This window comes from Paralichthys olivaceus, chromosome 10 (genome assembly GCF_024713975.1).
Source record: "Paralichthys olivaceus isolate ysfri-2021 chromosome 10, ASM2471397v2, whole genome shotgun sequence".
Classification (NCBI taxonomy): Eukaryota; Metazoa; Chordata; class Actinopteri; order Pleuronectiformes; family Paralichthyidae; genus Paralichthys; species Paralichthys olivaceus.
The window spans coordinates 1,404,000-1,467,500 of NC_091102.1; the positions used below are offsets into that span (position 1 = coordinate 1,404,000).

Below are 63,501 nucleotides of genomic sequence, written 5' to 3' on the forward strand. Positions count from 1 at the left end.
TTGAGTTAGAAAGTTAGAAACAAAAGATCATTTAGTTCTAGTTCAGTGATCTTGATGCTTCAGCATCCAATGATATTCTGAACACCACCTTCTCTCTTTCAAACTGCACCCCCACTGTTCACAAAGTGAGAATCATGAAGACCTCATGTCAACAGCTCTGGGATGAACTGGACCTGGACTCACGAGGCAGCCACGACGCAAACCACAGGCTGTTTGTAAAGATGGACGACTTCACATCTCCTAGAAGTGAAGCCAAGAGATCCGGATCTCCCCCTGGTGGCTGGCTGCAGTACTGGTCACAGCTCGGCCACCTTCGTGTTAGCATATGTCAAAGATGTTTTTGTCATCAGACCGAGGTTTGTTCAAGTTTGGTTTTAATTTGTTATTGATCATATATAAACGGGCTGAGACATCATGATTGACAGCTGAGACTGACTATTTTCAGTCCATGGATCAAATCCCTGAAGCCGCTTTCTGACAGCAACGTATTAACGTCCACGTGGACGTTATATTTCAGTGTCAACATCCTTCTGTCCACTTGTGGTAAAAAGCTTCTGGTTCTGATTGAGCTGCTGACGAAGAGGCTCAGCTGAGTGGAGGAAGAGACGTGGGCAGTGTGTGTTCGTTATGTAGGAGCCACTGGGTGTTGTGTGATTTAAAGTTGAGCTCATTCACACGGAGTCGTCGGAGTTTGTGTTTTCAGCTCTTGCAAAGAAGTGTAACAGACAGAGTGTGAACGCTCTAGAAGGCGCGGCGCATTATAAAGCATCCTCGCTCTGGTGCTCCGCTTTGTGCAAGGACAGTTTGAGTACCTGCAATCAGCCAGACACACTCAGCCTCTGCTGCGCTCTGTCCATGTCTCCCACGCTCGCTTGCACACACACACACACACACACACACACACACTGAAAACATGTTAACTTGAGGCATTCTGGAATCTAATATATATAATTATTTTATACGGATCCACATTGTTCCATTCAAATCAAAAGTTGCACATCACATAGTCGTCATTGCTCCATTCCACAAATTCTTAGTCTTAAATCATGACGTCACCTTAGAGGTAAACTTTAAAGTGTTACGACTCAACACTGGATTAAACGAATTATTAACACTGACATTTTTTTTTGCAGTACACGTATAAGCACACACACACACACACACACACATGCACACACACCTTGTTTAATCCCTTTCATGGCGGGTGGCTGTGCAGGCGGATGCTGTTTAAACAGAGCGGGCCCTTGATGTGGGGCCTCCAGGGGCCAGGGTTTGTGTGTGTGTCTTTCACCCTGGATGTGTATGTGTGCCTCTCTGAGTTTTCTGGCCATGGGAACAATGGTCCTTTAGAATGTGAGGTTACTGGTGCGCTGACCCCTGGCAAATAAGAGCCATGTTCTGGCATTCCAGGCCTGATTGGCACTTTGAGCCTGCAGAGAGCTCAAAGGAGACACAGGAAATGTGACCAGTGTAATTGGTTATATATTAGCGGAGCATTCTCCCCCGTTTAAATGATGGAACATTCTTCAGTGACACTTAGGTGGATGGGGCTGGGATTCCACCAGGGAGAGAGAGGGGAGGCACAAACGGGGGGGGGGGGGCAGAAGGAGAGAACGGCAAGAAGAGGAAAATAGAAGGTAAAAGACGTTGAGGTGGATATTGTCAGGATTTGAACCGTCGGCTCGTCATGGATGACAGGGACCATGAGAAAATATTGGGGTGAGGTCATCTCTCGTGCACCTTGTGTGTTCACCCCCCCCCCCTGTGGTGGTAACCGGGCTGTCGGGTCATGACATGTTCAGCGCCCTCTGTCTGAAGTGTGGCGAGTGGAGGGGGCTCCGTGTGTGGATTGGGTGGGGGGGGGGGGGGGGGGGCAAATCAGTAGCTTGACCTTCGACTCTGGATCCTCGGCTGCAGTTCATGAAGACTTCATATCGCACTCCTGTGTCTGGGATGAACCCGTGCACCCATGTTCGGAATCGGGGTAAAAACAGTGACGTGTGTCTGTCAGAGTCACAGCAGCGACACCGGCCTGTGGGAGAAGCTTCGGGCAGACAGAGATCTGTGGACCAGAGTCAGAGGAGTGAGTGACTAGTTATTCAGAGGAGCCACAGCACCACCCTGCATTCCTGCTCTATACAAAGAGGACCAGGATGGAATGGGTAACCCACGGGTGCTAATATGCGTTCACCACGGTGAGCTTATCTGAGCACATGCAAAACAAAATGCTTGTTGGGGCAGTTTAGATAACATTGGTCTGGCAGAAACCCCCATAGGCAAATGAGCACACACACACAGACACACTTGCAGAGTTAGAGCTGTTGTCCTCTAACCAGAAGGTCAGTGGTTTGATCCCAGTCTTCCCCAGTCTGCGTCATGAAGACTTTCCCCTGACGCCTGTGATGCATCAAGACGAGACGTGATCTATAGAAATACAAACTATTTACCATTTAGCACTAGAGACAGATTTTATGGCTATTGAAATAGGTGTTAGATCAAACCCCTCTTCAGATCAAGATCTGCAGCAGCATCTCAAGTTCAAACCCACATCTTTATTTTTTCATTCTGAAACCCGCTGCATGCATGCACCTTTATTTGCAGAGCCTGTACAAACATCCTTATTTAAACAGTTCCGCCACATATTTCTGTTATACTATAAACACTATCCTCATCTAAGCTGTGACTCTCACCACAACAATTTTCTATATCACCGGCGTGCACGCATGCACACACTTTCCCCATTCGCCTCTGTGTAAATGCAAGGCGGGTGAGTTGATTCATATCCTGGGTTGTTCGCCATGAGGAGCATTCCTCTGCATTCCACACTGAGGTGAACACCAGGCGGAGAGGAAGAGACAGGCATGTCTGTGGATGTCAGTGACTCACTGTCAAACCGCTGGATCATCTGAAAAGACGTCTCCTGAGTGACTGAGCCGAGGAGGACACACGAAACATACGCACCCGGACGTGGCACTGGCAAGAGAAGAAGAGAACAGTGAATAAAAACACACATGCAAACATAGACACAGGGATTACACAGGCATTTAACGAGCTCTTTGTGCAGGTCAAAGTTGACTGCAGGCCCCTCAGGAGAGAGGAGGGGTGGACGGGCAACAGAGACGAGAGCCGGGGAATGCAGGGGTACTGGGGGGGGGGGGCAGAGACAGAAATAAATAAATCTTAAACAGACCTGACGAATGATCTTGTTCCTTCACTTCAGACGTCACTTTCCCTCCTAATCTGTAAAATACCGAAACAAACTGCGTCTTTGTGGTTTTAAGATTTTCTTTTGGTTGGAAGAAGCAAAACTTCCACATTCGAGAGGGATCAGGTGAAAACTGCAGTCGTGCAATCTATCACAATTCATCCTGTCGCAGCAGCTTTAAAGACGCGTAGATAAGATGCAGTCCAGATCCATTCAATGCTGCTGAGCTGTGTAATAGATTGTCAAAGAGCAGTGCAGAGGTTAGGACCACCCATGAACCCTAACCCTGAAACCACACGGTCCACAGATCATTTTAGGATGTTGTCAGAAAGATAAATCTCACAGGGAAACTTTCAAATTGAATTGAAACATTGATTTTATTAGCTGCAAAAGAAAAAAATATATTCATGCTGCGGCAGGTTGAGAAAGACCATAACAGAATGTTTGTGTGGTGCTTAAAATAAAAAAATATGAGTCTGTGCTCAGACAAGGACGTGAAAAATGAAGTGAATAACAGATCTTAGCACAGACCAGTGTATTTCCTCCACCGTGAAACATCTCGTGAACCTGCACGTTGTGAAGAGGAGTCGTCTGTTTACTCAAAAGCAGACATGCACCAACATGGAGCAGGTAATTAGTGGAGGCTGAAAGAATGAGTTACTTTGAAACAACTTCACCGAGCCAATCACGACCGAGCCAACTCAAGTCACGTGACCTCAGAGTGTCAGAAAATGACATTTTATTACCTCTGAAATAATAACAGGCCACACGATGGAGGGGTTTCACCCAGGTCAGGATTTAGGGAGGTCTTCCTGTTCCTCATGGGTCACTCCAGGTCAAGGACGCATTACTGGACCAACGGCTCCCTCTTGTGTCTGCTTGCTGTTAAAGGAGGCCACACCACAGGAGCGTGTTCTTGCTTTCTCCAGGAGGTGGCGTGCTTCTGTCAGAACATCACACATGGACACGAGGACTTTTCTTTAAACTTTAACCAAGATGAGTCCAGGCCCTGCGGCCAGCATGTGTTTGCCAAGTGTGGCCTGTAGATGGGGCTGTTGAATCTTTTTACCTGCATCTTTGCCTTGACACACACACACACACACACACACACACACACACACACACACACACACACACACACACACACACACACACACACACGTTGGGTAGTGAGGGGTTGTGATTTTATTGAGAAACTTGTAAAACAGTTATTGAAAGTAAACTCTAGATATGAAATGTGTCAAAAAACAAAGTGTTAAAATGTGATAAAGATGTTAAAAGTTTGTAAAGATGTTAAAATGTTTGTAAAGATGTTAAATGTTTGTAAAGATGTTAAAAGTTTGTAAAGATGTTAAAAGTTTGTAAAGATGTTAAAATGTTTGTAAAGATGTTAAATGTTTGTAAAGATATAAGTTAAAATGAATCATGTTCAAATCTAAACTGTGATCTGTGATCGACCTGTTCAGCCTTTGCTCCTGATTGATTGGTGATGCCTGCAGTCTCCGGAAGGGGGAGCTCTCGGCCGCGACGCGTCAGTGAAGCGACCACAGAGGAAGAAGAGTCGCTCACCTGCCGCAGGTACGTGCTGGACGCGTGTTCTGCTCCTGAAAACGTTTCCTCTGAGTGTTTGACAAACGGACTGAAGCTCGTGTGTTTCAGTTCCCCGTGAGACTGTGAAGCTGCTAGCTTAAACTCTCAGTAGCTGCACAGAACACACGAGGTTAGCATGAGTGCTACACATGCTAATAAACACGACGGACTCGTTTGTGATTTCAGCTGAAGACACGTGTGTCATACTTTCATTTACGTGCACAAACATTTCTGTTAATTAATTTAAGTGTGTTAATTAATGAAAACTTTTGAAACTAATGATCAGCATCAATTCATTTGTTCCTCGCTCGACTAATAAACAGTTTTATGTTGTTTAAGTTTATTTTGCTGATAATTGAACAGCAGAATAAAACACTTCCTGGATTTCGCCTGTGATGATTTGGTGTTTGAACATCTCAAGGTTTCAGATTCTTACTCAGAAAAACAAAACGTTTCATCGATCAAGAGAGTAATTGTCAGATTCACTGATAATATCAACATGTAGTTCTGGTGCTGACAGAAGCTTAGTAAAGGATATTTTCATCATCTGTGATAACAGCAGGTCACAGAGCTGCCAGTTTACTGAATACACAGACATCAAGTCAACATTGTTCTTCTCACCAAACTTGATGCAAATAATCACATTTCTCTAAATGCTGGAGCAGTTAATGGCTTCAATGCTGCTGCAGTGAGACGTAACGAAAGCCTTTCACAAATGTCAGATACCTGCCCGGCTGCTGCTTCTCAAAATAGTTCAGCAAGAATAACTCCCACACACCTGAACTCCTGTTGTCAGAGTTTCAGCCCAGGCAGAGACTCGGAGCGCCAGGTTTTTGAAGGCTGTTTTCTTTTCACGGACACAATCACCACAGGAATTCACCGCTGAGACGCAGCGATCAGGTTTAGTTCAAAGTGGAGCTGTGAGGAGAAATAACAAACTGTGTTGTATAGATTCCTGCAGGTACAAGGTGCTTTCCAACGTGTACATATTATTTTTTATCATAAAATTTTAGTTTTTTTCTTAATCTAAAAAACATCCTGTGAAATAAGCACAATACTGCAAACAGTCACATTTTATGGAGAACATCTGTTAAACTGCACTTAAATATTTGCGACGTCAATAATGTCTGACTAGTGAAGCAGAATTTCCTCGTCTTCCTCGGAAACTACTTGGCAAGTGACATCAGCTCTGTGACTCCTGACCCATAATGCACTGCAGGGTTCCTGGGAAACAAATGGCAGCTGTCATGAGTGTGCAGTGGCGCTCCATAGCTCGTGGATGATGTCATAGAGTCCGTCTGAGAGTCCTGTACGTGCAGAGACGTCAGTGGAAACACTGGGAGGGAATCTGCGGTCGATTCAGCTCCATCTCAGCTGGGGGGGGGGGGGGGTCATGGGGCCGAGGCTGGGATTCCTCAGGTAGTTACCAGGATGTCTGAATCATCTGGAAGCAGGAAACCTGTTACTCACATCAAGCAGACGCTCGTGATAATGTCTCTAACGTGGAAACACAGAAGACTTTGAAAATGTTTTTATTCACTGGAGCAATGAAGAGGACGAGTCTCCAAAGTAAAGAAATACCAGCTTCTTCCCCGGCGTGTGATTTTCTGCTCACGACACAAACCGGACGCACACATTTCGTTTAGGAAAAGTACTGAGCTCTTTTTGGACGCAGGCCTGTTTTACTCACAATAGAGAGGAATACTTAGTCTCGCTCTAAGTTTAGCTGTGGGCTTGTTTGGACACACTCAGTAACTGTGTGAATATGGGGAACACCTTGTCCAGGTTTGTTGCTGTAGGTTTTACACATAAACTCCGGGTTCTGTTGATTCTGGACGGACGGATTTAGCTCGTCGTCTCCAAAGAGCTGACGGCTGCAAAACCTCAAATAGAAAAGCAAATTCTAAAATCTGCAGTGAGTAAGAGTAACACCAGGTAGTTTTAAAATAACCTTAAAACAACAGCTTCAAATTTGTCTGGATGGGACACAAACTGGAGCAAAGGGATGAATCGACGGTTATACAGAGAAACCTTAACACACCTCGAGCCCAGATTCAACGTTTACTAATCTAAGATTTAGTCTTCCTCTAGATCAGAGCTCGTTATGTATAAAATGCTTTCAGATTTATTTTGAGATTATCTCTGCCGCCTCTTGCCTCAGTATCAGAAAGCGTTCTGGGCCATCTGTGCCATTTATGGAGCAGAAAGCAGCAAACTCAGCCAGCATCTTCCTCCGCCTCCCCTCAATCTGTCCGTCCCTGACGCACGGGCCCATTATTGAACAGCCCGACGACTCGGCTCTGCCAAACCAGCTGTGGAGCTGGAGTCCGACACAGATGTCCCTGAGAGATCCAGAGCCGACTGTAGTTTTCTTCTGACACGCTTCATTTCTTGGATCAGATTTTTTTTTTTTTTAAACTTGATTTTTGAGCCTTTTATTGTGGTGAATCACATTTGGGTTCATCTTCAACATCCACATCCTCACTCGACCTGAGACTGCATCTTTTCTTGTGATGTTTTTGGTTCCGATGCTTCTGTAGTTCAGTGGATCCGTGTGTGATCTGCAGCTTCAGGTTTTTCATATCTGTGATTTACAGTTTCATGGACAGTCAGTCCCCGCCCCTCGAACGTTGGTCCGTTTTCCTCACTGACCAATCCAGAGCAATTTAGAAATTAAGAAAGAAGTGAAGAGAGAGGAGGTGTGATTTTTAACAGAGATCCGACCTCATAGCGTTAACCCGTCCCTCCTTCCTCTCTAGGTGTAACTGTATGAACCGTGTCCCTCAGTTTTCTGTCACCGCCTCCGGTTGTATCTGAGTGAGTCATTGTGGTTTTCTTTCTCATCTCAGCAGCTCCTGTCTTCACTCTCCCTGAGAACGAGGGATGAAAGACCAGGAAATGACTGAGAATGAGAAGAATCCACTCGCTGGTGCCACCACATGAAATCCACCCTCCAGAGTCTTCTGGTTCCAGATTGGACGCCTGCAGTGGAAGAAGGAACATCTGGAAAGGTCAGCTGGATCCACTGCAGATCACTTGGTGCTTTAACAACATCCAATGACTGACAGCTGCCATAATAATAATAATAGTCTTTACTTGAAGAGCATTTCTCTTTAAAGAGTTGGACACGAGGAAACATCTTCTATTTGAATTGGATCTGCGTCAAATCACACACTCATGAATATCAGCCGTCTTAACGTCTTTTTTAAAATTAAAATCCATGATTTACTTCCTGGAAAATAAATGAAAAACCTTCGATCTCACGATGTTAAAGAACTTTACGATGAAATAAACATGAGACGGATTCATGAGACAACTGATAATGTCTCACATGTACACACTCGTCGTCTTCTCTTCTGAAGGATCTGAGGTCTTTGGAAGCTTGTTAATAAATCCAGGCTGCAGCTGCATCGTGTGTTTTGTCTTTAACTCTTTGCAGATTCCAGTGAAATGATCGATGACCACGCAGCATAAAAAATGTGTTTCATATATTCAGCATCTTTTATTCTTTCAGCACCAAATCCCCTTTTTGTGGCCTCACTATCGTCCTGCTGCAGCAAAGAAACAAGTAGGATCGGAGGAAACTTAACGAGGGAAGAGATTTTATAAGATAGAGAGCGTCTTCTTGACGGTACTCTGATAGAAGTGAGAGCCTCGAGGTCTGGGTGGGACGAGGGGAGAGGGAACTTTCACCGATATTTCTCAGATGGGAAGTTTCTGTGCAGCCCTGGTACCTGGTCGTCACTAAATACTTAGAATCTGAAGCTATTATCCTACGATCTGATTTGTTCCCTCGACTGACTGTGTACTTTAGTAAACATGTATGAATCCAAATCTGATTCTGAGACGCAGCCGAGCCCAAATGATCTGGATACTGTTATAATCACGTAAACATGGATCTGAATAATTACGGTTCTCGTGGACAAAACTGGGACATTGATTCAAATGTAAACATCAGAGTCTTTCCACACACATGTTCAAAATCTCCTGTATTTTCATAAATATGAGTCAATATAGTTTAAAACTGAATTAGTCCAATAAATCTGTTTTCTAAAGACGCATCAACATCAGCAGTGATGCAACAGAAGAGTGAGACACTCAGAGATGAAAGATTCTGATCATTGTGACGTGAAAACATCGAGAAAACCACAAGAAGAAAACTCAAAGACTCTGAGACACGGAGCACAAACACCAGATAACCACAGCATATCCATTATAGTCCGTTCCACGTGAGGAGACTCAGTCACCGTGAGAGACAAGAAGAAGAGTCGACTTCTCGTCAAAGTGACGGCTTGAACGTCTGAACCACAAACGAATCAGAAAGCGATTCCTGCCGGCTCCAGATTTGAGAAGTAGAAGAAGTCGGAGAAAACACAGGAGACATGAGAGAGCTCCTCTCCCCAGGCTGATCAGTCTGATGATCTAAATCCACGAAGAGAAAGATGTAAACAACGTGGAGGACCAGGGTTCAGAAGCTCAGGAGATCTGTGATCCGTGTTTGCACCAGAAACATCGGAGATTAAAGATCTTAATCATTTTTATTTTCGTTGCTGCTGGAGGAAGAAAGACGAGGCTTTCATTGCTGCAGGAGTCTGAGGTGAAGAAACAGCTTTTTAACCTGTGGTTCAGCTTCTGTCAGTTCCTCTGTGGTCCTTGGCTCAACGTTAAGTTTTGACTCCCGACCTCTTGAAGTCGTCGTGCGTGTGAGCTCAGGAGTGTGTGTTTTCTCAGGTGCGTCTGTCGGCCTGCGTGTGTGTGTGAACGTTACACATTTGAAGTTTCCCTGTGCGTCTGATCTTTTAGAAGATCTTTGGTGTTAGGAGGCGTCTCTTCGGCCGACTGCAGACTTCAGAGAGGTTTTGGTGCCCGGGGTTCGTCAGAGCTGTTAGCCACAGGACGGGGGAGGGGGGGTTGGCACTGGGCGAGCGGAGATCCTCAAGGACTTCAGCCACGACAGAGCAAACATTCTCATACTTAATCCTCCCAGAGTAAACTCCACCAGCAGATCTGCCCAGGCCTCAGGACACTGTGCACCAAACAGGATGTTCTCACTCTGACTGCTCCGACTTCCTGAGATAAGTTAACGTGCCGCTCTCTTCTACTGGAGACGTTTCTTTACCCAACTGCCTTTAGTCTTAAAACATGTCGCGCAAACATATGATCTGATGTTTGAGCAAAGCACGATAATGCCTATTCATTATGATTGTGATTCTTTTCTTACTGTTTTTATTGTCATCACTGGAATTTATCACCCGAAACCCTGAATTCTGATTATTCAAGTCCCGATCCCACCGATTATATGAGTAGTCGTTCCTGTAAATACTACCTAAAACACGGACATACTCCAAAAGCTTTAGGGAGTATTTCATTTGTATTTATATTTATATTACTATATGTACTATTATGAAGGAACGAACTGGAGATGCTGATACGTCCGTCTTTCATTAAGCTGTAAAACGAACCTATAGCACAATGTTACATCAAATTAAAATACACATGTTATTTATGTTGTACATAAAAACGTTTGTCATCGTCACCAGCTCCTTATCAACTATACTGCAAATATTTATATTTCATATATTCGTAAATATTTGATTTTCTCCTGCAGTTACTTCAGCAATTTGCTCCTATAAAAACAGATTCCTTTGAAAACACATCAAAGTTATTTTATGTGGATAAAGATCTGTGTTTAGAAAATGGGCTTTTATTCGTCATGGACGTTTTGTTCGTATCTGATTCTTCTCAGGAATCCAGAGTTTTTCCTTTTAAACCCCAGAAGAATTCCTGGTTACGTCGACATAGGGAGTGAACCAGCTGTGAACTCTCATATATCTCTCCGAGTCTTTACTCCTGCTGATAAAACTGAGAGAATAATCCAGCATGAGATTTCACCATCCTCCTCCGCTGTGCTCTAAAGTTTTCGCTGCATAAAACAAAATAAGCAGTTGTTCCAGAGAAGAACTGATGCTCTCGGCCTGCTTCGTAAATGTGAGTGTACAGGTGCTGTATGTGCATGAGAGGCCTGATCGTTAGCTCACCGGCCACTTGGAGTTATTTATACCAGTAGCAGTGCATGAAGGGAATGTTATTCTAAAGCCTGACTGTGGAATGCACTGTTCAAACACTATAGACCTGCCCACACACTGTACTATGTTCCCCTCACATGCTGAAAACATCAGTGTGGCACCGCAATAAAACTCTGTCCTGTTCATTTTCATGTGACCTGCACTGGTCTTTATGGAAACAACACACATACCTGCGGTGTCGTGTACTGGTGTGGAAATAAAACACAAACCATAAGTATTAATGCTCCATGATATAAGTGTCAGAGCTGCTGCAGCGAGCCGAGCGTCAGGTGTGAGGCTGTGAGAGCTGAGGGTTTTATTATAACAGTTTGTTATTGGAACCAATCTGTACCTTCAGTATTCTATATGTTTATTTGCAATCCTTTATGTAGTGTTGCAGTTTGTTTATTTCCTCATCTGCACATGATTTATCATCTTCACTCAGAAGGTTATGTGTTTGTCTGCGTTCTCTTTTTATTTTATTTACGAGGATACAAAAACTGACTGAAGTGATTTCCGTGAGGTTTGTGGAGCATCATGACCTCAGGCAGATCTCATTACGTGTAGTTGTGGATCTGGATCAGTTAACATTGTGAAATAGGATATTATTCAACGTTTTCCTTGATTTCTTCGAGAAGCCTTCATGGATCTCATCTCATCGTAATCACAGCTTTCTGATCTTGACCCATTGAACTCTTTTATGTTTTCACCAGAGGCAGTTAAAGACAATGTTAATCTGTAGAATGAAACTCATCTGGTGTAACGTGGTTCACCTGTTTATGAGCTGGAAACCAACAGATTGTCGTATATAAATCTAGTTTTATATATGTAAGCATTTTATAATGTATATATGGGACGTAAAGTTCAGGTCGGTGAGTTTCTCTGTCCTCTGTTCCAACCGGAGACGTTCTATTGACAGGTCAATAACTCGACCTGGAACTCACTCGATCAAATCTCTCCTCCTGCAGCCTCAGGCCAAGGTGTGTGTGTGTGTGCGTGTGTTGATGAATATTACAATTTGCTGACTGACAGTGGGTCCTGCAGGGGGACGACATGATCGATGACCAGTTTTTCCAAAATCGAAGTTTCTTATCTTTTACCATCACAACCCGAAGCTCTCCCAAACTTTCCCTCAGACGAATCCAGACGCTGCATCTCCGTGTTTCTCGCACTCTGACTTCATTTTTAAGAGCCCCTGTCCTCTGACCCGCTGTCCTCTCCGCTCTGAGGAGGGAGGTGTCCTCCCGCTCGCTGCCCTGCAGAGAAGTTTCTCTTCGTCCTCTCCCACTCAGAGGAAAAAAAAAAAAAATCCTCCCTCAAACAGAAGCATTCATGGTTTGGTTGTTATTAAACTCACAGACAGAGAGCGACTTATCCACCTGGAGCCAAGGCCAGAGCAGTGTAGCCCGGGAGGACTGTGCAGCATGACGTAGTGTTGTGTGTACATTATTATATAAAACACACTTAAAGACGAGGAGACACGAGACAAAGGCTCTGCACAAATAGGAGTCGACGGAGACAATGGGAACGTCATGATTACATCATATTTACAAGAGCAGGTTTTACAGTTTCCTGTTGACATTTTGAAAAGACAGTTTTTAAATCAATCAGCTGAAACAAGCAATGATTAAAGATGTTTTTTTCTCACCTTTAACATTGATTGTTGCTTATTTAATCTTCAGGATTGAATGTATTAGAGGAATACTGAAGATTTAAATCAGATTTTAAACACATATTTCACTTTATTCACTGGTTTTAACTGCATGTGCAGCATGTGTGGCAGAGCAGCGCGTTAATGTCGGTTAGTCCGGATATTATTGGTGTTTTATAGAAGCATCGAGTTAATGAAAACACACTGGGAGACTCAGGGATAATAACGAAAAGGATTAGATGAGTTAACGTGTGACTGTTTTAATCTGTTAAACAAGCTGTTACTGTAATTTATCCAAACAGCAACAGAATTATTGAACCAGGTTCAGGGAGATGGAACATTTCCTCCCAAATTACAGAAATCCAAAGTCTCAACAAGCTTAGAGGCCTCACACATTTACAGGCTTATTAAAGATGCCTATCAAGCACAATCCAGCTCCGAGTCCGACCAAACATCCGCCGTCCTGCCGGGATCTGGATCTCTTCACACGGCAGCGTGGCCAGATTTCATTATCATCTTCATCTGTGCTTTATTATGTATCTGCTATTTCCTTCCGCCTGGCATGGAAGCGCTATTCTGATTGTGTGTGTGTGTGTGTGTGCCTCAGATATTCAAGGTTAATAGTCCTGGTGCTCTCCCAGCATGCATGTCTGTTAGTCATTATCCGCCCTCTGCTGCAGAATAACCAACAGCGACGATGACTCCTGAGCTCGGAAACATCTCATGTTGAACACTGTGTTTATATTCGCTGCACTTTCTCATCATATATGTACGAGCCTGTAGCATCGCCCGGTTATCTGAACTCTGTTGTGTCCTGGTACTGCACCGTCTCCTCGGGGGGAATCACTAAAGTTTCAACATGTGTTAAAATCAGTATTTTCTTTCGATGTATCTCTGACTTATTGTAAAAAAAATTAAATTCCTCTGGCTGCTCTTTGTCACGAAGCTCTGGACCGTCTGATAAAACTATTTTCTTATTTGAGATGATCAGACACTGTTGACTTGGTTCTGGAGCATTCTGCTGATCTCTGGTTTATTCTCTTTCCTTCCTGTGCTGATGTACAAATGTGCTTCATGACCTTATGACATCGCTGTGCAGCATCGAGGCTTCCAGAACCTGAAGGAATCAGCATTTGATATGTGACTTGACTTAGATTTTGATCATATTGTTCTTGGTTGTGAGCAGCATATCGTTGTCGTGCTGCGGTGAGACGAAGACGGCAGCACGGGGGTGGGGTGCTTGCCTCTCAGTAAGAAGGTTGTGGGGTCGACTCCAGGTTCGTCTCCCAGTGTGAATGGTTGTTTCTCTGTATGTTGGGCCTGTGATTCGCTGGTCGACCTGTCCCAGGTCGGTATAGAGTTGTGTAGATGACGGATGACCACAGTGTCGACCGCCTAGTCCCTTAAATTCAATCACGCTCCAACAAACGAGTTTTTATTTCAGGTCCGTCCTGATAAAGTCTTTAAAGTCTCTGACATCTTTCTCTTTAATTCATCACAGAGCAGAACAAATATCACCCGAGAGTCCCACATGTTGGGGTCATTAGCTGCGGAGCTGTGGTCCTTGTGGGGATTGACTCACGGTCTGTCCTCCCACACCACAGGCCCCCGATGAGGTTTCACCGCTGTGAAAGGCTCCTACTATCGACGTGATGAATGGCCCCGGCCTCACAGTGAAATCCAGCCCAATCGCTCCGAGTCTGGTTTACACATGAACATAATCGTCCTAATATACACCCACACACATCAGTGGGTTCACACACTTAGAGGCTACTTAGCTGAGCAAACTTTGCTGAAGAATCCATTCACGTGTCTCAATGGTTGTGTTGTCGGCCATGACGGTTTATTTAGCTGAACGCAGAGTGATGAAGATCCAGAACCTGAGAACTGAGGCATTATTTCAACACATTACTCTGATATTCTGCATCAGTTCTCATCAGTTATTGACATTTTAGATTCTCACTGTAAATCACAGACTGTAAATAACGATGGTCGACTTGTCTCCACTTCCACCCGCTGAATTAAAATGAAGCAGAAACAGAACAGAGTCAGTCTGTGCAGCATAGAGACACGTTCTGGACCGATCCTGAGTCCGTGTCAGCTGTCAATCATGACGTCTCAGCCTGGTTTTCATCAAATAACTCAGTCAAACCGAACGGATCAGAAACACTTGAACAAACATCAGTGATGAGAACGAGCTGGATGACAGACATTTCTTTAACGACTACTTAACATGGTGGAGTTTATGAGTTTGTGATTGAGACGATTTGGCTTCAGGGAGCTTTCATGACCTTATTTACAGTCTATGGACCCAACACTGACTTTATCCTCTTCAAAAGAAAACAGCTTGAGGAAAAAGATGTGTTTGTATTTGAGCTGTATGATCAAGCAAAAGTTTTTAATGAGTACCAGCTAACGAATCCTCGGTCGCTGCCCACATATCTGATGTTTTCAGAATCAGTGAATATCAATCGATCCAGTCCGATGATCAGGCCAAGAACTAAAGTCAGAATTTCTCTTGTTCCATCATAATATAATACTCATAATAATATCATAACAGGAACTGATGTGTAATCGTTTCCCCGTCTGTCTTTCGCCCTCCACAACATAAAGAGTCCTCCACTGTGGGCTTCTCCCTCTGTTTGCTCAAGGTGTGCACATGAGATGAGGGTCTCAGCAAAATCACTTTTGGTTGGGATTACAGGCTCCACACCCAGGAGCCAGTACACACACACACATGTAAGCACATTCATACACACATGTACTTTCAACAACACTTTACATGTAAAGTCACATTTGAGTGAAAGATTCAGACGGCGCTGAAAAGAACAAAGGAGGAAAAGAAATGAGAGCAGGAGTAAAAACAGAAACTCTTTGTTGTTTGATCAGCTTTAAATCTGGAGCCTGACTTGTCTCAACCTCTGCACGTTACTCAGAGAAATCGTTTCTCTGTTCCAGACCTCGCGGAGCTCCACTAAAAAACGACATATGAGAGTCATTGGGTTATTTTTGGTCATCTGTGAGCACCGCCCTTTTATTATAAGCGTTGTGGGTGGATGTGGTCAAGGGATCTGCTTCTGAGGCACGTGGAGACGAATCAAAGAACTTTTCTTCAGCGCTGTAATCTGCTTTTTAAATATTTGCGAGGTAACGGATTGTTTTTGTCAGGACTTGTTCTTCTTACACACCTGGCAGGGGAATTATCTTTGTTGTACCTTGAGTTAATGAAATGCTACAGAACTGTTTGCTGTGTTTGCATCGCTGTTTTGTCTGCGTGCATCCATCCGTCATGTAAATGTGAATGTGCGCAGGTTTCCCTCTCACTGACCTGTCGAGCGGCTGATAAAACAGAAGGAGGGCTCTGGGGTCAAGGGGCAAGGTCAAAGGTCATCGTGTTTTATGAATGCCGCTCCCAGACTGTGGACGTGCAGCTTCAATAAAAAATTTGCTGGCTTCAGGATGTCACTGTGGGGTGAGATAGAGTTTCCACCGTTCCGTCGGTCTGCTGATGTATGAACACAGTTTCCTTATGATCCATGAATATCTGTGACAATCGGACATTTTGGGTCGTGGGGGGGGGTCGACCTGTGAGGTGTGGCTGCCTCCGCTGAGTCCCGGCCGTCTTGAGATCAGCAATGTATCAGGCTGCCATTCATCCACACACCACTTACTGTTTTATGGGACATGTGAGAATTATCACGACCTCTTGAGCTGTAACTCTCAGTCAGAGAAGTCTCAGACACGTTACACGCCCCAGCAGGGTCTTTGAACACAACATGTGAGACGCAGATGTCCGCAGACTCTTTAGTGGGATGTCAGACTTTGTGAAGAGTTGGATTTTAACAGGACATGGGTGGTGCAGGAAAAACCAAATGTTCTTTCTGAAGTTTCCTGAAGACTCGAGCTGAGCCCCGTGTCCATGCTGCACAACATACTACCAACACGTTAGGACATTTCTAAGTGAAACTGTTGTTGTCTGCACAGAGTTAAACTTAACAAAGACTGAATGCTTTGTTGTTTCTTTTCCAAGATCCTCCCACAGCTGCCTCATATCCATTTGCAAGTTCCTTTTAAATTTTTTCCAGCTGGTAGTTTCTCCATCGTGTCCCTAGTGCATTGTGGGAGAAGCACGTCCTTCAAACACGCTATGGTTTGTCTGTTTTTCCAGCGTTAACACATTTTAATTTTTTATTTGTGCAACATGCTTAACAACTGTCCCGAAGCTGAAATCATGTCGTAAAGTTCAGAAAAGGATGGAGCACTTTGTCTTTGTTTGAACAACGGGATGCTGGATGCTGAGGTCAGTGGGTCAGTATCAGTTGCACATGTGAACACGATCCATGTGTTTAATCTGAAGCCTTCACATGTGCATCTGCTCCCCTCATGGGCGACGGACGCCACCGCGTACATCTCCTCTTATAAGACTTTACTGCGTTGTCTGAACGTAGTAAAGCTCCGTCATAAAGAAGCATCCGGATGGAGCCACAGCCGACGCTTCAGCTGGGAGTCCTGGGAATGATTTGCTCTTTCACAGTGAAGTGAACGTTTTGCATACACAGAGGAGTAAAGGGATTTCATGCATGGAGACTAATTACAAGCAAATCAAAGGGACTTCTGCAGACTTCACACATTCAGAATAGGAAACATGCAGCGAGCAGCGGCTCAGAGTGAAGCTGCCAGAACAGTAATGTGACAGTTTGCTCATGTTGGCGAGTTCGACCCTTAAAAACAGGAGCACAACCTCCGTCTTGTTGCCAACTTGAACCCAAACACACTGAAGTCACCCTGACAGGCGTCCTCCTCCCTGCAGCTGCTCTGACAGTATCTGCTGACATCAGGAGGAGCACAGGATGCTCCAGGCACTTCTCTCATCATCGCCCAGAAAATATCTATTCAGTGGCAGCTTCAGGAGCCTGCATGTGACGGACACGTCAATTGTTTTCCACACAGCCGAGAGCTCTCCAGTCCCAGTGCGAGGGAGTAAACAAACCGCTGACAGCCTCCTGATCCTGCGGAGGAGAAGAGGTCGTCGAGTGGCAGCTGATCATTTAGTTTTTAAAGAAATGTATTTCAGTCAAACCGAACCGGGGGGAAGATTCAGGAGAATTCCACTTGTTGTCGAAATGTTTCAGCGTCAGTTTACAAAAGCTGAGCCAGGAATGTATATTGAGTCCAGCTGCATCGAACCTCACCGCTGATAAGTATGAATATCACTTTCAGCACTGAGGGAGGAGGAGAAACAGAAAAATTAAAAGAAAATGGATGAAAAAGCTGTAAAAATAGAAGGTTGTGGTTATTGCACTGCACAGGCAGAGGCTGGCGGAGTTTATACTGTGCAGCGTTTGCAGTGAGAGTGAATGTGGCTCAGGCCTCGTGGTTTGTTTTACTCTTTACTTACGGGCTTTAATTAGAAGCTCTACGGGGAAACATTCTGAGAGGAAATGGAAAGAGTCGTCGTTAAAGAGCAAAGATCGCAATTCTGGCAACAAACATGTAAAGACAATATTCTTTTTTCTTTTAATCACTAGGCTGTAAACAGTGGGAGCAGTGGACGGAGCCTCTGGGTTTAAATAGACTGGGTTTCTAAAGCAGAAGGAGAAGAGGGAGCAGCCCTCTGGAGCTGGAGGGGAAGTCTGGTCCACTTGGAGGATGTGATGGTGGGATGGGACCTGGGGGCGTTTCTCTGTTGGTTTAACGGGGGAACTTGACACTTGAGTCTGGTTGTGGTCATTTATCTTCCTGGCAATCTGACCCACAGAGGGGTCTTCACTTTTCAATGTATTTCTTTACTCAGCCACTTATTATGTTGTGCTCCGGTGAAACCAGCCCAGCCTGCGGATAGAGAGTTCCTGGAGGAGGGGGGGGTGTAGCGGAGGGAGCTGGCAGCCGACGGTCCCGGGGCAGGTCCTGCCGCTGCGCCGCCAACAGTCCGGAGGCTGAGGTTTGGTTCGTGCGCACATTTCTGGGAAAAGCTCCAGAGCTCCGTCCTGCCAGAGGAGAACCTGAGAGGAGGCACAGGCTCACGCAGGTTTCCAGCGGGACTCAAGACTCATATTTCACGCGTTTTGTCGGAGGTTTCCTCTCGACCCGCACTTTGTTGGGGATCTCACACCCGGACAGAGGACTCTCTGGATGAGTTCACTTCGTGCACTGTGAAAACGTGTATTTTGGAGATGTGACGTGTTCGAGAAGTTGAGGAGCTACTTCACTTTTGGAAGCTCGTGTTTCAGAGATGATCCTCACTCTCCCTGGATTACTCTTGGAAACGGAAGTGTCGCTGAAACGAAGTTGTGGATATAACTTTACGCACAGCAAACTTTTCTCTTTCTCTCCGCGTCTGTGACCCAAAGATCAGCCAGTGAAGTGGGTTCCTCCAGCAGAAGCTATGATCTGAACCAGATCCCTGTCACTTCCATCTATTATGTGTTTGTCTTCATCTGGAATTCATTGATTGACAACCTCAGATGCGCTAAAGACGAGTCAGGATCACGGCTCCACCGCTGGATCTTCGTCTTTCCCTCAGTGAGTGTTCAGCCGACTTTATCTGACACCTCGCCAGAATGAGGGCTTTTGTTCTCTGTGTAGTTCTCATGTCGTTGCTGACCTGGACAGGAGAAGCCAACAAACAGACTCGTCGCAGGCGGGTGCAGTTGCACCGACGCGTTGGAATGGCACATGCCCAGGGGGACGCAGAGGACCAGGAGCGCCTCCTCAGACGTGTGCGCCCTGGGTTTGCCTCGGCCATCTCGGTGCACAGCCCCAAAGAGGAAGACGATGTTCAGGCTGATGAGGGTGTTCCTGTTTCCACCAGGACGAGGACTGTGCAGGGCAGGAGAGCAGGGGGCCAGGGGCTGGTGCCAAGGAGACGGGTGGCCCAGCTGACTGGATCCCCCAGTGCGCCGGACGTGCAGAAAGATGAGGGCACTCCAGGGCCCAGAGCCAGGGTGAGCCGGATGCCCAGCAGCGCCGGGTCACCAAACCTTCTGGCCAGCTTTGCAGGGAAGAACCGTGTGTTGGTGATTTCTGCACCTCATGATTCAGACGGTTACTACCGCCTGATGATGTCTCTCCTGAAACCAGACGTGTACTGCGAGCTGGCCGAGCGACACGTCCAGCAGGTCGTCATATTTCACCAGGAGGGGGAGATGGGAGGCAAGGTGAGGAGGATCACCACAGAGGGGAAGGTGATGGAGGAGCCGCTGGACACTGCTCTGATCCCCAGACTCATGAGCGTCCTCAAACTGGAGAAAGGTAAAGATGGTTCAGGTCCTCAGGGACGTGGAGACACTGTGACTGTACCTTGTGCATGTTTGAGTGTGTGGTTTTGTTTAATATCTGTTGTGGTCACACACCTGAAAGTTCGCTCAGCTCCTCATCTGCATAAAAACATGACACTATTCCCCTGACCATTGATGTGCTGACCTGCAGGTAAGTTTGGGATGGTGCTGCTGAAGAAGACTCTGCAGGTGCAGGAGAGGTACCCCTACCCTGTGAGGCTGGAGGCCATGTACGAGGTGATCGACCAGTCGCCCATGAGGAGGCTGGAGAAGCTGCGGCAGAAGGGCTTCGTCCAGAAGTGCAGAGGAGCTGGTGTGGAGGGTCAAGTGGAGGAGGGCACGCTCACAGGTGAGCATCCAATGTTTGTAAAATCTTTTTTATAACTGTCACAGGAGGGGAGGCCACCTCCATCCATCTACATGTGCTCTAGTACTGTAAACATGCAGACTTGACAGAGTCCTCGCAGACACAGATAGAACATCACATTAAAAACTCAACATCAACGCTCTCTGGAAAAAAGTAGCTTTTTATTTGGCACGACATCATCACAAGTTTGTTTTGTGGAAAATCCAGGTTTGAAGCCGACGTGTTTTTTTATTCTATCTCTGAGAAGCACCAACACATTTATATACTTTTCATTGAGGCTGTGGCAAAGATCTCAGAGGCAGATAAACCGAAAAAGATGAAGACAAGTGAGGAAATATATTTAAAGAAAGATTCAATGACTCAAAATATTTACACAGGGATTCATATTTATATATTTCTGTGTGTGTGTGTGTGTGTGTGTGTGTGTAGCAGTAGACACACCTGTAGAAAGAAAACCAGGGAAGAAGATCCTACGGAAACCCACACAGGCAACAACAACCACAACAACCACAACTGCTCCAACCACCACAACAACACGACCAACCACCACAACTACCACTACAACCCGGCCCACCACCACCACAACCAGAGCGACAACAACAACCACCAAAGCCACCACTACCAGAAGAACCACCACGACAAAGAGACCAACCACCACCACCACCACCCAGAGGCCAACCAGAGCTCCCACCACAGCCCCGTGGCTCCCAGCCCCCAGAACCACGGCTGACCCTTACTACGACCCCCGCCGAGAGAAAACCACTCCGGCCGGAGATAACCGCACCGACAAGGACAACAGAGATCCACACGGCCGCAGGCTCGTACCTGCTACAGACAAACCCTCCAAGATCAGACCCACCAAGAAGAAGACTGGAGCAGAGAAGGTGAAATTCTAAAATCTTTTTCTCTGTGATAATACTTTAGATACTGACACACTGGGTTTACGGTCGTTATGCATTTGGAAATTTAACCGATGACACATCTTTATCTGTGCAGGTGTTGACCAATGAGTACGAGGACCGGTATGTTCCCGTCAACCCCACCGTGGTCGATCTCGAGGAGACCGAATCCTTCACCAACATCAGCCCAACGAAGAAGGTCAAGGGCAAACACAATAAGCACGACAAGAAGAAGAAGAAGACCGACAAGGCGTTGAAGAAAGCCGAGAGGAGAGGAAAGGCATCGAAGGAGGGGAAGATCGGGGGAAAGAAAAATGGGAAGAAGCAAGTGAAATACCCCGAGACAGACGACTACCCAAAACCAACGAAGAAGCCGTCGCCACCTCCGAAAGGATCCCTGGCCTACTTCCTGGACTACTTTGAGAACAGGAGGCGGCTGCTGGTGAGAGCCTGACGTAACTGTCCGTTAGTAAAGGGCTGACTTCCTCTCCTGCCTGGCTTCAGCCACAGGGAACCTTTAGTCCTCACATGATTTAACTGCTGTGATCCATCAACTCCCAGTTCACACATGCACAACTTCACTCAGGCTGAATTCTTAGGTTCTATATGATTTCTTGCCATAAGTCTTTTTGGGAAGAAGTGGAGATGGGTCGTCCATCTTTATTTACTGGCCTCGAGGCTTTATGCTAAGCTAACCTACCTGGGACATACAAGTGGTGTCAACCTCTCCATTTAACTCTCAGCAGGAATTCAAATAAGTCAATTTCCCAATAAGTTAAACTTTTCCTTTCAAATACATGTTTTATATCCACTGGATTCTCTGCATAGTGGAGCTTTAATATACGTTTCAGTGTCATGTAATAAACATAAATTTATACTTTTCACGATAAAAGAAAAAGTAAACCAGAGTCTGATGAAACCATTAAATATCCGAGTCATAAATCTCCAACAGAACTTCACGGTCTTGAGTTGTGAAGCTGGACGTGACTCACGCTGCAGCGTTTAACAGGAAAAGGACGTGATCTATAGTTTATTACAACTCCAACGGGAGGGACTTTGTTTTAGGAAGTAACTGGAAAGATAGTTTTAAAAGCCAAACATCTTAACATCTGGATACTTCATTTATATTTCATTTACAAACCAGACGACCCGTCTGTGCTCCGAGGCAGATAATCATTCACTTGCCCCCCCCCCCCCCCTTTTTATTTCCAATCTGTCACGTTTTTTATGTGTTTTAAAATCGTATATATATAAGTTGCTGCTATACGAGGAGACGTAAACTATGTGGAGCTGATATCTGAGACGCTGCACAGCTGTGTGCTGACAGACTGGGACTCTCTGTTTTGCAGCGAGTATAGATTCTTATCACAGCAGTGCTTTGGGCAGGCTGGGAAAATATGCCCCATCCTACGCCTGCAGGTTAATCACATCTGCCGCACACTGTGTGTGTATGTGTGTGTGTGTGTGTGTGTGTGTGTGTGTTTCGTTGTGTACACATGACACTCTAACCTCCCTCCCTCCCTCCAGCTGGTCACGTCCCCCAGCGAGGAGAACAGGATGTATGTTCAGCAGAGGGACGAGTACCTGGAGTCGGTGTGTGAAATGGCGATCAGGAAAGTCTCCATCATCACCATCTTCGGCTCCCTCACCAACTCCACCATGAAAATCGACCACTACCAGCTGGGTGAGTAGCTGCGGGGACGGCTCTAACTTTCACGCTTCTCTCAAAAGAAGTTTGTACCTCAAACATCCAGGCGGTAGAAGATGATTGTCAGTTCCCTCAGACGTTTTCCCAGCAGCTCTTCCATCTGGTCGGGTGAACGCCTCCTTCGCAGGGCAGCTCGTGGTCCTCGCAGCTGCTGAGTCATACTGTGAATGATTGTTTATGAGAATCCAGAGTCTCAGTGGATGTTTTCTGTGTTTTAATGTCACAGTAAAGAAACGAGCTGTGATTTATTTCAGTCTGTTCGTCTCCTCTCAGTCTGTAAAAGTTCTAAATATCATAAAGTGACTGAAGTCTGATTGATTTCATGGACAGTGAATGTTACATTACGAGCCTCACACATCTGGACTTGGTGTTGTACTTCCAGCGTGTGGAGGAAACGTCACCCTCCGCTCTGGCTTTACCTGGCTGTGTTAGGGGCGTCTTCCGTCTTCCTCACAAGATGTCCAACCGGAGGACTTGAGCAGTGAACTCTGCTCCAAGTGAAACCTTCAGAATGAACAGTGACTCAAAGCCACAGCAGCGTGCACGTCTCTGACCTCTGATTCACATCGTCTCAGCGTCTGTGCTCAAACTTTACTGAAGTGTTTACTCTCTTTTTTTAACTCCGCAAAGGAAGTTGTTATCCCCCCCCCCCCCCCCCCGTCCATTTGTTTGTTGTTCAGGATTACATAAAAACTACAGGACTGATTTTCCTTAGAATCTGTCGAAGGATTTATTCTTTTAACATTGTGAGAAAGACATTTACTGACTTCCCAGAGAACAATTCACTGAACCGCTGCTGCTTTAATGGGAAGTGATGTTCTGTTTATTTTTGGTAGTCCGCCATTTTAGGTGACGATTTTACAGCCGTCTCAAACCCTTCAGTTAGTGCGTGTTAACGTCCAGACGTTCAAACTCACTTTGTAGAAGTTTACGAGTGTCACTCCTCATGACAACGAGGTTTTATCCACATGGAATTCTGGAAAAAGTGGCAAAGTGACGTCACCCACCCCCCACCTCACCACTCGGTTACAGTTTTGTTCCATTTACCGGCCAGAGGGTCTGTGTGTGTGTGTGTGTGTGTGTGTGTGTGTGTGTGTGTGTGTGTGTGTGTGTGTGTCTGTGTGTGTACACTGTGTACAAACAACATGTTCTTTCCTCGCTGAAAGAACATGTTGTTGAACTAAACCTCCCTCAGTTCAGTTTGACTTCATGAAGTATGAGTTTTAAGTTTGTTGGTTGCTCAGCAACACAGGCTGTACGACTGTGTGTGTTTGTGTGTGTGTTAGTGTGTATGTTTGTGTTAGTGTGTGTGTTTGTGGTGGGTTTTTCCTGATTCGATGGCCTCATACACATTACACATCACAGTGTGGGGGAAACAACCACCGACAACCACTGTGTGTGTGTTTGTGTAGTTATGTGTGTTTGTGTAATTGTGTGTGTGTGTGTTGTGGAGCGAGCGGTGATTAAAGGCTTTCGCTCTGGCCTGTATAAACGCCGGCTACAGTAAATTTCGATGCCTCGGTCTCTGCCAGATCTGACTGAATAAAAGCTGCTCTTTGTCGACTTGTCCCTGATCCACCGGTCGTGTTTCCTCTCTGCTTGTCACTTTACTGTCAAACACACGTTTCAAAGAGCTCTGCTGCAGAAAACACCTTTTATTCCTCTTGTGTTATTAGAGTTAGTTTGATGGGAAAACTTTCCGTCTCAATTGTTCCATGTAAAGACGTCTTGTGGAGTTTTTATCTGTCGGATGAGACGACTGAGAGACTGATGAACAATAGATTCAGAGTTTTCACCCTCACTCTTCTGTGTCTCCAGAGAACGACAAATCGATGAAGGGTCTTCGTCAGGAGGACCTGGTGAACCAGGATCTGATCACAGAGCTGAGGAAAGAGTTCAGCATGATGCACGATGACTTCTACATGGTCCTGACCGACACAGACATGAGGGTCAAGGTAGGAACCGGCTCTCTGTAACTCTTCTTGTAGGAGCTGCTTCCTCTGCGGTCCTGACTGACGGCTGCAGACGGCTGCAGACGGGTGCGTCCTCACAGTCTAATGTGGAATGATGCTTTCAGGTTTTATTTGCCATACATGTCTCTTTTTTTGGGCAATGCCAGGTTTTATTGATCCTAACATAAAAATCCTGTTTGAACATTTATTTTATTGTGTCTATGAACATTTTGTAATTAATTTACCAGAATAAATCAGTTTTAGTTTAATAATCAAGATCAGTGATGAAAAAACACACCGAATAAATAAAGCAAGAGTGTAAAAGTACTTACTCACACATACTTAACGTGATACAATACAAATAGCCTGTTAATAACATTTAAATATGTAATCACATCTAATAACTTCTCTCGTCGGGTCAAATAATAATTAGTAAGTTGATGAACATGGTAAAATTTACCTGATTCACATCCTTATCTGAGTATTCTGACATGAATATTTATACAACATGAGGAGTTTAACTGTTACTGGTACTAATAAAACAAAGTTAATCATTTCAAATAGAACAGTTCAGGTTAAAGGAATAAACTCAATAAAAGAATAAACTGAATAAAGGAAACAAGTCCTGAACTCTCACATTTAAATGTTATTTATATTTTTCTATTAATTCTAATGAAAGGTTCAAAGTTCTAATCAAAAGAGTTTCACTGCACAGGCTCCATATAACATATATTTAGAATATATAATTACAGAAGCGTTTTGTACGGAAACATATTGCATTCACTTGAAAAAAAAAGTTTTTTCTGAGTAATTTATTTTTTGGATTTTTTTTGTGAAGAAATTTTTCAGTTTTTCGGACAAATTTTTTTTTTTCTGTTTTTCGGACAAATTTTTTTTTTCTGTTTTTCGGACAAATTTTTTTTTTTCTGTTTTTCTGACTAATTTTTTCTGAATTTTCGAGATACTTCGAACTCCCGCAAGAACCTCCAACCTGCAAGTGACTCCCATGGTGACTCCTGACCGCACATACATGTCTCATCTCATTAGATCTGAAACTTTCTTTCTGAACAAAGTCCTCAGGTGTCTGCGTAGAGACAGAAAAAAAATCAGTCGGAAAAACAGAAGAATAAAAGAAATTAGTCCGAAAAACAGAAAAAAAAATTTGTCCGAAAAACAGAAAAAAATTTACTCAGTAAAAACAGGAAAAAAAAATTGTCCGAAAAACAGAAGAACAAAAATTTTTGTCAGAAAAACAGAACAATTTTTTGTCCGAAAACAGAAGAGAAAATAAATTAGTCTGAAAAACAGAAGAAAAAAATATTTGTCCAAAAAACAGAAAAAAAAAAAAAATTGTCCGAAAAACAGAAAAAAACATTTGTCCGAAAAACAGAAGAGAAAATAAATTAGTCAGAAAAACAGAAAAAAAAAATAAAAATTGGTCCGAAAAACAGAAGAGAAAATAAATTAGTCTGAAAAACAGGAGAAAAAAATATTTGTCCAAAAAACAGAAAGAAAAAAAAATTTGTCCGAAAAACAGAAGAGAAAATAAATTAGTCTGAAAAACAGAAGAACAAAAATTTTTGTCAGAAAAACAGAAAAAAACATTTGTCAGAAAAAAAGAAGAGAAAATAAATTAGTCTGAAAAACAGGAGAAAAAAATATTTGTCCAAATAACAGGAAAAAAAATTGGTCCGAAAAACAGAAGAAAAAAAAATTTGGTAAGAAAAACAGAAGAACAAAAATTTTTGTCAGAAAAACCGAAAAAAAAATTGTCAGAAAACAGAAGAAAAAACATTTGTCCGAAAAACAGAAGAGAAAATAAATTAGTCTGAAAAACAAGAGAAAAAAAAATTTGTCCAAAAAACAAAAAAAAATAAAAAATTGGTCCGAAAAACAGAAGAGAAAACGAATTAGTCTGAAAAACAGAAGAACAAAATTTTTTGTCAGAAAACAGAAGAAAAAAAAATTTGGTCAGAAAACAGAAGAAAAAAATATTTGGTCAGAATAACAGACACCTACGGAGCCCCTAAAGGGACATGGGAGAAAGAAAAAAAAAGAAACGTATCCCGTGCGCACGCGAAAGTATCCCGTGCGCACGTGAAAGTATCTCGTGCGCACAAGATAGTTTTCTGGTGCGCACGAAAAAGTATCTCGTGAGCACGTGAAAGTATTGCATGCCAGGTATATTTCGCGTTTTCAGAAAAGAGAAGAAGTCCACTTCTGCAGCCATTCTTTGATGCTAATGATCTTAATGAGCACAGGCGTACGGTCAACTACATGTGCTTAACGAGATACTTTTTCGTGCGCACCAGAAAACTATCTCGTGTGCACGAGATACTTTCGCGTGCGTACGAGATACTTTCGCGTGCACACGCGATACTTTCATGTGCGCACGGGATACCTTCCCGTGCTCGCGAGATACTTTCTCGTGCTCGCGACATACTTTCTTGTGCGCACGAGATACGTTTCTTTTTTTTTCTTTCTCCCATGTCCCTTTAGGGGCTCCGTAGGTGTCTGCGTAGAGACAGAAAAAAAATCAGTCGGAAAAACAGAAGAATAAAAGAAATTTGTCCAGAAAACAGAAGAAAAAAATTTGGTCAGAATAACAGAAAAAAATTTACTCACAAAAAAAAACTGAAAAAAACATTTGTCTGAAAACAGAAGAAAAATATTTTTTGTCAGAAAAACAGAAAAAAAAATTTGTCCGAAAACAGAAGAGAAAATAAATTAGTCTGAAAAACAGGAGAAAAAAAAATTTGTCCAAAAAACAAGAAAAATTTAGTGCGAAAAACAGAAGAAAAATATTTTTTGTCAGAAAAAACAGAAAAAAAATTTGTCCGAAAAACAGAATAGAAAATAAATTAGTCTGAAAAACAGAAGAAAAAAATATTTGTCCAAAAAACAGAAAAAAAAAAATTTGTCCGAAAAACAGAAGAAAAAAAAATTTGGTAAGAAAAACAGAAAAAAACATTTGTCCGAAAAACAGAAGAAAAATTTTTGTCAGAAAAACAGAAGAAACATTTTTGTCAGAAAAACAGAAAAAAACATTTGTCCGAAAACAGAATAGTAAATAAATTAGTCTGAAAAACAGAAGAACAACAATTTTTGTCAGAAAAACCGGAAAAAAACATTTGTCCGAAAAACAGAAGAGAAAATAAATTAGTCTGAAAAACAGGAGAAAAAAATATTTGTCCAAAAAACAGAAAAAAAAAAATTTGTCCGAAAAACAGAAGAGAAAATAAATTAGTCTGAAAAAGAGAAGAACAAAAATTTTGGTCAGAAAACAGAAGAAAAATATATTTTGTCAGAAAAACTGAAAAAAACATTTGTCTGAAAAACAGAAAAAAAAATAAAATTTGTCCGAAAAACAGAAGAGAAAATAAATTAGTCTGAAAAACAGAAGAAAAAAATATTTGTCCAAAAAACAGAAAAAAAAAATTTTGGGTCAGAAAGAGAAAAATAAATTGTCCGAAAAACAGAAAAAAAAAAAAATTGTCCGAAAACAGAAGAAAAATATATTTTGTCAGAAATTTTTTTTCAAAATAACAAACCAAAAAATAAATTACTCAGAAAAACCGGAAGTTTTTTTTCCAAGTGAATGCAACACGCTTCCGTATATAATACATAGATATATGTACATATGATATAAAAGAACGCTCCCGCAGTCACACAACACGGGAACACGGGTCAAGCAGCTTCAGGGGCCTCGTCCCTAAATGTGGCTGCAGAAGTGGTCTCATGATATTTTAATATTCTGAACGTGTTTTTAATAATCAACCTCTAAAGTTTCACGTTTTGCAGCCGACACATCAGAAATACGTTGTTTTTCTTCTTTATGACATTTCAGGTTTTATTCTCCTCTTTACACGTTGAGCGTTCGTCTGCTCGACACTTTCATCGTCTCTTCCTCTCTGAAGGTGGACGGACCTGTCCTCACGCAAACACTGTTTTAATTCACACTACATGACATTAGCCCGACACCTGTGTGTGTGTGTGTGTGTGTGTGTGTGTGTGTGTGTGTGTGTGTGTTTGTGTGTGTGCCAGGGTAAACCACCAGGCTGTTTTTGGACTCATCAAAGACGCCAGTGTTCATGTCTCTGCTGACAGAGGCCAAGACAGGGCAGTCTGTGAATGTTGGAGGATGTGGGTGTGGGCATGAGACAGAGAGGAGGAGGAGGGTGGGAGTCAGAGCGACCCAGAGGAAGGTGTGAGAGTGTTTGTGCGGCTGTGTTGAATTTTCCTGCATGTGTTAGATATTCATGTAGAGATTTCTTCGATGAAACGTGATGCTGTGCTCTCCCTCGAGTTATTCTACAGAATGTTTGGCAAAGGTCGAACGAGAACCTTCGCTCCTCCTCTGTGATGTTTCCAGATGTGGGGTTTTTTTCTCCCGCGGGCGCATTGATGTATTTATTCTGTGGCTTCAATCCGTGCCTCTGAGAATGACCGCTTCTTCTTTTGTCAGCAATCCTACGAGGTCCCCATCGCCATGAAGGCCGTGTTCGACTACATCGACACCTTCTCCTCCCGCATCCGAGAGATGGAGCAGCAGAAGAGGGATGGAGTCGTGTGCAAGAAAGAGGATAAGCCCAGGTCGCTGGAGAACTTCCTCTCCAGGTGAGATAGTTCTTTAAAGTGACAGCAAAAGATCTCTCTCTCTCTTATTACCTGGCTTCTAAAGTTAAACTAGTGAAGCCAGAACTTTTCACAGTCCAGAGAAAGTTCTGACTCACAGTCCAGTAACCACAACACCGTGTTGACATCTGTCCTGAATCCCTCGGGCTGAACTCTGCTTCAGTATTCACTCTTCTTACTCCATCACTTTCTCTTTTCCTCGTATCCTCCGACAACATCTTCAGACGTTCTTCCTATTTTCACTTTTCATACCGTCAGAGAGGTTTTGAAGCTTTTCATTTGAAGGAATAAAAAACAACCTAGTGTTGCTTCAAAGTTTCAAATAGAAAATATAAAGTGTGTAGTCGGCCGGTTCGTCTCTTCAGGGTCACTGGTGCGTGTGGGATTTGCTTCCATTCAGAGCTGCAGCGAGGTCGGGTTGTGCTGTTGTGCGTCACAGTCTGTGCTCCAGTTGATCAGGGTGTGTTGAGGTCAGGGCTATTCCTCAGCAAACTCACAAAACCACGTCTTCATGGTTTTATCCACTGGATCATTATGTTTGATGGTTTCCTGAAACTACGGCCACAAAGCCGGGTGCACATTATTAATAGTTTACAAACAACCTGTTTCTTTAACATGAAACTACCAACCTCTTGTGTTATATATGAATCCCTCGGCCTCCCTCATATTTGCCTTCATAAAGTTGTCGGACTGAAAAAGACTAGAAGTCCTTGAACTGTGTTTTTCTGAGAAACCGGCGGTCAGCGTTATGTGGGTGGTCCCAACAGGCGGTTCCTGCCTCCATCAAACATCTGCTGCCATGCTCAATAATCAAACCACAATTTATGGCGTTTATAAGCAGCACATCGCAGCAGAGTGTTCCACGGATATTAAAAGTAACATGAACCCCTGCCGCTCCTCGAGGCTGAATCGCTGCCGTCTCATGCTGTATTTTCCCGAGATGTCTGAACCAGACAGGGTGTCTTTTGTTGCCATGGAGACCTGGACTCGGGCTCCAGATCGCAGTGCTGAGATCCGGCAGGTTTTTGACCATAATTTGGGATTGTCATCCTCTGGCAGTTGGGAAATGTGTACGAACGCCTCGTCTCCGCACAGAGCTTTCACTGCTGCACCAACGTGCCACTTAAGTCCGGGCTAAAATTTCCTGTGATTGCAGGTTCCGTTGGAGGCGTCGCCTGTTCATCATCTCCGCCCCCAGCGACGAGGAGTGGGCCTATCAACAGCAGCTCTACGCCCTGACCAGCCAGGCCTGTAACCTGGGTGAGTCACCAGAAATCAATCATCATCATCATCATGGAATCTAAACTCGCATGTTTAAAGCGCCTCTGAAGTTTGGTGCTGTTTTGTTCTGTTCTACGGCCGCTCCGCCTCACGACTCTTTCGGAGGCTCAGACTATTTCCTGTCGCTGCAAACAAACAAACAAAAATAGCTTCACTTCCTGGGAAAGTCCGACCTAAAGGAACAAATGTAAAAACTTAGGATGAATCATCTTTGTGTTGTTTCAGTCAGAATCTGAGTAACAACAATACAAATGTATTTGGGAGGATTCCACCAAACAAGATTTGAATTAGTTTCACGACTCAATAGCTGAAGTTTCGTGGTGACCTTAACTTTACCCAGACGTGTCCTGTCACTGCCTGAACGAGTCGGACCACGGATGAATGTTCATCACGTGAAGAAACTGACAACACGGAAGGGTTTTGTTTATCACGTGTGTTTGTTAACTGACAGAACTGGAGCCGCTCTGTTCTCTTCAGCCCGTTAGTCAACTTTTCCACTGTCACAGAAATGAATGATTACTGAACGTCTCAGAGACACTTTCATCTAGACTGTGTTAACCTGACAGATTCATCAGTGAACTTTAAATATCTCACCACGTACTTCAGTCGTCAGTAAATAAACGCCGTCAGCAGGAGTTTCTTCTCCTGTTCGAGCTTCATGTTCTGGTTTTGTTTATATGAAGTGAAGATTTCGGACGTTTCTCTGGATCTCAAGTCTCCAGCTCGACTCTCTCACACGCACACGTTAGAAAACAGATATCCGTCACATGACTTTGACTCTTGTGAGCAGTTCAATCCACTTGATGTCAAACAGGGAAACACTTTGTGACCGTTAGAAATAATGCTGTCATCCATAGCTAAAGAATCATGTTTTGAAAAATGTTATCTAAAAAAAAAAAATCATCTGAGTTAAAATACATCTGTAAAATAATTATTTACATAATTCCATGTATGTGTCAGAATGTGTGGAGACTGTTTTTCCATATGAGCGAGTCAGGTGGTGGGAGCTCGTCTTATCAGTCGACCCACAGGAGGACGGTGAGGACTTTTTTCCACCTCGTGTGTTGCTCTTGGCCCAGTCGGCTAACGGGGCTGTTCCCTCGCTCGCTCGCTCCCTCGCTCGCTCCGGGCCGCAGACAAAGGCCCGTCCTGCTGACTGCGCTGCTGAACGCCTCAGAGGTTTGATCCTGGTATTCAGGACTTGGCGCTCACCGAGTGAAGCCAGAGCTCTCCTGTGTTTAATGTCGGCCTTCTGGCTGCAGATTTTTTTGGCAGAACTCTACAGGCCAACGCGGCGTCCTCCCCGTTACCCAGAAACCATTGCTCAGGATGGGTCCAGTAATAAACAGACCTCAGGATATTACAGACGTAATGTTCTGGGTGGAATCTATACGTTGTCTGTCTGACATGTTTGCTTCTCTGACTGTGACGCAGGTCTGAGGCACATCTCCATCCTGAAGTTGGCTGGCACGGAGCTGGCGGATATGGGCGGAGTCCTGGAACTTTATCCAATCAACGGTAGGGACTTATAAATATATAATAATCTCAGAACTCAGAAACTCTAAATTTGGAAAAATTCTACAAATTTGGAACAAATCTAAGATGAACTGATTAAATCAAAGGGGTCAAAGGTCAAAGTCGCCGTGACCGAACAAAGCGAATGTTTTTCTCTATGAACACATTTTCTATGAACACATTATCTATGAACACATTATCTCAGGGACATCTCGAGGAAAGTTTTTCAGATTTGATCAAAACGTTTGGACTCATAGATGAACTGAGGTGAGAAGTGAAGTGAACTGTGGCTCATATGAGTCTGGACAGAGAACCCATGTACACAGAGACAGTTAGAGGAGGCACACAACCACAGCACGACAATTCTAGATTTTAATCACACAAGGAATTACATTTCCTCAAAAGAAGTGAGAGTCAGACTTGTGGAAGCAGAGTGGTCTGACGCAGAGATCTCCTCCTATAGAAATAGAGCTCAGCATGTGGAGATGCAGCAACTGTGACAAACAAATACTTTGTGTTAAATACTTCGTTCCCGATCCTCTGCTCCGTGCAGGCAGTGCCACGGTGGAGCGTGAGGGGCTGTCGGGGAGCCTGGTGAAGGACATGAGGAACTACTTCCAGATCAGCCCAGAGTACTTCTCCATGCTGCTGGTGGGGAAGGACGGTAACGTCAAGTCCTGGTACCCTTCACCCATGTGGTCCATGGCCATCATCTACGACCTGGTGGACTCTATGCAGCTGCGCAGACAGGAAATGGCCATCCAGCAGTCGCTGGGCATGCGCTGCCCCGAGGACGAGTACGGTGGCTACGGTTACCACCAACACGGATACGAACACGGTTACCAGGACGGCTATCACCAGGGCTACGGTTACTAACCGGTGCGTGGGTGTGTTCTAACCCGGGATGCACATGTTGGTGCTTCTCTCTTCTTTCCTCCACCAGACGGAGTCGTCCTGAATGTTTCCTAGCACTTAGTGGAAGCTGCTGCTTTCACCTCTCCACTTCTTTCATGTATCACACAGTCGGTTCATTCTGACGACTTTACGGGGCTTTCATCCCAGCGGGGCTTTCATCCCAGCGGGGTTTTCAGTTAAAGGGCAGATGAGGCTGGAGGTTCAGGGATCTGTTGAATACTTCAGTGTTTCACACGTTGTTGCTTTAAGTTTCCTTAACTTCAGGTCAGATTTACATCGTGGTGTTTCCAGCACAGACCTTTATTTTGTAGATATCGGGCTGAAATAAGACATTTATGTATTTATTGGACATCGTCTGCATCTGAGGTGCAGTTATCGACTATTTTATGAAACAATCACTTTTTTTCTCTTTTGTAAAGTTTCTTTGCTATACAATGTTCTTATTTATACTCTATTGTCCTATATGAAAAATAAACATTTGTTTGCTACCAGTCATGGTTTTTGAATTTGCTTGCAGGGCACAAGAGTCAGTCCAAGGGGAAAGCAAGAATATTTAGAGCTACGTCGCCTCCTAGTGGCTTAATAAGACGGTGAGTGAAGACAACCCAGTCCTATATCAATTTTAAAACATGGATGTAAAATAACAATCTTCCAGTTAAACACGTTAACAACACAGATATTTTCTCGCAGGGATTCCGATCATAAAAACAAATTATTTAAAAAATGTAAACAAGTTTGTGCAAATACAGAAGCTTGAGTTCTTCTGCAGCAGCTGCAGGTTCACACCATGAAAAGACTTATGCAATGATATTTAAACACTAAATATAAAACACAGTAAATTATAAAACATTTATTTTCTCTTAAAGTCTCGTCCTCCATCTTTTACTGGACATTTCCTGTTTAATTCAGAACAAGTGGTATTTCATACACAATCTGATTTTATGGCACAAAACAATTCATAGTATTTCACGCTTGCAATACATTTAAAAAAAAAAAAAAAAAAAAGTTCAAGGCTGAGTGAAAGAAGTCTCTTGTGCTTTGGGTCTGCTGTGTTCAAACTGATTGTGGATCAGATAGAAGAGGTCAACGTAGGAAACGACAGGAATCCTTGGAGGAGATCAAGCTGAACAACAGAAGCTCTCAATGATCCCAGTTTCCAGCAGATACACGATGCTGGTGTTCCTCACTGTACAAATAACAGCAGCCACAAACTGACAGGCACGTTTCAAAATACTAAAACCTCAGTTACCTCCAGAGTGCGACAGACACAATCACATTCTCCGTCTGACTGAACGTTCACTCACATCAACACTGCGACAGAATCTGTGACGTCCAGCAGAACAAGTCTGTTGTGCAGTTTGTCGTCAGCAGCAGTGAAGAGGAGCATCTTGCGTCGCCGACGCTACAAAGACTCGTCCTCGGACTCGCTGTCCGTGTTGGGCTTCGTCAGCAGCTCCAGCTCTTCACCGTCCTGCAACACAACACACGACGAGTGAGTCAGGATGACGTGGTGATAAAACCTGCAGACACACACCGTGCCTCACATTGTCATCACACGGTGAGAAGAAGCAAATGTTATTTATTCAGTAGATCCAGAGTTTTTATCTCCAGGATCTGCTCCAAAATAAAAAAATACTACTACTACTGCAGTTTTTGCTTAATCCTGTTAAAACAACACAGACGAGAACAAAACCTCTGAGGGACACATTCACTGGACTGAGATCCATTCTAGTTCTACCTCAATTTGTTTACTTGCTCTGGAACGTTTCTTGTTCATATCCGACTTTTTTTAAATCATTTTCCAAACATTTCCTGTTTTATCATTTTATCATTTCATCCTTATCTTTGTGAGTGTTTGTCCTTTCTCGTTATTTAACCTTTATCTTTGGGTTTCCTGCCTTCAGAGTTTCCTCGGTGCAACGTGATGAGATTAACGTGTTTCCTCAGTTCCTGTTGACTGTTGGTGTTTTGCTCTGCGTGGACAGGGTTGGACGGAGGGTTCCTGTTTCTACTGCTTTTATTCTGCAAAGCACTTCCTGTTAAGTTTGATTGATCGATCACCGAACATCTTTCTAAGTTGCTTCAGGAGAGTGGACGAATTTCTGCCTTGAAATCAGTGAGAAAACTTTGCTTTTCAAAGCCACAGAGATTAGTTTGTGTTTCACCACAGAGATCACATCTGTTATTTCACATACTGAGGTTTTCCTCAGTCTGAGACGAGTCGTGGAAACTACCTGAAAGTCCTGCTGACTCCAGGCCAGTGACCTCACAAAGCCCCTGTGGAAACACGTCCTGTTTAATAACTTCCTCTTTCAAAATCTAATAGACTGCATTGACCTAATGACATTACGAGGAGTGAAGGCCCCAGCGTGAGTCCCAACGTTGTTTTCACAGCAAGGAGTCAGGTTTCCTGCTGCTCTGAAGAAATCACATTATGGAGAAACGAGAGCCAAGTTTCCTACAGAGAACTTGGTATGTGTGTGGGAGGAGAGGAGGCGCTTTACATGTGGGTGAGTGATGCAGAGAAACGCAGAGTGTGGCCTCGTGTGTGTGGTTCCTACCCCTCTGGATCGCTCAAACACCTCTCCGTTGATGACCCGCAGCTTTTCCTGCTGCAGGGCGTACTCCAGGTCCTTGGGCCGGCTGGCGTTGTAGATAAAGATGGCCAGCAGGACCACGGGAGCCTGGAGGAAGAAGTCGAGCGAAGGGTGGAAGTCGAAGAGGAAGAGGGAGAGGGTGGTGACGAGGACGGTGGTGATTTGTCCCGTCAGCACGTGGAACATGTTGTCTCTGAATTTCAAGATGAAGGCCACAGATAAACCCAGAGCAGCTGAGAGGAAGGAAACAGAAGAGAGAGTTCTTCAAATGGAGACGTTTACATTTCTCATCTCAGCTGAAACTGAAAAGTTGTCGTTTTATTGATTTGCAGCTTGGAGACAGTTGTCCCATAAATATCCTCAGAAAACAACAAAACTTTATTTGTTTAAAGTTTGTTTGAATTCCCTTTGACCTCTTGCACCTTTTCAAATAAAGTTTTTACTGTTCAGAAGAACCACATGAGTGGACGTTGGTTCATCTGGACTGAGTTTATATTTAGCAGCAGAAAGTCTGAAGACATGAACTTGTAAGTTGTAAGAAACCGTCACTCAGAGTTTTTCTTCTCAACCAGTCGAGGAGTTTATCGTCTCTTCAGCAGCTTCGCCCACGTTTAGAAAACCTGAGCATATCCACTGACTTTGCTCAAAATAATGTATTCACCATTACTCACCGGTGACCAGCACCAGACCCAGGGAGTAGAGGTTGTGTCCGTGGAGGAGGCCACAGTGCACGGTGAGGCCTCGTGCTTCACTGCCGAGCCCAAGGGTCAGGGCGTTGAACACGACACCAAAGGCGTATCTACAGACACATGCAGGGAAGACGCAGGTTTAGAATGAAGACCCGTCGTCAGTCGTCCGTCTGATGGTGTCTGTGGTGAAGTTCCTCTCACAGTTTACTGTTCTGGATGAAGATGCTCTCCGTGAGCTGGTCTCCCTCTTTGAAGATCTTCTCGTTGTAGATGTTGGCCATGGAGGAGATGATGCACTGGAGGAGCAGCAGCATGTGACCCACGCCGAAAGACTGAAGCTTCCCCGCGATCCTGTTGCTCCAGAGCTGAACAGACGGGGAGGACGTCCACGTGTCATTGACACTGTGACGAGAGCAAAGAGACGATGGATAGAACACGTGAGTCAGCCATTTTCTGTTTTTTTTTGATTAATTGCCTTCCATTCCTAACCCCCCCCCGTTCCTCAGGAAAATAAAGCACATGTCTCACTTCACCCCAAGAGAAATCCTAATGTTACGACAGTCTTGATCATGTGTATTAAACACTGTTGATACTTTGTCGGTAACTTCTCGCTTGTTTCTCATTTCATTCCCTGAAGTTGTTCGTTTACCTGCTGCTCCTCATCTGCTCCAGCAGCTGTGTGTACAGCAGGCAGGAGTTGGAGGGCGTGGACAGCGGGTTAATGTGGAGAACGTGCACAGCGACGGCGCTTTGGCTGCTTCCCGATCCCGTCGTCAAGGACACGATGGCGAAGAAGAGGACGACTAACGCCGCCCACTGAACCCAGGACAGGCGCCTCCTGGAGGAAAAGGAAAAAATTCAAGTTTTATCTGTGGTAGAACATGAAAATCTAAAGGTTTGTGACAGTCAGGTCACACGATCGTGAATGTGAAAGATGTGAATCGATTAAAAATTACAACTTTGCTTTAGGCAACTTAAATTTAATGAATCACTGGAACAGAAGGCAGACAGAGAAATGTACCCACATGACAGCAAAGACAAGAATGTGGATGAAGAAGGAAAATGTTTTTCATGAAAAGAGAAAATAAACTAAAGCATCTTAACAAAAATCTCCTTTTCAACTTACTTCAAAACTATTCTGAAGAGCACCGCTGTGGTGAGGATCACAAAGTTGGAGAATAACACTGCCATGGCCTGGAGACGAGAGGAACAACAGGAGGTCAAACAGCAGAACATGACGACTGCATCTGTAACATCTGGATTCTCAAGGCTGGTATGAGCCCAGATGTTTCAAACATTTACCAGCACAGTGAGGTTTGTGTGTTAACAGGAGTTTAAAAAAAAACTGGGATTTATGTAACATAAATTCCTCACGAAGCCAAAACTTTTTCCCTCTGGTGGTGATGTAGCATATTTGAGTGTCAACTAACAGGCTGAAAGTAGGTCATCACGAAGAAGATGATGAGGTTGTCGAGAAAGTAGAGGAAAGCAGGGACAGCCCACTTCAGCGAGCTGAGGAAGGACGAGCTGGAGGAGCAGCCCAGCTCTCTGCAGGATCGACCCTCTGAACGGACAAGAGGAGGAACAAGAGATAAGAAAACATGTTTCATCGACAAAATACAGCTGTGACCTGATGTTTACCTCGAACTATGACCCTGAGTGACATAATCAGACAGAAGATCAGTTTGATCGCCTCAGCAAGTAGATTGACAGACGCCGGGAGGAAATCATACTTGTTCTCTGTGAATAAACAGACACTTTGTTATGAAGATGGTCGGAGGAGTCCGTTTGAAAACTGTCACATCTCCGCTTCATCGTCACTCACCTGCGTTGGCGGAGAATTTCAGCAGCAGGATGCGACTGGTCCCCAGAGTTACGAAGCCCAGGCCGAGGGCGAGAGTGTAGGCGGACGAGCGGGAGCACAGTCCGGGGCAGGACTGGCAGCGCACCATGGCTGACACCGGGACGTGATGTGGTCAGACCTGCTGGGTAATAACACAGACGCAGTGTTGGTTTCAGAAAGAAACTGTGGAACTTCCTCCTCCAGTCAAGTGGCAAATTAACAGCTCGTTTACAAAACCTTTTTTAATTCATTCTAGGATTTGAAAACATCAATCTTCTAATAAAACATATTTTTCGTAAATGTAAAGTTTAGAATAATAAAAAGTCACTTTTCTTCTCCATCCATCAATGTGCTTTGTTAAAATCTGATAAATTGATAATCACAGATTCAAATGTCTTGTTTTGTTTGAATAAAAGTTTAAATTTAGTTGTAAGTGACACGTGACAAAGAGAAGCAGGATCTTTGTACATTTGAGAAGCTACAGTCTGAATTATCAACAATTCTTTGGTACTTTAACTTGAAAACTCAACACAGAAATTACTTCTCTGTGTCTTAGTAATGAATTAGTTGAATAAAGTTTAAGTTTATTGAACTGTACGATCACTGGAAGCTGCATTAGACTCACAGGTGTTTTTATTATTGTTTCATTAATTTAAATTCTCTTTTTATTGGATTATATGAAGACACAGTTAAACCTACAGTTCTCTGAGTCTTCTGTCAGTAATAGTGAATTAAAATAAAAAGGGTTTATATGGTTGTTCTCACTCTTGTTGAAGGTTAAAGACGGACGATGCTGAATCTTTTAAAACCCTGTGAAGCAAATTGTGAATATATGAGCTGTACAAATAAAATCTGATTGATTGTGATAATGTTTGTTGTGCCTTCAATTAAATTAACTTTGCATTGCGCCAGATAACAACAGACATTATCTCAAGGTAATATACATGACGAGATATAACAATATTATAGAAAACCCAACAGTTCCCAGACTTGGTGCTAAACAAATTAAATTACAGTCACATAGAGCAACAGGTTAAACTTTTAAATCATTAGTTCGCAATATATCCATGAAAGGAGAATTAACATGAGATTTAAAACATGTATCTCATATGTTCTTTTATCACCTCACACCTTCATCACTGCTGAAGCCTTTTGTCTCGTCTTGATCAGAAAACCCTGAAGCGACGAGTCTCAAGAATTCAGCGGCTCGGCTTTTTAACTAGATCTCAGAGACGTCTGAGTAATCCTGAATCTACCCGAGGTTATTTAATCTGTTGTTATCATTCACATTAGTATTTACTGTAGTACTCAGTGTATTTGACCTGTTTTCTGTTGTGTAGCACTTTGAGTTCTCGTTACATAAAGTTACTGACATTATCAGGATATACCTCCGTGTACTTTAACTCTATGAATAAAGTTATTATCATATATTACTTTAATAAGTTTAAAACTGTGCAGACTAATGGAAGTGAATGTGTTCACAGTGAGTTCATGACAGAAACAAGTGATGAGACAGAAGACGAACCAGAGGAACTTCAGAACTACGTACTACTACTAACTACTACTATTAACTACAACTACTACTAACTACTACTACTACTACTAACTACAACTAATAAAACAAAGAACTTTAGTTTAATGTGACCACATGACGTCATGTCCCTGTGTTTACTCTCACAATTACACAGAAGACGAGTTCAGCTAGCGTCGCCATGTTTCTATACACACACACACAACACACAGACACACACAACACACAGACACACACACAACACAGACACACACACAACAAACACACGTCTCCTCTCACACACACACAGACACACACAACGTGAGAAAACAACACAACTCACCTTCGTCTTATTTTCTGCGACACATCTCACACGACTCTCCGCACTTCCGGGTTAGTCCGCGCATGCGCAGTGGGTATTTTCTTGGGGTCTCCCTGCCTCTGATTGGCTGAGCCTGACCCCTCCCTCCCCCAACCCCAACCAATCGACAAATCAGAGGAGAGGAATTTAAAAAAAATTAAAATAAAATAAAATGAAAGCAGCTGGCGCAGGTGAAGTGTGACGTCATCCTGCCGTGAAGACAGAGCAGGTCACATGACCGAGTCTGTTCTCACCTGGATGAAGGTCAGGTGATGTTTTATGTGTTTACATTCATTCAGTCACGTGGTTTAGAACTACACTGAATAACACAGGGGCGGAAACAGAGGGGGCCAGGAACGGTAGACCCCCCCCCCCCCATGATCCTCACCACCCCCGACTTCAAAATCCAAGATGGCTGCTCCGTATAACAACAGAAGGGAAGGTTTTGGTTTTTATTGTTTAGTAGCACTTCGATTCTCGTCTGTGGACGTTTCACTACCGCGTTAGTTCGCCAGAAGTCACCAGGTATGGACGAGCAAAGGGGTGGAGCCCGAATGAGAGCGGACGTTGGAAATAATAAATGAATAATAGAAGTAGTGAAGTCGCCCCCTGCTGGTCATTACACAGAAGACAGGTTTCAGGCACACTGGCAGAGTTTACATCCACTTTCATCAACATTAAACTAAACTACATTATCTATAGTATTGACAGAATATTTCTCTGCTCCGCTAACAGATGAACAAATAAACAAAGTTCAGGACGGGCGTCGTCTCCACATGTTTCACATGAGAGACGTTTTTATGTGTTTTCATGGGAATATGGTCCGGGGACATTCTGAGGTCAGAATCATTACCAGTGTAATTTTCACCACTTGTTCCCTGAGTGTTTGTGTCGGAGACGATGGGAGAAGAACTTCCCTGCTGATGATTCACAGCCGAACTCATGAGGTTTCAGTCTCAAGAGACAAAAAAAAAAAAAAAGAGACACAGTTCATTGCCCTGGGACATAATGTTTAAACGTGTGTGTGTGCGTGTGTGTGTGTCACTGACAGATAAAGCACAGAGCCGACCTCCCTGGCAGATCTCAGCTTCTTGACTTGCAGTACAGTCCAGTGTCACCCGGAGGATTGACCCCAGTTATGAGGCTCTGTGTCTGGGCTGGAGCTCGGTGTCTCCTGCCCGTCCTGGTTCTTCTGACCGTCCTTCATGTCAGAGCAGCGGCGCAGCCTCAACCCAGAGAGAGACACTTCTACATCGCCGCTGTGGAGATACACTGGAAATACTCTGACAATGACACACACAGGTACAATGATGGGATTCAAATGAGAAGAATTAGATATGCAACTGTTAATATTTGTGCATTTTTAAAACAATTTTTCATTTCTATTTATTCTTTTTAAATTCTCTGTCTAATCTCCTGCTGCTGAAGTTCTTTAGCTTGTAAAAGTTCAGTGTGTGATTCTCTCATTTCTTTGTCATCCTTTGAATCAGTTATGATAATCTCACTTGTTGTTTTTATATATTTAGACACAGACTAAGTCAAACACTTTAATTTCAGTATACGTGTGATGTCGTCCACATGTTGTCAAAATTTTTCTTCATATAGGACTTTACTTTTTTGTGCGTGTTGACCTAAGTCTTGTATTTTTCCACTGTGGTGTATGTTTGGTGGCAGCTATAGGAAAGTGGTGTTTCGGGAATATGACAAAGATTTCAAGCAGGCGAAGACTCGTCCCTCCTGGTTAGGTAAACACTGACTTCACTCTGCTTCTAATTAACAGGAAAAACAAATTCACTTGTCACGCAGATAAAAACATTATTTTTATTTACAACTATTTTCCTGAGAGGAACTGATGTGTATATATTTGCAGGTTTCTGAAATGAACTCAGTAAAAATTTGAGTTTGGAAAAAAACTTGTAAACAAACATGCACATCCAGAAAAAATAAAGAATCATTTGAATCAACAAAAAATGGAAAACCACCCAAAGCTCCTAAAGTTAAAGGATTTATTGGTCGGTAATGTTTTGAGCACAAAGCTGAAACGAGAAGCTTTATATGTGCAGTTTCTCTTTCAAAGGTGAATTATATAATATATAATAACTAAACAAATGGATAATTAAAAGAGACACAAACATCTAAATACAACAAATACAACAGAAGAATAATCTAACAACCTTTAGACCTATTTATTATTATTAATTATTATTTGAAAACATTGACTGGTTTCTGTTTAATACGATTTTCAGCTGAGCAGAAAACCTGTGTCACATTTCTACAGTTAATGAAATATAAAAGCAGCTGTTTTATAACTCGCGTTTCGCTTTCTTCTAATGTTAAAAACACTAAATCTGCAGAAAATATGTAACTGTGCCAAATAATAAAAATTAAAACATTTAAAAAAGCAAACTAATAAAAGTTTTAAATTAAAAAGCAAGTTCACCAAAGATAAATCAAATCAAATAAAACTATAAGATGATTAAAACAGATGGTAAAATCAAATAAAACATATTTGAGACATTTTCAAAGTGAACTGAACCAAAGTTCATAAAAACAACGATTGCATACTATGTGTTTTTTAGGAGGAAAGTAAGAGATAAATAATAAAGAAGTTGATCACATTTCACTGAGACACAATAAATGGAAAGATGGTGAAATTGTGTCTGGTTGTAAATTACAGTCAGTGAATCAACAGTAATGACACAGGAAGAATTGATGAGTCATCGTTAACTGACGGTATCTGCTCTGTTGTGTCATATTGTACACAAACACACACAGTGGGTAGTGTTGAGTGTGACTACGTGAAGTGTGTTCTTCTCTGCAGGTCTGCTGGGACCCACACTGAGGGCAGAGGAGGGCGAGACCATCGTCGTCACTTTCAAGAACATGGCGACCACATCGCACAGCATCCACCCACACGGGGTCGCTTACGGGAAGCAGTCAGAGGGTGGGTGTGCGTTAACTCAGCTGCAGATGACTCCGGCGGCTGCGGTGACCCCGGAGACACCACGGTACCTCAGAGTCGTGGCGGGAGCTCATCATGTTACTCATTCCAATAATCACACAGGATTGACCAACACAACAAACAACGCTGTTTGTCTTTTTCTGAAATATTAACCAGGACAGGCCGGTTATCAAAGCGGACGGTACTGAAGTCCAACAGGGCACTTTGTCTGAGCCGATGGAAATCACTGTCTGACTTTATATCAAGAGAGAAAAAGAGAGAGACGTGACCGGCACCGGGGGTTCAGGAAATTGAGACTAAATGTTCCTTAATTTGCTGAAAGTCAAAGTGCAGGACTCAAAATTAAAGAACAGCTTGAGGGAAGCTCTTCTTTAATTCTTCATTAGTTTGGGGATTTAAGGAAAATGTCACAAATGAAATGAAGAAAGTCTGTAAACATCCGCAGACCCCTGCACAGTGATGACATGTCCTGGAGCTCACAGGCTGTCGGGTGGGGGTTCACCCCTGGACAGTGATTCGTTGGTTTGTTGCTGTGTCTGGTGGACGATGTGATGTGGATCAGGGAACAACTCAATACATTTTGGTGCAGATCCAGGAATTCTTCTTATCTTTCCCAATGAAGAATTCCTGGATCTTGACGATCTGTGAGTTGAACTTAAAGGACCGTCTCCCTGGCGGAGCATTGAACTCGTTTTTCTCTTGTTCAAACTGCATTTCCTTCTCATTCGGTTTGCAGGAGCCCACTACTTTGACAACACGTCACAGAAAGAGAAAGAGGACGACATCGTGCAGCCGAACAATGAACACGTCTACTACTGGGAGGTGACGTCAGACGTTTCTCCGCAGTCACACGACCCCACCTGTCTCACCTACACCTACATCTCCCACCAAGACGTCGTGAACGACTTCAACTCCGGCCTCATCGGCACGCTGCTCGTCTGCAAACCTGGTGAGAAACACGAAGCACCGCATGTGAACCGCTCTGGAGTTCACTGGGTCGATACTCTTCATCCCTCGGTCCCCCGTTCTCTCTTTCAGGAAGCCTGGACGAGTCAGGGCAGCAGACTGGCGTCCACCAGGAGTACGTGTTCCTCTTTGGGGTTTTTGATGAGAAGGAGAGCAAGTACAAACAAAACGGCCACGCCTCAGACAACCACGTCAAATACACCATCAACGGATACACCAAGGGATCACTGCCAGGTCCGTCAGTCGCTCAGAGCGTCAGTCAAACTGTCTGTTATTCTGTTCTTCTTCATCTGTAGCAACAAATTACCTTTGACCAAGTTATGGAAGTAAAAACATCAACTTTGTCTGTTTTCATTTACTCGACTGCAGGTCAGAGGGAAGCAGTGTTTTTACAGATGGAGTTATAAGATGATATGCAGATAATATCTCATAGTTTGTTGGATTGTTGTTGAACAGATTAAACTCCTCAGGCTCTCGTCCACATGCACAGTAAAGTCAATGAAAACAAACTAAAGCAGGAGAATCTCACTGAGCAGGCTCACAATGTGAATCCGATGTTTCTTCCACTGCTGCTTGTGTGTACAGATGTGTAGCACATGTGTGTAGGTGAAAAACAAAGATGAAACACACACAGTGACCAGCAGCTTCCTGTTTTCCCTCCAGATGTGAGTGTGTGCGCTCACGCCTCCGTGAGTCTGCACCTGGTGGGCATGAGCTCGGAGCCGGAGGTTTTCTCGGTGCACATGAACGGGCAGGTGCTGCAGCAGACCGGCCACCGAGTGTCATCAGTGGGCCTGATCAGCGGCTCCACCGCCACTGCCAGATTGGTGGCCGTCCACACAGGCCGCTGGCTGCTCTCGTCACACACCAGCAAACACATTGAAGGTTGTCTCTCTGCACTGGGATGAATGGATCCTCTGTCCACCACACATGTTACCAGTGGGTCTAAATTTAAATTTCCTGCTCTTGCAGCTGGCATGCACGGTTTCGTGGATGTGAAGACATGCGACGGCTTCCAAGCTCCCCGCCGAAGCCTGACTATGGCACAAAGAAAAGAAAGGAGGGAGTGGACATACTTCATAGCTGCTGAGGAAATTGTCTGGGACTATGCACCGGACATGCACCAACACGTCGATGAGTACGACTTTAAAACGCTGATCAAACATCCTCTGTGTTTGATTTAAGGTCACACTGCCGTGCTTTCATTCATGAACTGAACGATATGATACAGCTGCTGATTAGTGCGTTAAATCTCTTCTCTCTGCTGCAGTCCCAAAGCTCCAGTTCTATCTGAGCTTAAACAAAAACATCAAAAACACTTTGTTCACGTCAAAGATGAAATAAAACCTCATATCTCTTTGTGCAGGGACTTCCAGCTCCAGTACTTGACGCAGTCACCGACACGCATAGGTAAGAAGTACAAGAAGGCCGTGTACACGCTGTACAAGAACGCGTCATTCACAGAGAGGATGGAGAACAAGCAAAGGAGAAATGAGCTTGGGATCCTGGGTCCAGCGATCAGAGCGCAAATCAGAGACATTATCACGGTGAGATCATGTTCGTTTAATGTTAAAGCTGCTTTCTAGTTTAAAAATATAATTTAAAGAGCTTCACTCAACAGAACGCTTCACAAAACACAAGAGCTCAGGAAATGTTCTGATCTTCTTTGAGAATTTAAACTCAGACAGTGACACTGTATATGAAATGATTAAATAACAGAGGAATTGTATTCCCCCTCACTCGTTCTGCTCACAGGTTTGTTTCTCTATTTCTTTTCTTAAAGTGGTTGAAAAAACTTGTTCTCCACATTAAACCACATTTGAATTCACTAGATCCAGACTTTAATTTTCAGTTTTTTCTTCAAGACCATTGAATTCTGAGAGAAAAACCAAGAAACTTTCCACCTGAAAGTCAAACAAATGAAACCTTCTGCACTTTCTACTCTGTTTTAAACATTATCAGAGTTAAGATTGTTGACGGACTATCTGTCCTCACACGTCCTCCCGTCCTCGTACAGATTGTTTTTAAGAACATGGCGTCCAGACCCTACAGCATCTATCCACATGGTCTGACCATCATGAAGTCAGAGGAGGGAGTCAACTACCCAGAAGGAGGTAGAGTCTCTTCTCACTTATCACTAAATAGCGACGATGAACTGTATCTAACGGGGTACTTTGTGATGCGGTTGCCAGGCAACTATTCCCACGGCGTTCAGCCAGGTGAGACGCACACCTACGTCTGGAATGTGATGGAGGAGGACGAGCCTTTGGACGGGGACTCTCGATGTCTGACGCGGATGTACCACAGCGCAGTGGACGCACCACGAGACATCGCATCAGGACTGATCGGACCGATCCTGATCTGCAAGAGTCACTCGCTCAACGTCAGGAACATGCAGGTAAAACACCGGTGGGCAGCGATGGTGGAGCGGTTCTACCGATGGATCCATGATAACAGTCGTGTTCCCCAGAGGATAAATCCTCATGACTCTCATTCCCCTCTGACAATTCTTTCACCATGAGTTTGACATATTAAATATTGATTCAGATTCCTGCTCCTTCCAGAAATAACTTCTGTGATCCACTGACCTTCCATCTGGCGCCATCATCAGGACACAGATTTAATTTTCTATAATAATTTGGTTCAGTTCATTTCAGATTATCTCCAAAATCAATGACACCGCCAACAACCCGTAGCTGCATTTTGTGTTTCGTGCTAATTATCAAATGTTATCAACAGCATCGAAGTCCAAACTAAACTAAAGGGAAAATGTTCTATAAATGTAAACGGATGGATGAAGGTTTCGGTTCGTTTCTCCAGTTGAAAGCAGACAAGGAGCAACACGCCATGTTCGCTGTGTTCGATGAAAACAAGAGCTGGTACCTGGATGACAACATTGGTCAAAACTGTGACCGGACCAGAGTCAACAAGGCAGACCCCGTCTTTTACAAATCCAATGTCATGCACAGTAAGTTTTTCTTTAATCAAATTAGCGATTCAACAAAAGCTCATCAGGACATTGAGCCGCTTCATGCAGCTGCACTGCATTGACTGATGTTGACGTACATTTCAGCGATTAACGGTTACATGTTTGAGAGCGGTCCGCTCTTGGGCTTCTGCAATGGCGAGATAGCGACATGGCACGTGTCGAGCATCGGAGCGCAGGACTACATCCAGACAGCTACGTTCTATGGTCATACGTTCGAGTTGAACGAGCGGACAGAGGACTTCCTCAGCCTCTACCCCATGACGGGAGAAACCATCACCATGAACATGGACAACATTGGTCAGTCACAGCTTAGACTGTCTTTTTATGTCAAACTGTGTCCTTGTAAAGTAAAAGCAGAAAGTCAACATACGTGTATATTTGTGATAAATAAAGAAAAGGTCAGAGGAGACAATTGGAAGTTCCAAAGTGCTTAGTTACCGTAGGCAAGGAGGTTATGTCTATATATCATATATGACTGATATGAAGTGTGGTTCCATAAGGAGACTGTTCGGTCTTATTCTAGTAAATGTCGTGTTTGGATGATCTTTGTGTGTCTCTCCTCAGGTGTCTGGCTCCTGGCTTCCCTGAACTCTCATGAGACGACCAAAGGAATGCGGGTGAAGTTCCAGGATGTTGAGTGCTATCGCGACTACCAGTACGAATACAGTGATTACGACGATAAGGTGTCGCACACCGTGTGGAACCCTCAGAGCCTGGACGACATCAAGAAGGAAGAGGAGCAGCCGATGCTTGAAAAGAAATGGCAATTGGAGACGGACACTTACACAGACACATTTGCAGAAGAGTGGGGTCTCAGGTCTCTGAAAAACCAGACGACCAACGACATGGAGAAGTTGGACCTCTCTTTCCTCGACTACGACGCCATTGACGTGCCCAACGGAGATATAAATATCGACGTGAACTTCACCGGGAGAAAGAGTGAAAACGACACGTCTGTTCCAAAACCAAACACAATGAATGAGACATTATTTTCAAATCGTGACGAGGCCAATGGAGTGGACCTCGCAGCGGTTGATTTTCTGAACCAAAGCACGAGTGAGAATACGACACATACACAGAACACAAGTGCAGCATTCATTTCCAACAGTTCTTCCTCACTGGAAACAGAGAACACAACCGTCTCTAGTTTAACCCTAAAGAACGACAGTATAACTACAAATAGCAGCGTTTCTCAAAATGCTTCAAATCCTGATAATGATTCTGTGTCGGACTCGAAGAGCAAAGTCCCCAACGCTGCGGCATTATCAGGCGCCGAAAATGTTTCTGCAGAGATTATAAACCTGAGAGTAACTGCTAATATAACGGTAACAGCACAAGACACTACAAACGTTACAGCAACACAACAAGAAACTACAAACGTTACAGCAACACAACAAGAAACTACAAACGTTACAGCAACACAACAAGAAACTACAAACGTTACAGCAACACAACAAGAAACTACAAATGTTACAGCAACACAACAAGAAACTACAAACGTTACAGCAACACAACAAGAAACTACAAACGTTACAGCAACACAACAAGAAACTACTAATCTTACAATAACAGTGCAAAAATCTGCAAATCTTACAGTACCTGGAAATGTAAATTCCCTCTTGGAGACCGAAAGAATGAACGTAATCCTGACTGGTGACAACCAGATGTCTGATGTCTTGAATGAGGACTCTGAGGAAAGACTCACCCGAGGGGACGTGTTCTCTTACTCTGTTCCTCAGTCCAGGTCCAACACCAACAGCTCCCTCGGTCTGCCAGAGACACGAAGGACAGATGAGAATAACACAGCAGCTAACGTGTCAGCAGATGCATCATTGTCCTCTCCAGACGTTGGAGAGTTCAACGTCAGCAGCACAGACAGATGCAACCCGACAATCCTTGTGTCCGAAGTGGAGAACACTGACAACACAACCGGTGGTATCGACTCGCTGAGCACTGGAGCAGAGCTGGAGAACACCACATCTCAAAATATATCCAGATCCAACTCTTCAGGCTTGATAAGTTCGGAGATGAGCGAGTTGTACGAGACAGCGTCTGCAGAAAGTAACGAGATGGTGGATTGGGAGAAGAGTGGTGGAGTCAGAACGGGAAGTTCTGAGGAGCTTAATGTCTCCGAGAGTGTAGAAGAAGTTCTGATCTACCTCACAGAAAACAACAAGGAGGCGATTAAATCCACCTCTGTCAAAACACAGGGCCACAACTGGACTTATGAGGGAACTCACCAAATGGAGCCCATGGAGATTCCTGACCACATGGTTAAATATTTCGAGAGACAGACCCCTCAGACAACGCCAGCTCCAAAGAGGAAGGTGAAGACGGTGAACCTCCGACAGAGGCCGCAGAAGGGTGAAGGCATGAAAACCAAGAGGAGGAAGGTGTACAAGCCTCTGGCCAGGAGCGGTTTGCCATTCTCTCCTCGTGGTTTCAATCCAGCTATGTCGCCACGCGGGGCTCGACCCAACGCGCCGGCCGCCATCTCTGATGAGGCGGTGCTGACTGACCAGCCCGTGGTGATCGGCGTGCCGCGGCCTGACTTCAGTGACTATGAGCTGTATGTTCCTGGAGATGAGCCAGATCATCTCGGGCTGGATGAGCAAGACGTGAAAGCAAATGAATATGAATATGTGTCCTTCAAAGACCCCTACAGCAGCGACGAAGACATCAAGAATCTCAACCTGGACGAGACCACCAAGTACTACTTAAAAAACGTAGGCCCCAACGTCAAGACGTATTTCATCTCTGCAGAGGAGGTGGAGTGGGACTACAGCGGCTACGGACAGAGGTAAGCTCAGGGAATTCAAACATGTGCATCAATAAGAAACACAATGAGAAACTGAAATGCGGTCACGCCCTGCCCACAGGAGACAAGACAAAGCGCAGTATAACACCCGGAAAACAACGTTCACCAAGGTGGTTTTCAGAGGTTACACGGACAGTAGCTTCAACACGCCCGACATCCGCGGAGAGATAGAGGAGCATCTGGGAATCCTGGGGCCGGTCATCAAGGCCGAGGTTGAACAAAGCATCATGGTAAGACAGTCGGAAATCTGCTGTTATCTATCTCGTCAAATGATTCATTTGTACAGCACGTTTCTTAACGAAGATTCAAAGTGCTTCACAAGAGGAGAAAACTAAAATACATTTGAGCAATAGACAATAAACTAAATTAAATTCCCCCAGAGATGAAAGACCATCAGCTGATCTAAGATGTGCAGGCGCACAGTGAGAGAGTCAATCCTTCGTATACAAAGAAGTTTAAAAATCAATAAATCTTAAAATGATTGTGAAAACAAACAGGAAGCCAAAGCAGCAAGACTAAAAATCTCTGTCACATTTCACACTGAAAATAAAAATTAACTTCAGTTATGTTTAAAAAAGATCAGACAACTCTTTACTTGATCCTCAAAAACAAGTCCCTGCGACAGGTTTTATATATTGAGGAATAGGATAAAGAGAATTTCTGTTTTACTGTCATTAAGTTTGAGGAGGTTTCGTGGCCTGTCACTAAAAATATAACTGTGTGTCGTCAGCATAACAATTTATTGAGCTTGACATTATAGCACAAAGACTGAAAACGGAGACATGTTCTGTCCATATGACACAAACTGTGAAGACACACTGAAGACACAAAAGAACGAGACGCAAACCGTAACCACCCGACAATGACCTGTGTCCTTCTTACTCTCAGGTGGTGTTCAGGAACAACGCCAACCGGCCGTACTCCATTCACCCAAATGGAGTTTCCTACACCAAGCAGTCAGAAGGTCTGTCCTATGAGGACGGCTCCAAGTACTGGTACAAGTATGACAACGAGGTTCAACCCAACACCACCTTCACATATCTCTGGAAGGTCCACCCCATGGTCGGGCCATCGCAAGACGAGTCTGACTGTCGGACCTGGGCCTACTACTCAGGTGTCAATCCTGTGAGTACTTTAGATAATTAATAACTGATTGTATGTTTAGAAATGATATTCAGAATCTATCATTTCAATGTATGACTGTGGCGCCCCCAAATGGCTGCAGGGAAAAGTCACAGTTGGCTCTATATATATATAATTGTATAGTAAGACATTGATGCTTGTGTAATATTACAATTTTTCCGTCTCTCAGGAGAGGGACATCCACTCCGGCTTGATCGGACCTCTGCTAGTGTGTCGGGAGGGAACCCTGAGCCGGGACCTATCAGACATTCGGGAGTTCATTCTGCTGTTCATGACCTTCGACGAGTCTCAGAGCTGGTTCTACGAGAAGAACCACGAGATGATGCAGAGGAAAAGTCGGAGGAGAAACTTTGACTCTAACTTCAAGGGAGACCTCAAGTTCCACTGTAAAGAATTTTATACTTTCAACTGGTCTGCTTTAAATAAAAATAATAATCCTGCACCCGAAGCACTTTGAATATAATAACAACTCATTCTATAACGGGCTCATTCAAACACTCTGTTGATATATGATCAAACCTGAGCATCTTCTTCTCCTCGTGTCCTCATGTCCTCAGCCATCAACGGGATCATTTTCAACCTGAAGGGTCTGAGGATGAACACCCACAAGCTCGTACGCTGGCACCTCATCAACATGGGTTCTCCCAAAGACTTTCAAAGTGTCCACTTCCACGGACAGACGTTCCTGCAAAAGAGGATCAACAGCTACAGACAGGCTGTCCACCCTCTGCTGCCCGGTGAGCACTGCAGTGTCTGTGCAGGAGGATTCAGAATTACATGATATATAGTGTTTGATGGTGTTCCATGTCAGTATTGCAGCAGGGACATGTGTTTTCAACTTATTTACCAAACTGTATCTGCAGGGAGTTTTGCGACTCTGGAGATGTTTCTGTCCAAACCTGGTCTGTGGCAGCTGGAGACACTAGTTGGTTTCAACCAACAGAAGGGAATGCAGACTCTCTTCCTGGTTCTAGAAAACGGTACAAACTTTTTAATTACTGCTGCACAATCTAAAGATTGTATATCTTGTTTTAATATTGTGACTTGTGTGTCTCCTCTAAGACTGTAACCGTCCGCTGGGTCTACAGTCTGGCAGCGTGACAGATGCTCAGATCACAGCAATCAACACCAGAGGTAAATATTCCTCCTGCTGTCAGATACAGTGTTGATCCCACTGCCACCACACAAAATACTGCACAACTGAAGCTGTGTGAGTAAAGACGGCAGCAGATGACAGTGTTTCCATGTTTGCAGGATACTGGGAGCCGCATCTTGCCAGACTGGACAATCAGGGTAAATACAATGCGTGGAGCACAGAGGTGGAACACAGCTGGATCCAGGTATGTGTTATATATGTGTAATTATTGTATTTGCACATCTGCATTTGCTATGTGACTAAAATGTGAGTTCCCCTGTGCAGGTGGACTTCCAGCGGCCGGTTGTGATCAGTCAGGTGGCCACTCAGGGAGCCAAGCAGATGTTTAAGTACCAATACGTGATCAAGTACTTAATCTCCTACAGCACCGACCGCAGGAAGTGGATCTTCTATAAGGGCAACAGCAGCGACCTCAGGAAGGTGGGGGGGGTTTGATATGTGCAAATGCAGCAGTTGTGTTCTCTCTCACTTGTGTTGTGTGATGAAACAGAACAACATACGAGGTCTCTCACTCCAGAATCTGCTAAAACAGAGAAATTCATTATTGAGTTGTTAGAACATTACAGCACAGAGAATTCTCATAAAATTATAATCAACCCCCGCAAAACCACGGACAATGTGGTGAACTCACAAAAGCTTTGATGTTGACTTTGATAACCTGCAGAATTTACACTCTTATCCATGAAAACAAGGTTATCCAAGGGTTAACAAAAACACAACTCAATGCAGATGATGACACATTAAGTTTTATGTGGAATCATTAACAAACCAAAAGAGACGATCACCTCTTCATTTCTTTCTCTCTGTGTCTCCTCCTCTCTCATCAGGTCTTCAGTGGGAACGAGGAATCGTACGCGTCAAAGAGAAACACCTTCTCTCCACCTCTGATTGGACGGTTCATCAGACTCCACCCCATCCGCTGGTACAACAAGGCCACAGTTCGCATGGAGTTCTACGGCTGCGAGCTCGACGGTAAAGTCTGTTTCTGCGTGTGTGCAAAAGTTTAAATACACGAACCATGTGATCAGCATCTATGTCACACATTAACGGTTCTGTACATCGTCACAACACCATTGATCCATGTGCTGACCTTGATTAAACTTTATATCCTCATACATTTTGCATATTTTATGATGAATCATTTAAAAAAATGTGTGTGTGTAGTGAGTACTATAACTGTCAATGTAACATCTGTAATCTCCGGCCTCAGGGTGCTCGGTGCCTCTGGGGATAGAGAGCGGAGACATAGCAGATAATCTCATCACTGCCAGCTCCACGGCCTCCAGCTGGTACTCTGGATCCTGGAAACCGTCCCTCGCTCGCCTCAACAGACAGGGCACCATCAACGCCTGGCAGGCCAAGGTTCTCCCTCTAATTCTGACAGGCCGGGCCTCAGTGAACGCCTTCAGGTTTAGAACGAGGAACGAGCGAAATACAGACGAAGAATAAGTCTTCACTTCCTTCTCTGTGCTTTCTCCTCCACAGTATAACGACAGGAACCAGTGGCTGCAGGTGGAACTGCCCAAGGTGAAGAAGATCACAGGTATAGTAACGCAGGGAGCCAAGTCTCTGGGGACAGAGATGTACGTCATTTCCTACACTCTGCAGTACAGCGACAACGGGATCCACTGGATCCAGTACACAGACGACGAGGAGCTCCCGGTCAAGGTGCGGCTAAATCCCATGGAAACTGGAAACACGTGAACCAGGAGCAGATCAATGATTCTAATCGATCTTCTCTTTCTCATCACATCCAGACGTTCTCAGGAAACACTGACAACAACAACCACGTGAAGAACTACATCTACCCGCCCATTTTCTCACGCTTCGTCCGAATCATCCCCAGGAGCTGGATGAGCTCCATCACCATGAGGATAGAGCTGCTGGGCTGCGACTTCGATTGATGCAACACACACACACACACACACACACACAGACACACACACACACAGACACACACACACACACACACACACACACACAGGTGAGTTTTCCTTTAACCAACAACATTTTACACCAGTTTCAGAAAATCAAACCACCCGTAAACTTTAGAACCTCAGAGAATCTCTCAGCTCACTTTGACCATCACTTCTATATTAGAAAAAATAAAAATAGTTTTTAAGGCCTGATTCTATTCTACTCTTAAAATGTTACTGTAGAAAATTTGCTTAAAGTTTCTGTCATTGATTTTAGACAACTTTTTTCCCTTGCAGTTGCTATCCCTTACCAGTAGGTGATGCTGCAGCCCCCTCACTTCCGGCGTCGTTGCCCCACAGTTCCTTTAAATTGAATGAAGCTTCACCAAATTACACACACACACAAATTAGTTCCCTAAATATGTCAGATTTGTTTCATCAGGATCTTTGTACTTTCTCTTGAGAAAAATGTAAATAAGAAAACTCACTGTAAAGAGGATAAAACATATAAAACTATACTGAATCACAGCTTTTACAACGTAAACAATGTACTTGTATTTGTGTAATCACTGCTCACGCTCTGGTTTCATGTGATAAAGTTCTTCACCCTTTTGTCAATATTCTTGTGTTTTTGAAAAACTTTTATGCATTTTGTACTCTGACATGTTTAACTTGTTACTTTATGAAATGAATAGAGATGAATGTAAATATGTAAGTAGAGGCCTTGTAATTTATTTTGCAATAAATATGATGATGCGATGCATGAGCTCATCCATGATTCTCTCTGAGTGTCGGTATGTATGAGCACGTGAACACTGATATCGTCTCACGGAGTCACGTTTAGCTCCGCTGCTCAGACCAGGTCGTTCAGTGGCACCTTCAGGGTGACGGCTGACTTCTCCAGGAGATGACTCCTCTGGATCTGATGAGGATGGAGACGAAGCAGTATAATAATGATAATACATAAAATAAATAGATTCAAAATAAAAGAATGATAAAACACTACACCTATTAGAATAATAAAAGATACAGGTGCATTTTAAATTCTGGTCAGAGTCAATGCAGCCACCAGGGGGCCCCCAAGTCACACATGCTTTGCCTAATGTCATGTTACTCTATTAATCTTTATTTTATCTTGGTCTTGATGACACTCAAAGTTCTTTACAGGTTTTTACATCACACACATTCATACAGTACATTTTACATTATTGTGCACTGCAGAGAGAGAAGCGTGTGTGTGTGTGTGTGTGTGTTAGTGTGTGTGTGTGTGTGTGTGCGTGTGTGACAGGCTGTTGGCCTCAGAATCTGCCCGGTGATAATAAAAGGTGAAAAGCTGTGAGGTCACAATTATAAATATCCGTGTTACTCCTCCTGTGACGTCACACGAGCTGTTTACAAACACACACTTTATTATGAGAGAGAGAGAGAGAGAGAGAGGGGGGGGGGGGGGGGTGTAACTTCAACCCGGGGAATCTTTTATTGGTCACACACACACACACACACACACACATTCTCACACACACACACACACACACACACACACACGCGCACACACACACATTCTCACACACACACGCACACTCACACACACTCACACACACACACACACACGCACACGCACACGCACACACACACTCACTCACTCACTCACACACACACATTCTCACACACACACTCTCTTTCACACACTCTCACACACACCCTCACTCTCTCACTCACTCACTCTCACACACACACACACACACACACTCTCTCTCTCTCACGCACACACACACACTCTCTCTCATACACACACACCCTCTCTCTCTCACACACACACACACACTCTCTCACTCACTCACTCACTCACACACACACACACACACACACACTCTCTCTCACACACACACACACCCTCACTCTCTCACTCACACGCACACACACACACACACTCTCTCTCTCTCTCATACACACACACACCCTCTCGCTCTCACACACACACACTCTCTCTCTCTCTCTCTCTCACTCACACACACACTCTCTCTCTCACACACACACACACCCTCACTCTCTCACTCACACGCACCGCCCTCACAGTCTGTATAAAGCTGCAGCTCCTCGGGGCGGACTCACACAGACTCACACGGACTCACACAGACTCACACGGACTCACACAGACTCACACAGACTCACACAGACTCACACGGACTCACACGGACACTTTGAGCTGCAGGATTCGAACAGTGGAACTTTAACTCTGAGGAACTTTAACGTTGAACTCAACAGAACTGAGACTTTTCTGGATAAAAACTCTGGAATCATGAAATCTCCAAAACTCAAAGCTCAAGGTGAGTTCCTCTCCGTTCAAGTTTTATTAATGAGTCATAACTTTAATTGAGGTTAACAGAGAGCATCACAGTTCGTCATTATTACAATTACAACCGTGTTCTGGTGTGAAGCTGATGAACGTGTTCGTGTGTTTCTTCAGACCTGGAGAACGAGCAGGACCTGAGCGACGTCCTGTGCGAGTTCGACGCGGTGATGGAGGATTTCACGTCGCCGGTGGAGAAACGTCACTTCAGGTACGACGAGCACCTGAAGACCGTGAAGAGGAGGAGCAGCGCCAGCGACAGCGGCATCAGCGACTCTGACAGTGAGAACACGTGTTAACTGACCTCAGTACTCACATGCTGCTTCAATATCAATTAAAGGAGCAATTAACCCCCTCCATCCTCAGGGGAGGAGGCGCCAGACTTTATACTCCTGCGGAGTGGGACTCCAGAACGGAGATCAGGTCTTGTAGAAATAATATCTGACACTTGTTGCACATTCACAGTCTCAGTTTTTTTATCAGCTGCTCATGGACCTTAAGTCTCATTAATGCTAATTCATGGAGTCATATCACCTCCTCCTCCTCCTCCTCCTCCTCCTCCTCCTGTGCAGTTTCTTATCGTGTGCTGACACATGCATGAAAACAAAATTACACAAAACGAGCAAGAGAAGTGCTTCAGAGCTTTTTGGGGTTAGATTGATATTTGCCCCCGTACTGTGTCTCTGAACGTTTCACAGTCATGAGTTACTGAATCACTGACCCCCCCCCCCCCCCCCCCCCCCCCGCTGCTGCAGAGCTGGCCCCCAGCTTCTGACACACGGAGGGAAATATGTCCCAGGTCTCCACGAGTGAAGATACTGCAGCTCCCCACATGTGTGAGTGGGCTGGGTCTCCAGGGAATGAGGGGAAAAAAGATCTTTATGGTGGTTGAGACTTCTGGAAAGTTGATCAGTGGACGTGTGAGGACAGAGAGACAGAAACCGTCCTCAGCTCAGACACACAGAGAGAATCAGTGCTTTTCAAGCTCTGATGTGTTCCGGTGGTTTTCTGATTGTATCACCGGTGCCCGCAGTGTTGACCAGTAATTACACCATCACCGCTGAGGGTTGTGCAACGAGCAGCGTCAGGGGGGGAAGCACGGGGGGGCAGGTGTTTGAACCTGCGTCTGAGGCTCTAATGAGCTTGTTGATTTGCTCCAGGGATCAGATTCCTGCCTGAGCTCCGTCTTCTCCATGGCGCTCTCATGAAGAGGACCTGTCGACCTATTGTGCTGCAGCCTGATGGATGGACGGGCTGCTGACGGCAACGATTAATGACAAAAACTGAGATCCAGCCCAGAGAGGAAGTGGAGGCCGGACTCAGGGAGCAGCTCTGTGTTCAGGTCAGGGAGGAGGGGGGAGTTAAGTGGCAGAGGGCTCAGGATCCCTCACTGGGTCCTACATGTGACGCTCTGTAGATCAGACGGAGGCTGGAGTCCAAACAACAACCTGCTCCGCTCTTCCTGCAGTCGTCCAGTGAAGAAGAGTGGAAGCTTCTGCTGCTTTAGACACAGAGAAGAAAGTGTCTCAGTTTGTTTATCCCAGTGTTTGTGTGCAAATACAAGCACACGCACACGTGTGACCACAGAGGAAGGTTGTTCTGATTACACACTGAAGCTGCTCCACTGACACACATCAGATCTCTGTGAATGTGTGTGTATGTGTGTGTGAGCTCTCTGGTTTTAATCAGTGTGTGTGTGTGTCCCCTCTCTCTCTTCGTGACAGGTGCAGAGTCACTGAACAGAAACAGCTTCAGCTTCAGTGACGAGCGGCTGAATTCTCCCACCGTGTTCTCCCCCGGAGCCACCTCACCGCCGCTGATGTCACCAAAAGGTGAGTAACACACGAAGACAGACGGATTATTACTGAACCGTCTGTCGACGCTCACGTTTGAGTCTGAATCTCTGCTTCTTCTCCTCTGCAGCCAAACTCGGCGACACCAAAGAGCTGGAGGACTTCATCGCCGACCTCGACAAGACATTAGAGAGTAAGTGTTAATGCAGAACCAGAATCAGCCCGTGTGTTCAGCCGTAACCTACGAGTGATAACACTCACTGTCCTGAAGTAAACTGAGGCGCCAGAGAATTTGTAAATAAGCGAACAGGAAGCGACACAGCAGCATAGAAACACATGCACAACTATGAACGCTAACAACGGCGTGGCCCCGTGCTTCCTCCCGACCTACGTAGCTCCAGAACCATGAATCGGCCTTTAAGGGTCAGGGTGTTAACGACCCTCCCCCCCCCCCAGGTTTCTGAGAAACAGTGATGTGTCAGGACGATGACGGAGCTGGGGTCCGTCACGTGGCCCTCGAGGCCTCTGGGGTTACGCGGGAGAGAAGGGCGGCGAATCGCTTTTCACTCTGTCACTCACTTAACTGTGAAAAGACGAAAGACAACTGTCAACGCCGAGAAATCTGCACACGACACGTAGACCCGAGACTCAGGATCTGACACGAGGCGTCCTTTAGTGGTTTTCTGATCATCTGGAGCAAACGGAGACAGTCGATGTGCGTCGGGCCTCCTCTTCAACACGAGGCCTGTAAGTGTTGGAACTTGCATCAGAGAATGAGGAATGTGTTCTGGGCTGAAATTCCAACTGTAAATGTCAGGAGAGGAACGAGGCCGCAGAGAGAGCTGGAACTCTTTCAGCTCTGTTTTCCTTCCACCGCCTCTGTTCTGTGTTCCGGCCTCTGAATGTGCGTCTTTCACTGGAGCTGACGTCCGGTCAGACGTCCCCCCCCGTTAGCCCGGGAGAGCGGCGTGTTTATTAGGGACACCCGTGTTTACGATGTCTGTCCCCCGCTCTCAGAATAGAGCCGGCGACCTCTGAGCCAAGGAGCCCTGTTCTAATCAGGTCTGTCTGTCTCTTCTCAGGCATGTGACACGGAGGCTCGCGGGCGTCCTGGAGTGAAGCCATGAGAGAGGGAGGGAGTGGACGTCTCCCCTTCAACATGCACCTGCCTCCCCCCCACCCACACTGACAACCACCCAACAGGATACAGCTGGACGGCAACTGGTGACTCCACTGCGGCGTCAGGTCGAGCTTCCTACATTTAACCTGTCGGCCGCCAAGAAATTATCGTTGCAGGGAGACGAGGACGAGGACGCTCAGCGGCCACGAGGACACGGACTTGTTGTTGTGCAGAATCACGACGAGGAATATTTTCACTGGAACATTTGTCAGAACCACAAACCGCCACACAGAGCAGGTCACACTCCCTCATCTGAAACCTGAGCTGGAAGAGTATTTAAACAAATGGCTTTTTATAATAGAAATATATTTGTAATTTTATAGAGCTTCTTATTGTCTTTTTTTTTTTTTTTTGGTGAAATATATTATTTTTGTAACTTGTGTAAATAATAATTGTTCTAAAATTCTATTTGCCTCTGTATTAACAGTCAGATTAAGATTTGACGCTCTGGAATAAAAGGTTCCATGTTTAAATGTGAACTGAAAATTAATCTGCTCGGGAAAGAAAAACTGGAAATCATGTGTATTTAATACAGCTGATGTCTGCCAGAATATTAAAGTCTGAGATATTGTTCTTTTAGTTACACGTCTCTTTGCTTCATTCTTGTAAAAAGGTTTGCTGAAGCATCTGACTTCAGTCGGGTTCTGAAACATAACGTCCCTCAGGTTAGAAGCATTCACAGGTTTTCACAGGAATAATTTTAGGCCTTGAAACGTCTTGAATACATCAAAATATTTTACACACGTGTCTTAGATATGTTTGATTAATTCATTAATATGAGTGTGGTGATGAATCCCTGAGTCTCCAGCTCCTCGGACGTGTCCTTGTCTCCGTGTGCTGTTGATCAGCTGACCTGTTGATCTCCTCCACCGCACTTTCCAGGACCGAGGCCAACACAGCGTCGCAGTACACAGGCGGGCGACCGAAACGAGAGCCACGTTAAAGTGCCAGATTCATCCTGCACAAACTCGTGTGTACAACAACACACAGACGCACTAAAATAGATATCACAAGCCTCCGAGCGTCTGTGCTCATTAATCAACGGCTCAGAAAGAGGCGGCGACTTATGTAAGTTCTGCAGCAACAGGGTCTATTTCCAGAGGTGGAGGGAGACAGGAGGGTGTGACCCCCTTCCTGCCCCGGCAACAGGTGTGGCACCCCCCCCCCCCGGTTTGTTGACCAGCAGGGGTCAGAGGTCAGTGGATGGACACATTGGTTGTGTGGCAGCAGGTGCAGAGAAGTTTCACGGAGTTAAAGGGAAGAGTCAGTGCAGACGTCCTCACTGTAAAAAATGCTGGATCACATTTTCTATCATAAAATTCTTGCGGTCTGGCAAAGGCAGAATTTAAAATTCCCTGCTCCGAGTTTGTAACAGAGGCTTTGTGTTGTACGGAGTCGAGGTGACGTCACGTCCTCGGGTTGTTTTCCTTCCTCCGCTCCTCCAGAGACACACAACACATTGCACAACACTGACGGCTCCATGTAAACTCCACTGATCTCAATGTGTCCTCTCGGCTGGTTGCTGCCCCCCCCCCCCCCCCCCCACCCCCCCCACTGATGGTCGGAGCTGATTCTGCTGCTTTGATTTCATCTCGTGTTTTGAAGTGTTTAAATGAGCCTTTGAGCCGAGAGGCCCCACAGCTGCTGCTCAGTCTGTGGGTCCGTCCACTGCTTTCCCAGCATGCCAGTCTGCTAATCTGATGGCAGGAAGCTGGCATGGAGACCCGTCTCCGTGTTTCTTTACTACAGTTGGCAGACGGGGCGCTGCGGGCGCTGTCCCACTGTGGGTCCACCTATCAGCTCTGTGGGTCTGGTGTTTGCAGGGCTCCAGCGTGTTGACACAACACATGATCCCCGAGGACGGGGGATCAACCTCCCGCCCCTCTCTGGCAGCAGCGGGCATCTTTTTGGCAGCGAGGGTCAGTCCTGCAGAGTGTTGGGCTTGGCAGAGAAAAGTCTGTGTCGACACAGAGCGGGAAGTGTGGGAAAGACTCAGAGAAGCAGCGGGATGGAGGACGATGAGGGGACACAGGAGGAAGAGGACACAGATAGAAAGCTGAGGACTGAAAAACAAATCTAACGACCACGTGTGTGAGTCTCCACATCAGGACGGAGTTCTGCTGCAGCGGTGCGTCTATGAATAGTCTGGGCAGAGACGCACAGATGTGTGTCCACATCACAGAGGACAGGAATACACAGAACCAAATATCAGCCTCAGCACATCGCTGGTGTCCAGATGTCCCGGCAGAGGGGGGCGTTAACGTGTGTGTGTGTCTTCATGGTGGTCACTACGTGTGTATTTGTACGTGGTGATGCTAACTTGTGATGTGCAGCACATATTCTGCAGCGGTGCACATGTATGTTCTGTCTTTTATCACAGTAGGAGACGTCCTGTGTTCTACATGATGCTCTACATGTCCTCGCAGTACGTCCGTCTGCATCAGACCGAGGTTTCTCAGTGAAGTGGTTGAACCTCAGAGAGTTCAGAAGAATCTCAACCTAATAATTTGTCCCATTCTTGATGTTCAGTGACTTTTCTGAAGATGAAAAGATGATGTCTGATCGTACGACAGCTCGACAGCAGAGCAGTGAGGTCACAGCTCATCTGAGGCTTCGCGTGAACTCACGACCTCTGGACTCATTCTTCACCGGTGACAAGTCTTCACCGGTGACAGAGTCCAGACTCACTGAGACGAGGACGAGGTCACTGCTGCCTCCCTCTGACGCTGACACATCCATCACCAGCTCTGTCAGCTTCATCCTGGTTCAGTGAAAGTGTGGAACATCTTCCTCTAGAGGTCTATGATCACGTCCCTTTAGCTGCGGTCACACTGTCAGAGCCTCGTCTCTCTCTCCTTGTGTCCAGTGGCTGAAAAGATTTGAACCCTGAGAAATAAGTGGATGAGTAAAATGCAGATCTCTAATCTTTTGGGTTCCTCTCGTAGTTTCTCTCTTGCAGCTCAGCAGCGCTGCAGGTTTTCCTCGTGGCAGAACTGGAGCTGTGGGACATGAGATGTGAAAATGTTGGAGGATGTGAAGCGATGATAAAAACTCCGGGCTCTGGGCCCGATGAGTCTCAGCCAATGTTTGGACGCAGCTGTTGGCTGCTCGTCTGTCTCCCCTGAGTCAGTCTGGAAGAGCACAGACGAGGAGAAATGAGGACAGTTGGACAGGTTGTTCGGGACACCTGAAGGAAAGGGAGAAGGACTTTGGTTCGTTTGTCAGATAACAAGAACATTTCACTCTTTACATTTGGAGCGATGAACACAAATAAGTTGTTCGATCAAAACCAGATAAAAAAAAGCAGATATGACTCACGCTGGACGTCTACGTGGCCGAGGGACCGCTCGTCCGATCTGACTCTGAGTCAGAGGAAACACTTCGTGAGTCTGAAGTTAGTGTGACCGTTTGTTTCCAAACTGATGAGTCACGTCAGAGGAGGGAATGTGCTGACTGCGTTCCTTCGTCCGAATGATTGTTAATAATGTTACAGAAAAGAATGTTTTGGAAAAGAGCGAACGACTCTGATTAGATACAGATAACTTCCTCTGTGTGTAACCTGAGCACACAATCATCTGTGTGTGTGTGTGTCTGTGTCAGTGTGTGTGAGTGAGTGTGTGTGTGTGTGTCTGTGCTGTCGTGGCCCTCCTCCTCATTGTCAGTCATGTCTGGGTTCCATCTGTTTCTCTCTCCTCTTTCTTCCATTTATTCTTCTGTCTCATCTCAATCTCACTCTCTCACTTTCATCCATCACCTCCTCTTCGTGTCACGAAGGTGCGAGCCAGCGAGCGAGTGAGCGAGTCGTCCACTCAGACAGGGTTCGATCCCCGTGCAGTGGAAAACACCACAGTGTAGTGAGGTTATTATTCGTTCACATGTAAAACAGTGAGTCGGGTGCAGATGTTCCAGATGCTGCTCCGTCGACATCTCTGTGTGAGACCACGAAGTTCAGAACGTAACTGGATTATTGTAAATCCTAGTTTGTCCCGGATCAGTTACACTGAACACACTGTGTAATAAAGTGAGGAAACATTATTGTGACAAAGGCCAGAGTCTATAATTAAGTTCCATCCTCTGCCCCTCCTCCACCCTGCACGTCTCCTCCTCTTCTCCTCCCTCCTTCTTTATCTGCACGTCTCCTCCTCACAGCTACTTATTGTCTTTCATA

At 44.7% G+C, this 63,501-nt stretch overlaps 4 protein-coding genes across 13 annotated transcripts; 3 read left to right on the top strand and 1 right to left on the bottom strand.

Moving 5' to 3' along the window:
* The first annotated feature begins 4,660 nt into the window (after nt 1-4,660).
* Nucleotides 4,661-33,551, top strand: ccdc80 (coiled-coil domain containing 80). Of its 4 annotated transcripts, none has more exons than XM_069533560.1 (11): nt 4,661-4,783; nt 7,645-7,806; nt 19,940-20,137; nt 20,585-21,039; nt 21,152-21,496; nt 22,582-22,738; nt 24,581-24,717; nt 29,180-29,331; nt 30,506-30,609; nt 32,065-32,148; nt 32,699-33,551. In XM_069533560.1, exons 2-11 carry the CDS (start codon nt 7,704-7,706, stop codon nt 33,019-33,021), a joined length of 2,058 nt encoding a protein of 685 aa, XP_069389661.1. In that variant the 5' UTR covers nt 4,661-4,783; nt 7,645-7,703; the 3' UTR covers nt 33,022-33,551. The 4 variants fall into 4 exon arrangements, with proteins under 4 accessions (XP_069389661.1, XP_069389662.1, XP_069389659.1 ...); XM_069533561.1 differs by having other exon boundaries at nt 4,672-4,783; nt 7,648-7,806; XM_069533558.1 differs by lacking the exons at nt 4,661-4,783; nt 7,645-7,806 and adding an exon at nt 18,923-19,762.
* Nucleotides 32,504-40,149, bottom strand: slc35a5 (solute carrier family 35 member A5). Of its 4 annotated transcripts, none has more exons than XM_069533562.1 (10): nt 40,043-40,149; nt 38,172-38,331; nt 37,988-38,086; nt 37,777-37,910; nt 37,473-37,540; nt 36,996-37,184; nt 36,548-36,748; nt 36,329-36,456; nt 35,622-35,890; nt 32,504-34,531 (listed from the first exon to the last, which is right to left on the bottom strand). In XM_069533562.1, exons 2-10 carry the CDS (start codon nt 38,296-38,298, stop codon nt 34,463-34,465), a joined length of 1,284 nt encoding a protein of 427 aa, XP_069389663.1. In that variant the 5' UTR covers nt 38,299-38,331; nt 40,043-40,149; the 3' UTR covers nt 32,504-34,462. The 4 variants fall into 4 exon arrangements, with proteins under 4 accessions (XP_069389663.1, XP_069389664.1, XP_069389665.1 ...); XM_069533563.1 differs by having other exon boundaries at nt 38,172-38,328; nt 40,043-40,137; XM_069533564.1 differs by lacking the exon at nt 37,988-38,086.
* Nucleotides 40,150-41,092: 943 nt separating this feature from the next.
* On the top strand, nt 41,093-54,788 carry f5 (coagulation factor V). 3 transcript variants are annotated; one of them, XM_069533555.1, is made up of 26 exons: nt 41,093-41,362; nt 41,735-41,805; nt 42,882-43,004; nt 43,759-43,971; nt 44,061-44,222; nt 44,652-44,873; nt 44,961-45,126; nt 45,355-45,535; nt 46,006-46,102; nt 46,181-46,386; nt 46,809-46,956; nt 47,062-47,274; nt 47,542-49,777; nt 49,857-50,025; nt 50,684-50,920; nt 51,108-51,324; nt 51,496-51,675; nt 51,802-51,918; nt 52,001-52,072; nt 52,193-52,278; nt 52,359-52,514; nt 52,922-53,066; nt 53,305-53,456; nt 53,580-53,762; nt 53,852-54,012; nt 54,047-54,181. In XM_069533555.1, the coding sequence occupies exons 1-25, from the start codon at nt 41,199-41,201 to the stop codon at nt 53,996-53,998; spliced, it is 6,063 nt and encodes a 2,020-aa protein (XP_069389656.1). In that variant the 5' UTR covers nt 41,093-41,198; the 3' UTR covers nt 53,999-54,012; nt 54,047-54,181. The 3 variants fall into 3 exon arrangements, with proteins under 3 accessions (XP_069389656.1, XP_069389655.1, XP_069389658.1); XM_069533554.1 differs by having other exon boundaries at nt 53,852-54,788; XM_069533557.1 differs by having other exon boundaries at nt 41,741-41,805; nt 53,852-54,788.
* A 1,257-nt stretch (nt 54,789-56,045) lies between these two features.
* rgcc (regulator of cell cycle) lies at nt 56,046-59,912 on the top strand. 2 transcript variants are annotated; one of them, XM_069533568.1, is made up of 6 exons: nt 56,046-56,165; nt 56,196-56,337; nt 56,478-56,642; nt 58,085-58,192; nt 58,284-58,346; nt 59,236-59,912. In XM_069533568.1, the coding sequence occupies exons 2-6, from the start codon at nt 56,310-56,312 to the stop codon at nt 59,241-59,243; spliced, it is 372 nt and encodes a 123-aa protein (XP_069389669.1). In that variant the 5' UTR covers nt 56,046-56,165; nt 56,196-56,309; the 3' UTR covers nt 59,244-59,912. The 2 variants fall into 2 exon arrangements, with proteins under 2 accessions (XP_069389669.1, XP_069389668.1); XM_069533567.1 differs by lacking the exon at nt 56,046-56,165 and having other exon boundaries at nt 56,175-56,337.
* The last annotated feature ends 3,589 nt before the right edge of the window (nt 59,913-63,501 follow it).

Bases quoted from the DNA above. Each gene is read 5' to 3' on its own strand.
- ccdc80 (XM_069533558.1), top strand. From the start codon at position 19,072: ATGAGGGCTTTTGTTCTCTGTGTAGTTCTCATGTCGTTGCTGACCTGG. The intron at 20,138-20,584 runs GTGAGCATCCAA...GTGTGTGTGTAG, and splicing joins GGAGGAGGGCACGCTCACAG to CAGTAGACACACCTGTAGAA. The intron at 32,149-32,698 runs GTAGGGACTTAT...TGCTCCGTGCAG, and splicing joins GGAACTTTATCCAATCAACG to GCAGTGCCACGGTGGAGCGT.
- slc35a5 (XM_069533562.1), bottom strand. From the start codon at position 38,298: ATGGTGCGCTGCCAGTCCTGCCCCGGACTGTGCTCCCGCTCGTCCGCC. The intron at 36,749-36,995 runs GTAAACGAACAA...CTCTCGTCACAG, and splicing joins GAGCAGATGAGGAGCAGCAG to TGTCAATGACACGTGGACGT. The intron at 35,891-36,328 runs GTGAGTAATGGT...CCTTCCTCTCAG, and splicing joins GGGTCTGGTGCTGGTCACCG to CTGCTCTGGGTTTATCTGTG.
- f5 (XM_069533554.1), top strand. From the start codon at position 41,199: ATGAGGCTCTGTGTCTGGGCTGGAGCTCGGTGTCTCCTGCCCGTCCTG. The intron at 51,676-51,801 runs GTGAGCACTGCA...CTGTATCTGCAG, and splicing joins TGTCCACCCTCTGCTGCCCG to GGAGTTTTGCGACTCTGGAG. The intron at 52,073-52,192 runs GTAAATATTCCT...CCATGTTTGCAG, and splicing joins CACAGCAATCAACACCAGAG to GATACTGGGAGCCGCATCTT.
- rgcc (XM_069533568.1), top strand. From the start codon at position 56,310: ATGAAATCTCCAAAACTCAAAGCTCAAG. The intron at 56,338-56,477 runs GTGAGTTCCTCT...GTGTTTCTTCAG, and splicing joins TCCAAAACTCAAAGCTCAAG to ACCTGGAGAACGAGCAGGAC. The intron at 58,193-58,283 runs GTGAGTAACACA...TCTCCTCTGCAG, and splicing joins GCCGCTGATGTCACCAAAAG to CCAAACTCGGCGACACCAAA.